The sequence below is a fragment of the Anguilla anguilla genome, chromosome 18, assembly GCF_013347855.1.
Source record: "Anguilla anguilla isolate fAngAng1 chromosome 18, fAngAng1.pri, whole genome shotgun sequence".
Lineage (NCBI taxonomy): Eukaryota > Metazoa > Chordata > Actinopteri > Anguilliformes > Anguillidae > Anguilla > Anguilla anguilla.
Window position 1 is genome coordinate 7,919,898 of NC_049218.1, and position 71,541 is coordinate 7,991,438.

Here is a 71,541-nt window from a genome sequence, read left to right on the forward strand (position 1 = left end):
CAACACCTGTCTCACTCAGCCTTGAAAACGAGACTCACGAGCACGCATAGATTCGAATTCGTTATGTAATTTTGCAGTGAAAACATGCACGTGCATATGGTCTCTGTAATCCCTACAAGTGTCTCAAGTTACTCTTGTAGAATTGTATTTCGTGTTGGATCGCGTATCTGCTGACTGACAGAAATTTGATCGGACAAGATTTAGCCTAGTTCTGTATGGCTAAATATGTTACCACAATTGGTCAACGTATGAGCGTGGTCGTATCTTCTTACTACATTAGGCTATAGGCTAGGTTCGTTATACTATGCTGGTGTAATGATTAACTCATAAACTGACCAAGATTTTTTTTTAAATTAAAAAAGACTAGACATAGCCTCGACCTAAATGCTGCATTGTGAACATTTTACATAAACTGCTAGTGCCTTTTTCTTTACATTCAATTAGTATCTTAGAGTATAGAAATATATCTGCAGATTTGCTGAGATAGGGGTTCAGGGGTTTTACGCACCCGAATTTACCAGACACCAATCGATTGGCCAATGAGGAAATTTGGCATTATATAATGCACTAGTGTTCTGTTCACTGTGAACTTTGTCCGACAGTATACGAAACGGTTATGTCATCTTTTCATTTCAAGGCACGAGGCACCACCCCTCCTTCCTCTTCTAAAAGTTTAACTTTGTGTGGGCGACCGCCAGGTTCAGGGTCGTTAAAGGGGCGTCGCTGGTATCGACAGTACCTTCTTGAGTAGGCGTAAAACAACAACCTGGGTCAAACTATATTGGTTTAAATTGACATCAGTCAAGTTCCTGTATAGCAATTGGCCATTCTGTCTTGCTTCTGTTTCAACGAACTGCAGTGTAGCGCGGTGCTCTGTGGGCTATACGCAGGACTTTTCCAGGCTGTGCAGGGCTGCTGTGGCAAGAGGCTGTGTCGCATTTTAGTAGTTTAGTTCGGACATTGCCAAGTAAAACGACATCTGCGAGCGGTTTTGCAATATCGTTGGGGAAAGTTGGGGACCTTTAAATTCGCAAAAGTCAGTTTGTAAGAAACTTTCCAAAAAGTTGCGAATATGGATGAGCACGTTTCATCAACAACCGCTAACAACGAGGAGGAACTCGACAAACTCGTGCCAGAGCTTGGGGCAGAAGACACGGGGGTCCAAGAAAATAACGAGGCCCTGGCTAAAAACTCTGTAGACGATGATGAGGATATACTAGATCTAATCGGCGAAGAAAAGGATGATAAGCACATAGCTGAGGAGGATCCGCCGGAATCTTCATCTTCTGGCCCCGAGCCCCAACCAGCCACAGAGCCAGAGGCACCTCTAACTACTGACAGCGCTGTTGCAGAATCCACGGAGGAGCCAACAAAGGTTGACACTGAAGACAAAACTCCCGAACCAGAAAAAGAAGAAATAATTGACGAGCCGACAACGGAAGACAAAATCCTTCAGCCTGAAACAGAAGATAACATTGTTAAACCTGAAATTGAAAGTACAGCTGTCCTGCCTGAAACAGAAGATTCAGTTCACGGACCAGATGCACCCATAGAGGCACCTGTGAGTCTGGAGAAAGAGTCACATTCGTCGGAGTCGGCAGCACCTCGTAAGTAGCGATCATATTTTATTTGAAAGGAAGGTACCTTGGTTAATGCTAGCCAATTGGCGGATAGGTTAAGACTGTCATTACAACGTGTAAAAAGAATACGATAGCACCAAGCTGAAGGTTTGTCCACCTTCGCAAACTGGAGACATGTATGTACTAATTACAGCTAACAATGAATGCGCCAACGTTGGTCAGCTATGTTGAAAATATTGCTGGGGGATAGCAATTATTTGGTGGTGGTAGCGGTAGATAATTCTGATAAATTAATTTTACGTTGATGTTATTGTGAATATAGCCTAGCATTTTCGTGGTCATGACGGCAAGCGAATATTGGTAAGCATGCCAAAGCTTTGGGCATTAGGATTTGGCCGAATAACGTTTGTGTATCGTTAGCTGGCCGGCTCTCACAACGTGGCCCACTTGTTTCGTTCGTGCATCAGGAGGCGAATGTAATCCACAATGCAATGGAGTATTTTAATAGGTTTGCATAAATAATTAACGTTATATCGTTAACATCGTTGGTCAACAAGCTAGTTCTAAGTAGTTGTTTAGAAAACGAGCTAGTGAGCCATCATGAAATTGACTGGTCTCAAGGCAAGTAGCTAGCTAAAACTGCAAAGATAATGTAACGTTAAGCCACTGATCTAAACAAGAACATTGCTTGTCGGTTTCATGTAACGTCAGACTAACGTAGCTCCTTATTTGGAGTCATGTGTTGGATCTAGAGATAACGATAGCTAGTGATAAATGACTAATTATCCTAGCGAGGTTACTGTAGCTAATGCGCTAAATTGCCTAACAGCTAGGTAGCTATCCAGGTTAGCCGCCAGCTCATGCACCTTGCTTGGGAACGCCAGAACAAAAGACTAGTCTTTACCATAGGCTAACGTTAGCTTTCTAAAAATCTGTCCGATAAGACTGTTTGTCGGCCACATTTATGAAAAGGGAATAGTTAACCAACAGATCATAGTCTGAGCTATTTGCTGTTGTGTAACGTTAGCTAAGCATTTTAATGTTGTATATTGTAGAAAACAGTGATTCATCAGTTGAACAAGCATTGAGTCTGTCTAAAGCTTTGATTATTTTATGTTTTTTTTAAAAAACATGCTCTGTTTTAATAGTCCATCAGTTATTTATATTAAAAACGCGCGGTCAGGCGATCCAAACGAAATTACAATTATTAAATAATTGGCTTGGTGCCTAAACTAATCTTATTTGAACTTGTGAATATTTATGTTCTTAATGACCGTGGATTCACCAGACGGATTGGGAGGGGCAAGTTCAAACAAACCTTGACCGACGGTCTAAAAATCACGCCGGAAGGACCAATTGTCGCAATTTGACCAATCTGCGTTAGCCCCATATTTGTGGAGGAGGGCCTTGTGCTATTTCTGGTATTGTTATTTGCGAGGGTGGGGTATGTTGGGCGTTCGTGAGTTGGCCAGAGCGCAACGAGAAAACCAGACTTCTGTAGCCTACAGAAACGTCTTGTGCACTGGCGTTAAAATGCTGCCGTTATAATTGTCCCGATTATGGATTGGAAAGCGAACTCATGAAGGACAGTGCAAGAACCAAAGGTTTAAAGGTGGTGACTGAGCGTAAAACTTCTGTTAGCCCCCGAGTCTCCAGAAAAAGTCGCTCTGTTTTAAGATCTCATATGTGAACAGAATGTTCCTGGCTGACAATCACTACTGGTAATTGAAAACAAGGGAATTCTAGAACACTGAGTGAATTAAAAAAAAAAAACAAAAAAAACTCAGAAAACCTGCTATTCAGAGGGTCACAGGTCGAGAACTGCATAATGATTAAAATAAAATTCTGGCTTCATTGACAGCATGGTAGCAGAGAAGTGTTTCGTTGGTTTGTAATTTTATATTCATATGGTAAGGGTCAACTTTAAAAAAAATCAATTCCCCAAGCTAATATTACAGTTTATAAGTTTTGTATTTTGAAAGATGATATCAAATGAACCTATATCAAATTCGCATCTGATCTGATTTAAAATTCTGATCAAAATGAGGGTGACAAAGCAGAAAGCCATTATCGACCCAGAAAGAGTACAGGGAGGCAAAATATTCCTGTGGCTGAAATTCCTCAGTGATTGAGACTGGATGGTGGAGAGAAAAGAGCCAAAAGTGAATGTATCCGATTGGATTTTCTCAGTGTCCACAGAGAAATGATCAATTGCTGTTATTCAGCTTGGTGTTTCAGATGTTTCATAGAGGCTTATAGCTGAGATACAGGTTCATGAGGACTTCTGGCGATTGTGTGGACTACATAAGTATTGTCCAATTCAGTAGATTTGCTTGAAGAATTACAAAAGCTGCAATTGCAGTTAACTTTTATCATATTGATTTCCCAATGTAAAATGTATTTTCACAGTTTGGAAATGCAACTTGCTTTAAAATCTTAGATTATGCTGCAGGCTTACTGGGGTGGGGAAAAAAAATCACATTGCAGTAAAAATAATTTTCTTTTTGGTTCCCTAATTGTGACGTCAAGTTTGGTGGTTTGCTCGTTTACTCCGTCTCTAAGGACCGGTCACATTGACCGCATAACTCTCTAACCGGTCATCGCTTTCCTCGCATGAGTACTGGGCACCATGACAGCTGGTGGCATGACAACCGCCATCTTGGAAGCTGTCCAAGACTGGGCAGAGCAGCTTGTGACGGGCGGGGCCGAGAGCTGGCGGTGAAAGGCGGCTTGTTCTTGTCTGCGCTGTCGAGCAGCGAGCCGCACCACTCTTTAAATGACTAAAAAGGTTTAGCATGAAGTCAAAACAGGCCTCAGGCATTTCCTGTATTGCGGTATGACGTTACAGAAATTGAGCTGGACTGCACGTCCCTCCTGAAAACTGTAAAGTATTGTTTTGTAGGTAGGTTTTATTTAGTACTTCCTAAGCCCACCCTCTGTAGCACCTCGAGCATCCACGGTCATGCTTTGTAATGGAGTAATCGGATACTCTAATAGTCTAATCTTTTGAGTGCCCTGTCATCCTTTAGAATTGCTTTGTGGTCAGAGGAAACCCTTTTTTGCCTAGTTTATATGAAACCACCATGTGGAGGTAAAGGGTGGAGTTCCCTTGACCAAACCGTATGGATTCTCACGCTGCTACCATTTATAAATGAGACCCTGATAAACTGCCTGTATCAGTTTTTGGTGCTAGGATGATGCAATCAGGCAGTTGGCAGTGCTGCCTCAGTTCAAGGTTGTTTTCCCTTTGTCTTCACTGAAAGTGCCTTCTGTTTTGCATGTTAAAGCCCAAAGCGTTAGCAGTTATTCTGTAGGTGGATAAAATGTAAATTCTACTGCCGTAGCTTCTTTCAGTTCTGGCCGTATCAGGTAGGATCCATATGAGTCAGTGCTGTTGCGTGTTTTCCTGTGGTTTCAGATATGATATGACTCGGGTGCTTACTTACCTGACTGCTTAGCATGCCTACATAAGCTAATGCTGTTAATCTTTGTGCATGCATAGGCAATTTAGTACTGGGTGACTAGATTTGTTTAGGGCCTGGGTTTTCAACAGGGGGCCCTTGAAGGTACTGTAGGGGGTCCCTGGCCAGACCTAAGTCTTGATATGCAATGGCTATATAGATTTGGGAAAATATTACAAAATATAAAATTATAATTAAAAAAATATATCCTTTTTCACTTATGATGGGAGTGCCCTGGCAGGACTCTATGCTAACATTTTTCCAAGGAGTCAAACATATTATGAGCCCGCTAATGCATCCCAATTAGTAGATGTGCTCCTGAATTATTTTAGCAGTTGGCACACATCAAATGCAAAGCAAGTGCTCATAAAATGGGAGCACCATAGAGCCCTGTGGCAGTCCCTGGATCAGAGAAAAGGCTGAGAAACCCCCTGTTATATGGTGCCTGGAACAAAAAAAAAACTTGCAAAAAAAAAAAAAAGGGGGGGTTAGAATGCAGAGAAGTGCAGTGGAAGACGATCAGGCTTTGATCTGGAGGATTGTGGCTTGTGTTGTGGCCGTTGTGTTCCCATTGCCCCCTTTACAGTCGTGAATAAAGTTGCATATTGAATGCTATTCAGGTTGAGTGCCTCAAGAGTACAGTAGCCTCACAGGGGAATTGAACCCACAACCTTGAAGTTACAAGCCTAGTTCCCTAACCATTATGCTATGCTGCCACCCTAGTACAAAGCGCATTTGTGTCTTTTGGGAATTCAGTGTGGCAGTTGTTTGGCTTTGAAACCTCAGCAGCTGTAAACCAACTGTGTTTGTCCATTGTCTGAAGCCAATGAAAGAATATTGTTCCTCCTGTTTTTCCATTCTTTTCTCTCTTTTTTTGTTTGTTTCCTTCTTGTTTTTTCTTCCTCTTATAACCCGTGCAGTGAAGCCTGGTTTCAGTCAGGCGTTGTATTCACAGCGGCACTTTTGCAAGCGTAGCTACGTGGGGCCGCTGTTCAGTGCCTTAGGCCTGGCGCCGTTCCCCAGTTTGCTGGCAGATGTATTTTTCATGGATTTAAATATGTTGAGAATATTTCAAGTCTGTCATTTTCATCGGAGGGGGGTGTGGCACATTCACACTGTAGATCTGTGTGAAGAGTCTTCCACCCCGCAGGTCTGAAACCCCACATGTTCTGACTGCCAGCTGCTTTTTCTCACGACGGTACATTTTGATGTTGTTCATCTCGCGTTTGGCGTGTTTTTCCAGGCATTTTCTTTGGCTTTGCGCGAGCCAGCACTGTGCAAATGAACATTAGAGAATGCCTCACACTGGATGGTTTAGACGCCCAAAATCATGTAAACTTGGAGGTGGGTTTGGTATTGAAAGTCCTCAGACTGTATTCATACGGTGTGGTTGTGATGGTAATTTCTCATCATGCAGTCCCTGCACCGTTTTGCCAGCTGCAGTTGGTAAGAGTGTGGCAGCTACCTGTAGCTATAGCCAGAGTCTCACCACTGAAGATAAACTCCCAAACAACTTTGTACCATACGGACAATTGATGGAGCTTTTGATTATTCAGTGATATGGAGTGAAACGCTAATAACTATGTAGCCAGTATTGTTGATAAGTGCTACAGATAATTGCTTACTTACCGGGCGGACAAAGTGGAGAAGCACCTTGTTTTCAGCTTTGACCTTTCAGTCATGGTAGTAAATCTAATGTTTGCCACTCATGGTAATAATTCCACCATTTTGTCGGCAATAACCTGCGTGTGGAGCGAGCGAATCACAGTCAGTCCAGCTGTAGTATTTTAATCGAATGGAACGGTGATGACCGGAGTTCCTTTTGGCCATTGACAGCGGCTGTATGTAGCAGAATGGCTTTGGAGCCCCTCTCCTGTTGTGAGCTTGTGGCTGAAAAATTTGTAGGTCTGTCATAGAGAGGTCAGGAGATGGCTGAACCAATGATGATGCAGTGCAACTGTGATGTCACTACAATCTTTTAAAAAAAAAAAAAAAAAAAGATCAGAACATGTAGGCCATGTATGTTCAGAATAGGATGTAGGTGTTTGGAAATGGCTGAGGTGAGAGCCTACTACTCAATGAGAGGCTACAGCTGTTGACAAAGGATCTGAGTGTTACTTGCATCTAAAGGGCTATGGTGTTGAACTGATTATTTGATCCAGGTCTGGTTGACAGCTGTGTGTGCATTTGAAATTCTACTAATCGGAGACTGGCGTTGATTTTGAATTTCTGCATTTGTGGACATAACCTTTTGAGTCATGCTTTCAATGTAAGGTGCTGGACCATTTGTAGAACGTGCTCTATCCATTGTTTGTTCCTAGCTTAATATGCATCTGACTTTTTTGTTCACAGGTTTATTGCTCCAAAACTGGAACATAGACAGCAGAGGTAATTGGTCTTAGAAGTGTCTCTACTCCAGAAAAATCACCAGCCAAAGCTTTGGCATTGAAATTGAGGCAAATCACCAGTCAAAAAATTTGGTCAGGTCTTTAGTCCAGACATCTAATCAACCGAAGACTTTAGTCACATCTTTAACCATGAAAACTCATCAACTAAAGATCTTTGTCACATCTCTAATAAAACGATAATCATCCACAAATTTACATTGCTCTGACTGAAATCGCTAACTTAAAATAATTTAATGGACCATATAGTTTACAAATGTTAAATGTTTGGCACATCTACAGACTATTTTACTGTGATTATTTAAAATAACTAATGAAAAAAATGAGTCCGAAATTATATAATGATAATATTGATTCGTATTTTAATCATATTTTATTTCTTCCTCTGGTTCTTTTTAATGTTGCTAGTAAATTTGTTGTGTTTAACAGGTGACATTGACAGGTTGAAAGCATCAGAATATTAGTATGTAATGTAGTGAAGTATGATCATTATGGATTTATATCGGGGCTAATTCTGTTCAAAACGTCTCCAGGCTGTAACTGCACTGATGTCAGGTAATGCGCATTACATGTTGAAAGTATACCCTAAAAGGCCTCTTACCAAATGCAGTTAATTCAAGTTGCAGTGCTCACATTGTGAGTAGTATCTGGGCTTGTCACATTTGTCCGGTATTCAAAAAAATTTGAGCACCTGGAAATGGATATCATACCGCATACTGCTGTGCTAACACAGCTGTAGAAGATGGCGGCACAGTCAAATGAACTGGCATGTCAAAACATTCAAAGCAGTTTGCTGAGAAACGGGCCGCAACATTCACTTCAAAAGAAGCCACAGTTCTTGCAACCAAAATTATTGGAACACCAACGCGACACTGCATTGGTACTCGGGGAGTATTTGGACAAAGGTTAAAAAATTGTTCCAAATATTGCGCGGAACGCAAAACTGTACTTGTCTGTTCCTACAAACCCTGTCTATGTGGAAAGATGCATCTTGTCTTATGGACATGTTTACACTAAACACCGCCAAAGAATGACAGATGAGACTTAAGCTTAAAACTTAAACCACAATCAAATTAAGTTTACGTCATTTTTTTAATGTAATTTAAGTTAATTTGTTTTAGCCTTTTTAAAAAAAAAAAATCATTTAAAGCCTACACTTAAAACAATTTCTTTGTTATGATTAGTCTTATTTAACAGTTTTTGTGGAGGCTATCATTGTATTAAGTCTGTTTTCAATTGATTACAAAAAAGAAAGAAAGAAAGAAAAAACAAACTCCTCACGACAATAAAAAATCTCTGCAATTCTGTGCACTGAAAGCAGCACATGACAGTCTGGAACATTGCGGTCAGTCAATGTTTGTGCTTAATTAGTGGCAATTGACACAGGTTACTGGGGAGAGGCAGTGTGATAATTGACTGACAGTTTGCTGTATTGACCTCTTGCTGAAGGATGACTGAATTGCCTTGGAGAAAACTTCCCAAGATAAGCTGGTGTCCCTACTTATACAGTTTCTCAGAATTGAATGAAGGGTCTGACAGCTGACTGTGTGGTTGGGTTGCAGAAACACTGTGCGCTTGTGCTGTGCTTTTCTTTCTGGACCGGCTGGCCCTCGGGAAATCGACTGAGCTGCTCTTCTCTCTTATTATTTCAGACGAACCCATAATTTCCTCCTCTGCTTCATCTCAACCTCAGTCACTTTCTTCTTCAGGCAAGTTCTCTCTGCTGTCTCTGTCTTGCTTGTTCCCTTTCATTTCCTGCCTGTCTGGATTGTTTGTCCTTGCATTGCGCATCTTCTCTTTTGGCAAGCGTTTGTTGAGTGTAAATTAGATTATGTAATGAAAGTGTTCTCTTTTTTTCTTTTTTACATGTGTTTGTGTCTGTACTCTGACTTCTTCCTCCCTCCATTCAGTGCTATGTTAGTGTTCCTATTTGTGTAGCGTTCAATCAACAGAAAATAGATCTAATTAAGACTGTTGTTAGTAAAGTATGATTTGCTTGTATTTTTTTTGTTCTGGTGGTTCCCCTCACTGATTGTAAGACTTTTTTTCAACCATAATTTAAACATTCTTCTGCCGGTTGTGTTTTTCAGACCTTCATAGGCTTAATCTTAAGTGCAGATGCTAACATGATCGATACATTGACGATTATAAGATACATTTCTTAACCATAATTTTTAAACATTTAGACTTACATTAAGTTGTATTTATATCACTGAGGGTACTACCAAACTGAGCATGATGACTGGCATGACCCCCCCCCCCCCCCAATTTTCCCCCAAGCATTTTTGAGTCCAGTGTCTCAATGTGCAGGGGGATGAATGTAACCACAGTAGTACAAATTTATGTCACCTGAACTTGTGCACCACCCTCTTTCCCCCCTGTCCTCTTTCTCCTGACTCTTAAGTAACTTTCTCTGTCCAAAAAAAACCCAGTCAACCCCCTTAATTTCTGTGCAATTGAGCACCTGCTAAGTGCTGGCTATTCAGCCCCGGCAAAGATTAGTCCAGGACGTGCCTTTGAGCGCCAAAGTGAACATGCCCAAGTGTAAAACAAAGGCTGATAATCCTAATGCCAAATTGGGCCTCGGCACGATTGCTCTATTCCCTCAAAACGGATAAACGAAGAGGGCATGAAGGCTGCCTGTCAAGTAAGATGTGGTCAGACCTTGAGTTCCCTTTTGACTGTGGAGATTGACTGAGGGTAGTTACAGCAAAGTTTTAGGTGTCATAAAGTTGAAGGAATTATGTCTTCATGTGCAGAGCAATAGGCAGGTTTGATTAAGAACCTGGAGAGTCCCCTGGACCTTCTGCAACTCTTGTCAACTAACAGTCCAGCGACCATTACTGACCTATACACTGCACGTGCCTCCTTTAACTCAACAGCAAACGTGGATGCTCCACACCTTCAGTCGCAAGACAACGTAAAAGATATGGATGAAGCATCAAAAGACTTGTTTTCTTCAAAGGCATCTTGGTATGAAACCAACATGCTCTCAAGCAAAGCAGGTGCCGAAGATGACTTTCTATTTGAGAGGAAGCCATCTGCGTCTCCAAATAATCCTTTCCAGAGCTTTGCCCCCATAGGTGATTCTAGTAGCGACTTTGCCCTTCCTGGGGAGGCTGTGTTTGACAGCAGGGCTGGAAAAATGTCTGAAAGTCCTACACCAGACTTGGTGCAATATGCTCATGACGGTGAATCGCAAGGGACCACTTCAACTAAGCACAGAGAAGAACCCCTTGTTGACCTGGTGCATAAAGTTTCAGATGCAGTCGTGGAACCGTCCGACCCTTTGATGAACCTCCCAACAGCCGCTCAGGAGTCTGACAAATCTTCAACACCTTCCTCTCTGCCAGATATCTTAAAGTTGTCTCCTCTGAACCCTGACAAAGATGATTCGGGTTCGTCGGAAGGCAGTTCTGACTGTGAACGTAGTCCCATCCGGGGGCTTCAGAGTGCCTCTCATTCGGCCTTGAATGCGTTCACCTTCGACTCCAAGGCCCTGCTCCTGAAGGAAATGGCTGAGGAGACAGAAGCCCGGGCCGCTGAGAAGAGGAAGCAAGATGGAGCATCGGCCCACGAGCAGAGCTTTGGCACGTTTGATCTTTTAAAGGAAGCTGAGACCACCTCCAAGGTTCAAGGTCTCCAGTCAATGATGGAGGAGGAAGAAAAAGACTGGATGTTCTCCAGCAAAGAATCTGTGAAATTACCAGACAGGTCAGGGTCTCCCAGCCACCCATCCTCCATGAATCTGCCGCCAAGCCCTCCTTCTAAAAACGTTGTGCCCGAGGAATCGGACTCTGAAAGCCCCATAACCGATTCTCTGTCTCCAGTCTTGGATGCGATGGCGAAGAATCCAGAGAGCTTTCAAGTAGAGGTTGAGAGCAGGTGTGTGAAGGATTCCAAAGTGACACTTGAGAAGGAGGTTAAGGGACTGTTTGGAGAGGAACCCGAGGCGCATGAAGAGGTGTCTGAGCACGAGGTCTCCTCGGAGGAGTTTGAATTTGTAGAGAGACCTCCCAAGGGCGTGATCGATGAGTTCTTAGAAACCCTAGATAACTCCAAGCTTGCAAAGGCACCGGAAAGAGGTGTGGAGTACGACTTACCAACCTTTGGCCAGAGCAAGCTGTTTGCAGAGTTTGAGGAAGTTGGCTCGTCTCCAATGTCCTACGACTTCTTAAGCCAGCCTACATCCAAAGCAGACCTGGAAACGCCGGATGTTCCTTCGGAGAGTCTTGAGCGCAATGTCCAGAAGATCACCGCGCTCTCGCGTGGCCCCCTCAGCCGCCCTACCCCAGAAGAGCTGCCAAAGCCCACGGCCCCATGGGACGCAAAGGAGGATGGGATGCCCAGTGCGCCGGCCCGGCCCGAAGCTCCAAAACCTGCCAGGTTGCCAAATCTGAGCGCAGAAGCAGGTAATTTCAGCACAAGTCCGTGCTGCGGCAGATCGCGGCCCAGATCACCTCAGGAACATTTATTCACCATTCATTTGCTTCTCCATTTTTTTCCATCCTTTTTGATCATTTTCTTGATCCAATCATTCTTTCATCTCTTGAATTCCTGTTCTTCCCCAATATCGTTCTTTTCGTTTTCGTTTGTTTGTTAACTGTTGCTTTGCTTTTTCTGCGAATGTGTGTTTGTGTGCGGGTGTGTGCATGTGTACGAGTAGTGTTTAGATGCACATTTGCATTTCTGTTCATCCCAGTCACTGGATCACATTTTTCACCCATCATACCTTTTCATTATTTTTTTTTGTTTGCTTTGTGATAGGGATTCGGTAAGTACTGAAGAGCTTAGCTTTGTTGTCACAAAAAGATTGATTTAATGAAAACATCAAGGGCCTCGTGGTCTATTGCTAGTCTTGTTTATGTAACATTTAATATTTTAAATACAGTTTTGTTTAATAATGGTACAGGTAAGTTTTTTTTTTCTTTTACATGGGAGGGGGGTAGTTTTTTAAAATAATATGTATACTTGCATAGCTTATACAAAAGGAAAAATCAAAAAATGAGCACCGTATTCTCGAGTATTATATGCTGTATTTGTCTGTAAATGATCTCTTTATTGCACACGGTTGTAGTGCTGTGGAATGGAAGTCCTGGAAGGAGACCCCCGGCGGTAGGCTTGTTTTTAAATGTTTTTGCATTCAACTGTAATGGGCTGAATCAAATGCAAGGACTTCACTATTGAAGATCAGTCTAAAGTGCTGGCCAATCAGGTCTTGGTGCAGTTTAAAGTTTGAACCTGTTTATGATCTAACGAAGGTTATGAGCTGCAAAAGAAACACTAGCAGTGTTGCAACAAGGATTTGCCTATTGGTAGCACAACAGGCTGGCTAGCCGCTACCTCCTATGCTACATTACTGTCTGTATGGCTGTCTAATCTGTGCTAACACCAGCGCATATGCTCCCACGCCCACTGCCTGTCTTTTGGCACCGTATTCATAGAAACAAATTAACCACCTCTTCCTGTCTGCGGATTAAGTTGAGTGGTATGTGACCTGTAGTGGAGGAAGTCGTTGTATGAGATTGTGTCACCCGGCACCCACCAGTGCACAACCAGCTCGGAGGAGACCCAGCCTTTATAATTTTTTTTAAATGCTGTTTTTCATGAGTTTACTCCAACATGCTTGTGGCCTTCCGGGACACCGTGAGACTTGGGGAAATTTTGAGTTTGTGTCCGTCGGTTTTTTTGTTGTACTTTTTTTTGGGGATGTGTAGCACGCTCCGTGGGGTGGCCAACTCTCTGGACGTACACGTCCCTCCCGTGTGAGCGGTGGTTCGATGCCCTGCCATGACACCCTCCGAGCTATGATCCCTTCTCTGTCCATTACCCTCTCTGCTTCACACCTGTCAGATTAAAGTAAAAAACACAAAAGCAGGGCAGCAATGCATCCCATAATTCACCAGCCATTTTCACAGTTTTACCGGACAGTTATTTAGAATAGAATCGGACTTTCAAGTGATGGGTAGTTGCCAAAGTGTCTGGTAGACACGACAAACTTGCCGACCACAGATAAAATTTACCAGCAGTGTGGCTGGTCGCTGGTGTTTATTTCCCTCCCTTAATTGCTAATGTGTAAATGTTTTAAGTATAAATAAAACGCTTGGCAAAAGGACATAGTCTAAACATTGCTCCTGCTCCGTGAGTGGTATGTTTGGCGATTTTAGCGGTGTTGTGGGGGGGAGGCGGTGGCGGGCGGGGGGGGGGGAGTTCTCACTCCCATCCCCTCCCTCGGGTCTCTCCTGTTCAGGGTGTACTGTAACTGGAGAAGGGGTCGAGAGTGTTGGAGTTCACAGTGCAGTTATTACGAACCTGTTCTCTCTACAGGGGGAGGGTACCTGCAGAGGAAACGTGAGAAATTTCCACAGAGTCATGTTGCAACACGGACCCATCGAACGCAGATAACTTATCTAATGCGTTGCTTCACTTGTTCTACAATGACAAGCTTTAAAATTCTTTTTTTTTTTTTTTTTTAAACCACACAGTCCACCTCTGGAAGCCTCATCCCTTGTCATACCTCACAGGCAGTACACGGTAACCTGAGATCGCTGGCAGTTTTTCTTGGGGCTGCGCTGTGACTTACACGTATGCCGCACCGTCGGGTGCCGTTAGCTTGACTGTCCTGTTTTCCCATGCAAAACATGTGACCCTTGTCCCCCATTCAGGCTATCTGCTAACACGTCAGCTCCTGCTAGCTGACAGAACAGAAGAACGTGTTTCTGATAACCAAGTTTTTTTTTTTTCTTTTTTCTTTTCCCCCCAACGTGTTCCTCATCAGCGCTTATTGAGAACGTACCATGAAACTACAAATAATTTTTTGCAGCTTTGAGGATTTGGTTGTTCTAGAAAACCTGTGTGAGGACACAGTCACATTATGGTCAGGGTGTTGTATTTGGCTCATTCTATGAATGGGGCAATGCTTTGTTCCTGGAGTGGGCTGGCCCAAGGTAATTGGTGTCAGTTGGGCGCCATCTAGTGGTAGTTGCACACAACTATCCTTTCTTGTTTTTCTCTGGGAGAAGGATAGAAAAAAATAATTTCTGTATTTCTGTAAATGGCTATTATGAGTTTGGGCATGAATTCAAACTTTATGCATTCGGTCACATCATATGCATGGTGAACTGAAGGTGTTGAGCTAGAAATTTCTTCAGTTTCTTTTCCAACCAATCACACGGTAACATATTTTTGATTGGTATGCCATCTGGCAATCTTTGTCTTTGGCAAGACATACCCTACAAATATATAGCACTGAGAGTTTGGTAATTTTTTGAGTCCTGTTGATGTGTTGAGGATACATTCAGCTACTGTTGGCCAGTGGTTGGGTGGTACTCCTGCCATTTTACATGCCCAAATTAGGCTTTTAATGATAACAATTTAGCAGTGTGATTTAACTGCACACACGACCAGTAAAGTACATCAGTGGAGTAAATGGAGCCTAATAAATGTCAAGAAAATCCACTAATTAACTCAAAAGAAAAATGAACAAATATTTTCTCTGTTGATGTGTATATGATGTCCTAGTGCAGGGGTAGGTAACCCAGGTACTGGAGTGACATTCCTGGTTTTTTGGTCCATCCAAATGTATATCTCCATAATTAGGTTAATTATTAAGCTGAATGAATGCAGGTGACCATGTGTTGGAGGTACTCGGGGTTTTGCCATTCCTGTTCTTCATAATCAAACTCCTGCATTCAAGCTTGGATTCAACAAAAGCCAGAAACAAACCAGGCAGGGAGACCATGGAATTGGAGAACGTGGATCTGCCTTACAGCTTCATGTTTAAAAATGCGAGCAATTTTACACTCCAAAGCTAGTTAATCTGAGGCTTAACTACAGCTGTCGGTCAAGTGACCGCCGTTGTGACAGTTTTAGTGAGCAAGATTAAGCTGTTTAAGAGTAAGCTAGAGCATCCGTTCCCCTGTGCACCTTCCGTTTGGCTCTCATTTCAAGATCAAGATTAACTTCATTGTCCGACAAAGTGGAAAATTTGGCTTGGGCTTTCACCCATGCAGCAGCTGTAAAAGACAAACATTCCAGATACAAAAAACGTACAAAGATGTTAGTGAATGAAAAACATACCGCAAGGTTCCTAAAAGCAATCTATAGACAAACAGAAAAACAAACACATCAACAATGAAAAGCAAAGATCTGCACAAATCCCTTTAATAAAAACAAAGATCCTCCAGTGTCCATCCTGGCCTCGTCCTTTTCTATTTAAAAGTTTTATTGACACAGGGATAAATTAATTTTTAAACCTATTTAATCTGCATTTGAGAAGGAGCTGAGGTTATTTTTTTTTTTTACGGAAAGAGCTGTTTAAAAAAAAAAAAAAAAATATTTAGCCATCACCAACAGTGCTGCAGGCACTTAGAGCCGCTGTGTCATCGTCCCTGTCTGCCACTGCTTTAATAACGCCCGTCGCCTGCGGCGCTGTGCATGCGCTCGGACCCACTGCGTCTCCGTCCCTGGCTGCTGCTGCTGCCAGAAACCAGTCAGCTGACCCCCCGCCCACGCCCCCACCCCCCCCCCCCCTTCGCTGCAGCCCCCTCTGCTCCCGCGACTGGAGCACCGCAGTCTCTGCACCGGGGAGCTCCACCGCCACCGTCCGCCTCGATCGCCCATCCCCGTGGGGCCGTGAGACAGTCGCGGCCCGTCCGTCCGTCCGTTTGTCCTCTCTCCCGCCCGCCCGCTCTGGAATGCCGAACTGATCCCGACAGCTGAGCAGGAAAAAGATGGACAACAAGCCTCCCAGACACTGGAGAGATCAGGGTACCTCGTCTGCCTTCTCGCCTATGGCACCGCTTGTAAAAAAAACCTTATTCATACTGGGCTGGGGAAGGGTGACAAGTTTGTTGTGTTCCAGATGGTTTGATGCCGTTACTTAGCGATAAACTCCAGATAAACTGTATTTACGGTTTGCGAGCGTTCAGTTTTAAAGGTTGGCTGGATCTTGGCTGAGGCAGGAGGGAACATCGTCTTTCACTGTGGACTGCGGTGTTTATGTGACCGCGGGGAGAATCTGCTGGCCACCGTGTTGCCTTTTCAGCTCCGGTTAAAGCTGGCACCACAGAGGGATTTTTTTTTACTCTATCTTTTAGGGGAAAATCGCTGTTTGTGAGCTGCTTGACCTTTGTACAGGGCTCTCCTGTATCTTGCTGTGCATAAGCACTCTGTCCAGGTACACTGGGAGCTGGTTAGGGTTGGGTCCAATGAGGCGTTGATTAATTTTCAGACTTGTTCACTCTAAGTGCTGAGGACGTGTTGTCTAATGTGTGCGATACACAACGAGAATGTTCCTCCAGCATCTAGGGAAGTCCAGGCCAGCAGGCACGAATTGGTTCATGTTTAGTCTTGAATTGCAATCTATAAACACTGTCTTGTTTATGCTAGGCAATTAAATAGTAATAATAATGGTTTGCCCTGATTGTTGAAATTAACCCTGCTGGTGTTGTATTTTCTGCTATCTCAGGTGAATCAAAAACACTTCAGCTAAAGATATCGTTCTACCAGTAGACGGTAACATAAGACCTGGGGAATGGGGAATGTTAGTGTAGAACCCTGTAAGGACCCCATTGCAACCAAGGGTCCACTTGTAGAAGATCTGTGTCAAGGATCAGCTGCCTTTCTGGTTACACAGAAAATTGTGGGAAAGGGGAAAACCAAGATGGCCGCTTTGAAAGTTGTGTCTAAAGACAGCTTGCTAGCTGTGACAGACAGACAGACAGACAGACAGACAGACAGACAGACAGACATGGAGAGAGTAAGAGAGAAATGGAGAGGCTACATGCATTCATCTGGAACCTAAGATGAAATGGTCAGGATGTGGAGTTGTGGACTGGACTGAACCGGCAAGGCAGAAATAATAATTTCCATGATATTTTCATATGCATGGGGGGAATTCTTCAGCTCGCATACTAGACCAGTAACAGGCCTCATGAACATTGAATCTTAACTAGATCTCTCCATGGGTTATAGAAACCCTTAGCACTCCCCAGTGTACAGGTTTAAGACACGTCGAAGTTAGGCGTGGTTCTTTTCTTGGAGAACGTTAAATTGGTGGTTACACAGTTTCTCATGATTTCTTCATTCAGGAAATAAACGTGAAATATGCAGCCAAATCATCGGGTACCTTCCTACTGAGCGCATAAACCCGTTCTACCTTCTACCTACCCATTCGTTCTGGAAGGTGTCCCCAGTTTTGTATTATTATTTTAGTTTATATGGCTTCATGTGTCTTTACCATTCCGTCAAAATCTTTTTCTAAGTGTTCGACCAAAATGGCACGTACTTTTGCCGTTACTGGATACTGAACCCTTGTTTCCTGAAACGTAATTCTGTCACATTTAACTTATTTTTCATCATAAGTGAATTATTTATTTGGCATGCACGTTGTTTTCCCATTTGCTGATGGTTTAAGATCAAAGAATAACGCGCTGCCCATGATTTTTAAAAGTTGGTGATTGATGCGCTTTAGCCTATTGTAGCGGACCGCAGTTTGTGTAATGTAGCCTAATACTGGATCCGCTATTTGATACAAGCCTACTCTTCCGCATAACGAAACGAGCATATTTTTATTGGCCAGTATTTTAGAGCGTTAACCCTATAATCTAGTAACAGCAGAGCCGAGAAATAGACGGGAAATTAGGAAGTATTGAACAGCGCTGCACTGAGTTGCGTAGCTATATCAGAAGACCTCCAATTGACCTAGCAGGAAGTGGAAAACCTCCGCCCTCTCTGTCTCAGCCGCGCTTGGAGCTGGTGCACGAAAACAGGCGCAAGATGGTTGCCAAGCTGGGTTAGTGCGATTATTTATTCCTTTGTTAGCCGCTGTAGTGCGGTTTTCTGCATCCTTCGGATTTATGTACGGTCGACGATTTTCTCGCTGTAGTCTGGGGATCTGACGACTGAATCTTTTCGTTCGCGGCGTTGCAATGGGCCGACTGTGGAGGCCCGTTTCTGTCAATGTGAATATCCATGTTGAGCGTGCTGTACGATAACCAGGACTTGCGATGACAACAGGAGACGAATGCGATTTATAGACCCTCTCTGCAGATATCTGATATATGACTTGTATCGCAAAGATATAATTCGAGAAAACGATTATAATTGGATGAAGATCAGTACCTAAGTCACAGCTGATAATGCTCGGGCTATTTTTAGCTGAGCCTGTGGCGAGCTCAGGCAGACCAAATGTAGAAAGACCGTTCGGAATGAGGGAGGTCCGTTACCTATGTGCATTTGTTTTAAACAAAGGCATGATAACTGCGTTCGCTATGGGTTATTTAACGTAATGTATGGAAGGATTTGATTTTAAATGTTCTTTGTGCTAGAAGCAAACGCCTTGGCGCGTGTTAAATGAGTTGCACTGGATTTTTAATAGGCTTGCTGGCTAACGAGTCAAGTGAGAAATGACAGAATGCCTGATTTAACAATACTTAGTGTTGCTTGCGTTGATTACATGGGTTGCGAAACAAATCGGGTTGAAATATTATTAGCTTTATCTTCAATTCACTAGATGGAACATCGGTTGCAGTGCTTTAAAGTATTATGCGAATGTCGTTTTGCTTCCAGTCTTTTTGTGATTGGGAGATGGTCCAATTATTTATTCAAATCCACCATATAAGGAGAAGCTTTTTGCAATGCGTGTTTTGCTGTGTAACATTTTTGAAGGGTAAATGGCAATTTCTCGAGAGCATGAATAGCAAGTTTCTTCATATTGCCAGCCTAGAACGATATAAATGTGCGCCTGAGGCATGTGTTTCTAAAATTACGTCATACCCACGATAAGTAACGGATAGCTGAAACCGCTATTGCTCCGCGTTGTAGAAGTCTTTTCCCTGTCAAAACGAAGAGCGGGTAGGTGGGAAAGTCGGATTGTGTTACACCCCAAATCGTAGTCTGACCCATGAGGAATGAGAACCGTGAATTCCCACCTCGTCTCCCTGTCTGAAACGTTAGGAAGAAAACGCTCCCTTTTTCACTTGGTATACACCTAGAATGAAGGTGTATTACGTAATGGAGAAAACGATGTTAGGTTTGTGCTAGAACTTCGGGAGCGCTGTTAGCTACGGTGTTAACATGAGTGACCTTAATGCTGCAGAATGCAATGTGGCTATTTCGGTAGCACTGGGGTATCCTTACAGTGTCCCTATAACCTGTGTAGGGTGTCATGGCAGAGGCTTCTCCCAGCGTGGGGTTATTGTCTGTGATCTGGCGGGGCTTTAGGGTTTAGTCTGTTGTTGATTTAAACTTGAGGTGCTCCTGCAAGTTTAGAAGAGGACCACTACTGTGAAGTTAGGTACACGCACACACTCATGTATGTCCTGAAACCTGCAGTTACCAGATTTTTAATGCCTGGGAAAGATACCATTATAATTTCAGCTGGGTTAAGTTTCACAGACAATGATAATGGATATATAGATAGCTATGGAAAATAGGGAAAAGTTTATCATTGTGGCTTTGAGGTTTTATGGCTGTTTGGCTGTGCCAAGCTGTAGTGTGAAATCTGCCAATTCCACCCGCTTCTGTTCCTGTGCTCATGGTCACCTTCATTATGACACATTGAAGAATGTTCTGGGTGTCAGACAGACCCCCCTCCTGCTGCGTACTCACCCCCTCCCCCTCCTGTCTACCCCCTGCAGTGGTGGATCTCCTGTACTGGCGGGACATTAAGACGACGGGCGTGGTGTTTGGGGCCTGCCTCTTCCTCCTCCTCTCCCTCACCGTGTGCAGCATCGTCAGCGTCTGCTCCTACGTGGCCCTCACTCTGCTGTCCGTCACCATCGCCTTCAGGATATACAAGGGCATCCTGCAGGCCATCCAGAAGTCCGACGAGGGGCACCCCTTCAAGTGAGTGAGCGGGTCGTCCCCGCCCCTACCCTGGCCCGCTCCAGCTCGCCACAGCACCACACACCCCCTTGACCAAAACATGTCCCTTACCCCACTGTGTTTGCCCAAATACTCACTTTTACTACTTAAATTTTGCCTTTCAGCAGAAGCTTCTATACGTGACAACTTGCAAGGCTAGAAAAATGGTGCTAGACCTAGAGAATGACGGTTTCAGTAAGAATATCAAAGCTAATGAGTAGGCTATATTGTTTGAAATTGATGTAAAAAAAAATGCTGTGGAGTGTTAAGAACTTTCAACTTGTAGAACTTTCAACAGAAGCCAGGATCTGATGTTTAAAAACTCAATCCCATCCATTCATTAAACTAGCATAAGGGACATGGCTTGGAACACAGTCTTTAGCATCAACATTTCAAAAAGAGCTTCTGTGCACAGAAATATGTGCCGCCACTTGATTTGTGCAGAAGCAAACCGCATTTTGACCTGGAAGGTCTTCATCATGTGTCTTTAAAACTCAATCCTGCATTTTTAATTGGTGTACAGTGCATGGCTTGAAAGTCCATTCTTTTAAATATTGGAATGAGAACTCAAATGTGATTAGAATGTTCTTAACTAAACAATCCAATGATGATGATGTAACAATCACTACTGGTAATTGAAAGCAATGGAGTTCTAGAATACTGAACTCTGTTCAAGAGGTTGATTTGCTTAAGGCTTGGAAAATCAAACCTTGAAATAAATAGCATAAGGGAACGTTTGATTGGCTAAGGGACATGGCTTGCCATGGTACAAGTTAGTGCAAGACTGCTCGGGCCATGTGCAGCTCGAGAGGTGTCCCTTGGCTGTGGTCTCTTGGTCATTTTAATGCTAGCTTCAGGGAGCCGCTGTGTCCGTATTGGATGTTAATCTTTGGTTTATGATCTTTCGCTCATCCTGTTGATCTTCTCATAAATAAAGATAGCTGAGTGCAGGTTCTAATTTTAATACTCTTATAAGAGTCCGAGTCAGAAATCTGAGGTGGATGCGGACTGTTGAGTATTCAGTCAGGTCAGGCCTTTAATCCAGGGGTGTAACTGATCTATGTTGATGCATTTTGCTTTCGGTGTAGGTGGTTGCTATTCCCCAGTTATGCTAACGGCTAGGTGAGCTAGCGCCATGCCGGCAAGTTTCCCTTCTGGGCTTCAGGAGGGCCTTTCAACAACCTCAAACCAATGCTCCTAGCCCTTCCGATCTCCTTGGCCCTCATTGGGCACATGGCCGGGGTTATCTTTATCATAAAGTAAAGACTTTAGCAATGTTTTCATTGGACGTGTGATTTTTAACAGCATGGGATCGCTGTGTAGGAGGGGTTTAGGGTAATGTTGGTGTCTCTGAGGCCTGATGGTGGAGTACCAATCAGACCACCGAGCTTTTGGCTTTAGGCACTAACCTGTTGGAGCTCTAGGCCTGCCCTGCCTGACAGGATGTGCGGTGGACCAGCAAACCAGCGCCGAACGTGTTTAAGACCGTTAAAAATGTAGAAACAGGCCTTTCTTCTGCTTTTTATTTCCACTGTGGAAAATGATGTAAGGCTCTCAACTCAGGCTTACGTTAGAGTTGTGTGAATATTTGCCAAATATTTCATTTTTAATTATATTTTTTTCATTTGATGTCATGCATCATAAAAATGCCCAGCCTGCATGGGCTTATAAGACACCATTATTTTCAGAAAAACAGATCAGAGATATGATAACCAAATAGGGCTGCATCGGTCATAGAAAGTAAACGTTTTTAAAGCTTGTGTTAATTCATCCTTATACGAAACGCTCTCAGAAATCTGGTCTCCCTTTTCATGAATGGCGCACAGCTCTTGTGTGCGTGCGTCTGTATGTATGTGTGTGCATTCATTTTTGTGTGTGAGGGAGAATTGCGTTAGGTGAGCAATGAGCTCTAACACCTTATCTCTATTCCTGGCAATTGCTTGGAAATGCCTCTGTTACATTCTCACCAAGAGCTCGTAAAGATTTATTCAGCCGGGTTTTTCTGAGATTAAACCAAGCGCCATTTAGCCTTTAAGTGGCTGGAGATTTCCTTGGGTTTGTGTGGGTAAATCATAAGTATTCTTGCATTGAATTGTAAGTAAAGCACTCTTAAAAGCAGCCCGTGTACAAGCATTGTGTGCCGGGCCATTCTCTGGTAAACTGAGCTTTTCAGAGCGGAAGCCTATACTGCAACATTATTCAGTATGGAGTCATTTCAGTGCAGCCCGCCATGCATGCGTGCTTAGGGTGGTTACTGGGCTGTTGAGGTGTGGTGTCTTGCACTGGGTAAAGGTCTCTGCACATTGATGATAAAGCGTCTGAAAGTGAGTATAGGTCTCTGCGCATTGATGATAAAGCGTCTGAAAGTGAGTATAGGTCTCTGCACATTGGTGATAAAATGTGTAAAAGTGAGTATAGGTCTCTGCGCATTGATGATAAAGCATCTGAAAGTGAGTATAGGTCTCTGCACATTGGTGATAAAGCGTCTGAAAGTGAGTATAGGTCTCTGCACATTGGTGATAAAATGTGTAAAAGTGAGTATAGGTCTCTGCGCATTGATGATAAAGCGTCTGAAAGTGAGTATAGGTCTCTGCACATTGGTGATAAAATGTGTAAAAGTGAGTATAGGTCTCTGCGCATTGATGATAAAGCATCTGAAAGTGGGTATAGGTCTCTGCACGTTGGTGGTAAGGTGTGTTAAAGTGAGTATAGGTCTCTGCACGTTGGTGGTAAGGTGTGTAAAAGTGCCCCCCCTCCCCCCTGCAGGGCTTACCTGGATCAGGATGTGGCTCTCTCTGAGGACATGGTCCACAAGTACAGCGACTTGGCCCTGGAGCGCATCAACGTGTGGATCGTCGAGCTGCGCCGCCTCTTCCTGGTCGATGACCTGGTGGACTCCCTGAAGGTAACACCCCCCCCCCCCCCCCCCCCCCGAACACGCCGGTGTTGCCGCGCTACCGTTCCACCGTAGCTGGGCCTTAATGCCCCCGCTCTGTGGTGAAATAACTGGGCTCTTCTGCTCCATGGTTTGCTCAAGAAGTGCTTTTGTCCTGATCACACTGTAGCATTGACTGTGGGTTCTACAGGGCTGATATGGATGTGGGGCCTGTATGGCTGATATACCTGCAAGGCTATCCCTCTGCACAGCAAAGTCCAAAATTCTACCCCCTGCTACCCCTTGTTCTTCATTATTGAGCCCTGCCAGGCCCTCTGTCTCCCAGGAGCCCTGGAGCTCTTCACTGGGCTGCCGTTAGCATACCGAGCATGACTAGCGCTTCATTACTCAGAGAGGCCCAATCACACGGCTCAGCGCTAATCCGGCGGCCGAGTTCTCAGGCCTGCCCTGCTGGAGCTCTCGGCTCTGGATCGCTCCCAACAGTTACAAAAACGAAAAGTACAGAAAGTGCAGTCCAGTAGCACTGGGTTCTAGGGCCAGTTTTGACTCCCTCTATCTTCTTGCTGTGCTCTGTGGCTGTTTGTTGAAGCTTGTTTTTGGTGGCAGGCATTGGTCCTGGAGAGTCACTGCGGCTGCTGGTTTTTAAAAAAAATTTCTCATTGAAATTCACAACAGATTGCGACCCTGAGTGATGTGAGTTGATGTTCTATAGCCGACTGCCTTATTTGGTAAATCGCGTGCTGGGAGGCAGCGAACCCCAGCAGGCCCTGTGGATCTCCAGGACCAGGGTTGGGGACCTCCTTGTTCTGTGAATGCTGCTTAGTGTTTGGAATCATGGAACCTTCCGGAGTGTGTGGGTGTGCTTGTGTGTTTCGGTGCCGTTTTGAACTTGGGTTTGGTGTGGGGTGTGGTCCTGGAGCTCCTCCCTCTGAGGATGGTGCGGCTACTGCAAGTGAATGGATGGCCTGTAATGAAACATGTTTTTATCTACATAGCTCTGTGTGTGTGTGTGTGTGTGTGTGTGTGTTCATGCACGTCTGTATGTGTGTGTGTGTTTGTGTGTGTGTGTGAGTGATGGTAGTGGTGGTGCTCTAATGATCCTCTCAGATCGCTTTCTCAGGGTCCGCCTCTCTGGCCTGAAATAACTCTGCTGACCACTTGTTTATCACTGGACCTTTTTCTGACCTCAGCTGAGCCCTCTACACCCTCTACACACACACACACACACACACACACACACTTGCATACATACATAATGCTTCCACTGGGATGAAGTAATTGTTACGAGTTCAGAATTCATATATATTATTCCTTATGGGTTTTATTGTGAGTATAAAATACTGGGAGCATTGGCTTTGGACTTCTAATCTTACTGAATGTGTGATTGTGTGCGTGCGTGTGTGTGTGCGTGCGCATGATCAGCAGTGGGCCCCATGTGAGAGGTTTTGGGGGAGGGTGGTCCAGCATAATGGGCTCATTGTTGGGCAAATATAGAAAACTGAGAGACAGCCCCCCCCTTCCCCCCCCCAGAACCCCCTGGAGGAATATGTGGGGGTCTACAGCCGTGTGTGTATGTGTGTGTGTGGTAGCTTTTGTAATGGGGATATATGATGCTGAGGATGTTGTGTCTTCATTTGTGTTTCCGTGAACCCTAGAGCCCTGCGATCTGCTGGTGACCTCTGGGTTAAGTTTAACACATGCCAGAGTTCTTTTTGTGGTGTTCAGTTTTTTAAAGGTGTTGAAGAAAGCACATCTTTTTTTAGGAGGCATGTTTTACTTTAAGGACAGCTAGTGTCTGTGTCTGTGCGTGTGCGTGTGCGCGTGCGCGTTTTCTGGACGAGCTACTTTCGAATGCATTTGTTGGGTTCCATTTTTGATCCGTTGGACTGAAGCGGCTCCTGACCTATAGAAGTGAATGATGATGCAAACTGGTCACCGCATGCAGCTTTAGAGTCTGATCAGAGGCGCTGCCTGGTGCCTGGATGATGGCCGGCCGTCCATGCGGAAGAGAAACAGAAACTTGGCGTTAGTTCAAGCTGTTCACCCATTTTAAAAACAAACTGACATTACTGCCTAGTCTGAAACGGCTCTGTGCTTCTTCATGACGATGCTGTAAATACGCGCGTCTTGGCCTCCTATTGTGACAGTGACCCGCAGGGCTTATTTTTTTATTGGTGTTCATGCGGCAGATATTTTGACAAGACAAAGCTGAGCTGTACTTGCTAATGAGAAACCGCGCCGCCATTTCCGCTACGGCACGTTTCACCTCGTGGGGGCTTTTTTTGAACTGTAAGGCACCTCACTGATACGCCGGGTGCATGGAGATCAATTTAAAGCAAAGTATTTAGTGATCTCATTTGTTGTGGGAGTGAAAGTGATATATCACCGCTACAGGGTAATACAGATGCCATCTCCGACATCTCATCGATGTCATAGACATTGATTTTGCAATGATCTATGGGAGCTTCATGCTTCATGCATTTTTTTGGCTACAGGTTTAACTCCGGTCCTGGAGGGCCGCAGTGCCTGCAGGTTTAACTCCGGTCCTGGAGGCCCGCAGTGCCTGCAGGTTTAACTCCGGTCCTGGAGGGCCAGGAGTTGTGACGATGACAGTTGTAGTTACAGACTGTAATATGATACCCACCCCCCACCGAGGCGCAGAATCTTTAGAATGATGCAGGGAAACGTGGCGGGGATGTGCGTAGCGTAGCGTGGCCCCAGCGGTCCTGCGGACTGGCCGTGTAAGGACAAGGCCGACGGAGTTCCTGCGTGTTCTGCCCGGCTTCTCGAAGGCCTGGAGTCCCGCCACGCCCGTAAATAACTCCCAGCAGCCCCCTGGCTGTCTGAGGAAGGCTATCTTTAGAGACGGGGCGGGGGCGTGTTACGCGCCTCTAAAAGGACTGAACGTCGCTCTCGCACAGCTGCAGGAGGTAGCGACTGCTAGCAGCATGAAGGCTAGCTGGGGAGATTTTGGGCCTGCCCAGCTCTCTTACTGACACCACTGTTTAATCATTAACTTTACACTCACTGCAGTTTGTCTTCTAAAAAAAAGACTTTAAAATGTGTGTTTTAATAGTTGGTGTTGTAGAACTTAAAGTCCCACCACACAGACTGCTATGGATCTTTATAAAAACAAAACAACTTCACTGTCAGTTTCATAGTTAAGTCTGAATTGACAGGAGGTGGGCAAGAATATTGATTAATTTTTTTGTTTAGAATGTTCCTATATTTTAATATTGGATTGACACATCTTAATGGATCATGGAGCATTAAAACTGCAGCTTCTCAGAAGGCTTATAAGGCCCACAGTGTCCTTCAGAGTGACCTCCCAGGCCCAGCTGTGCAGTTTCTCCTGGTCTGTCTCTAGCACAGAGAGATTCAGCTCTGTACAGTTTCACCTGGTCAGTGTCTGGTTGTCCGGCGGGAGGGGAGCCTGATTTGCATTTTTCTTTGTGCGAACCATGTGGTTTATGTCAAAGCAGTGCTTTAATCTTTTGATCAATACTCCTGTTGTAAATTATCCTGTTTTGTAGTAGTCTGGTCATCTGTTGAGAGAGGATGCTCCTTTGCATCACCTGCCTAAAAAGCAAGTTACGATTGATGGTTCATTGCAATGGTGAGGATTGGAATGCATCTCGCAGACTAGCTGTGTAGCGAGTTGCATTGGCTAGGTATTGGCTAGAATTGCAAGCAAAATAAGGTCACATATACCACTGAGACGCATCTTACTGACTTTGCTTCTGATTTCTGTCTCCAGGGTGGATTTGGGCTCAAACATTTGTAGGGAAGTGTGCTGGATGTGACAGGGCCTGGCAGTAACATTCAGTCTTTCTCTCTCCCTTGCTCCATCCTTCCCTCTCTCTTTCTCTCACCCCCTCCCTTCCTCCCTCCCTCCCTCTGCAGTTTGCTGTGGGGATGTGGGTGTTGACCTATGTTGGTGCCTTGTTCAATGGTCTGACTCTCATCATCTTGGGTAAGTGCGGTCATTTCTTACGTTTCCATGGTGCGAATTGTGAAAAACATGTCAAATCCTTACATCAAAGCCCAGTTGCATAGTTTTACAAGATTAGAAATTCAGCCTTGTTAAATCTGTAGCTATGTTGGCATAATAAAAATGGCCATTTCTGTTTGTCAGTTTAAACAGGAATCGATGTGTTCTTATTTCAGCCCTTTTGATAAAGAAATAGTGGCGCGGAGATACAAGATATTCAGTATCTGCAATCAGAAACTGTGTACACTGTTTTTGGATGAGGCTAAAAGGTTCATGTGTTACAAGATTCAGTGCATTTCATTCGTCAGTGAGAAGGTGTTCTGTGCCGATGGCAATCTCGTAAACATCTCTGATCTGTCTCCACAGGTGTAAAAATAATTGGAGAGGGGGCGAGTATACAGTACTGCCGTCAGTGCAGAACAGTGTTTCACTGATGAAAGCAAAATGCCAAAACAACTTTCAACCTTACCATAAAAATTTTGAATGTAGCTAGATCTTCTGAATGCACTTTTGTTGTTCAGAAATAATTGGTATCAGAAGGATTTTGTACATTCAGGCACACATGCTTGTCAAGGGCTTAGCAGGTTGAGTTTACAGGAGTTTACATTTAAAGCAGTTTAGCAACCTGAGTTTATTAGAGTTTAGCATCATAAGCTTATAAGAGTTTAGAAATGTAAGTTCATTAGAGTTTAGTGGGGCAGGTTTGCTCGATGTTGCCGGGGTAAATGTATTAGTTGGGCAGCCTACGTTTATTAGTTCAGAGATGTAAGGTAGCGCACGTTGATTAGTATGGTCGTGTAAGTTTGAGTTTAGTAGCATGCGTTTATTAGAGTCTACTGGCGTAGGCCTATGAGTTTAGTAGCTCAGGTTTGTAAGTCTTCTCGTTGTGGCCTTGGGTTATAATTCAGATTGAGGAAGGAGTTGGAGAAGGCTCTGGGTGCTCATTCCAAGGAATAGGCGCGCTGGGCCTTTGTTCCGGCCGGTTCGTGGTTATGTGTATTGTAATGTTTTGTGTGTTTTGTGCTAAACTTGGTTCTCTCCCCTTCCCCCCCCTCCCCCCCTCCCCAGCTCTGGTCGGAGTGTTCAGCTGCCCAGTTATTTATGAGAAAAATCAGGTACGTATTGAGACTGCCGGGCACTGGAAGATCATGCTGTGAGAGGACCGTGATGTTCTAATGAGATCACACGGTTCAGAGAAGTTCAGTGTCGATGTTTAAGGTGGAGAATTCTGTGGCCAAAGTTTCAAGTCTGATTGGACTGAGTTCCCAGCTTCTTTTTTCTTTTGCATTATTGACAAGAGAGAACAAAAAATGTCATGCAATGCTTTGCTTATTTAGTTCTTGCCACATTTAGCTGTCTAGAAGCTAGCTGTGCTGTGTGTTCTAAGGTATTTTTCTTCTTCTCCAGAAACAAATTGACCATTACGTGCAACTAGTAACCGGCCAAGTCAAAGACATCGTTGCGAAGTAAGTGCATTTTCTTAGGGTCGGTGTTGTTGGAGTATCATGTTATTTATAATCAACATTACTGTTACCGTTATTTAAATTTTACATTCCATTATATTTTTTGATGTACATTCTTAGTCTTACTTTAGCTTGAAATGCGAAGTTTAGACTGCCATTGTATCTGGACATACAGCATTGTCAATGTAATGCCCCTGTACTGCATAAATAGCCATTTTTGTTACCCATTCTTATATAGCAACTTGTTTGATTAGCATAGTGCAGCTTCAGTTAGAATCCACTGTACTAGACCACCAACTGCAGCTATAGTTGTTATAATTGCTATCTAATGGGTCTGAGTAGTCCTTCAAGCAGTGGTAAGATGTCTGCTCTATGTGCATGGTTTGCAGACAGATTGTCAGCAGATGTCAGTGTTCATAACCGATCGGGAACATCGAGATGTTTTAAAAGGCTCAGGCTGTCATTGAAACCTGCTGTGGGGCTTCGATCATGGCTGACGTTCCTCATTTTCCCCTTTTCTTGCGCGGTCAGGGTCCAGGCCAAGGTCCCGGGACTGAAGCGTAAGGCAGAATAAGGATCGGATGCTGGAGCCCGCATCTCTGGGACGTCTGTGGGAAGGGGTGGGGTGGTTGGGGGTCATGGGTCAGGGGTCGGTAACCCTGCACTTGTAATATTCACATCTTTCAACTTTCCAGTTTAACTGTTCTCTAGTGTTGTGGGAAAACTAAACTCGTCAGCCTGTCACTGGGTCTTTTTCCACCTGCTCTAAAGTATTCTATGCCACTACACGAGAAACTGAAAACTTTATTTATCGTGTTTAAAACACTGGGGTTTGCCTTTAGAAGGAACAAAGGAGAACTACCAATAGGAGCAGAGATGACTGAGCACGCTCTGTCCGGGCCAGTAACGTACGGAATCATGGTGTGCAAGCAGAGGTGGTGTCATTTTTTTTCTTTTCCTTTTTTTCACCCACAGTTTGTTCAATTTGACATGAAGGATGGTGGCAATTTATTTTTTAAGGGGGAGAAAAAAGAAAGAAAGTTTGATTTGGTACCATTATGGCAAGAACTGAGTACCTAAACTGATTTTTTTTTTTGGTATAATAAAAGCAAATATAGTGGTTATTGTGATTTTACTGTTTTATTGATTATGTAGTGTTTCACAAAGAGCTTGTAGTCTTGTTCAGCAGCTCCACAGTGCTCGGCATCACGTTTCCAAAGCCCACCGCCCGCTGTCCCGTACACCTTCATGCTTTCGCGTACGCGTAGGAACATGTAGCATTTCTGCGGTAAAAGAACATTTTTACTGTGCCCTGGTCGCCCCATTGCAGCTGCCGCCTCAGACTTTGGAAGAACACGTTTTACAAATCATGGAACTTCAAGAAAGGAAAAAACTAAAAACTCTGCTGTCTAATCTGTGGATCCACTATCTGAAGCTGCGGCGACCATCTGAACTTGGAAACGTGAAAAGCATTTGTTTGTCATGCAAGTAATTGTGAATGGAAAACTTCATGCAATTTGTGATGAGTTCCGCTGAGAACTGTCTGTGGATGCATTGTGAAATGTAAACAAATACCAATAAAGCTAATAGACAAACGACCGTGTGGTGCGCTTTGTGGTGGGGCCAATTTTAATGAGGGCTTCGGGATGAGGTCACAGACTGAAGACCCTTATGTTCATCACTGAGGTGGAATATAATCACCCCCTGTAGTGATCCACCCGGGCTACTTAACTCCAGGTCCTGCTCCAATACTGCACTACTCCAGGAAGTAGCTCATTGGTGAAATCTGGTGGTGTAGTTCATGGCTGGAGCAAATGCCTGCGGACACTGGTGCCGCCAGGACCTGGAGTTGAGCAGCGCTGCTTTGCACCAGTGGTTCTCAAACTCGGTCCTGGGGGACCCCTGTGTATGCTGGTTTTCATTCCAACCTCGACAGCAATCCCAGAATTTTAACAAGCTCTTCATTTTTCTTAATTAGGTGCTTTTCATGTTTTAGAGCTGGGCTCCCCAGTCTTATCCAGAAAGGGCCAGTGTGGGTGCACACACCTGATCCTGATTCTACTAATCAAGGTGCTTAGCAATGACTCTAGTGATTGATAAGTAGAATCAGGTGTGTGCACCCACACTGGCCCTTTCTGGAACCCCAGCTCTAAAACATGAAAAGCACCTATGAACAGCTTGTTAAAATTCTGGGATTGCTGTTGAGGTTGGAATGAAAACCAGCATACACAGGGGTCCCCCAGGACCGAGTTTGAGAACCACTGCTTTACACTATAGCAGTGGTCCCCAAACTTGTCCTCGAGTACCCCCAGCGAGATCCAGGTATTTAGTGCTCCGCCTCAGACACACCTGATGCAGCTAATCAGAATATGGCTGGGGGCACCTGAGAAGAAGTTTGGGGTTCCCTCTGCTATAGAATGCATTTGGAACTGAGCAACAAACCCTGTAATGCAATCATATTGGATGAAGAGGGGTCATTTGAATATGACCAAAGGGATAATGTACTTAAAAATATTCTGTTAGCAGGTAAGACATATTCAAAGATATTTGTGGCCCTTTTTTTTTTTTTTTTAACCCTTCCTTCCGAGGTGAATTACTATGGTAATTTTTAAACTTTGCTTACTGTACACTTTCTGCGTATCTAAAAAGGACTGAATAGTGACCTTAAAAATGTGTGTTGATGACATTTCAAAATGGTCCTTTTCTGACCTCAATGTGTCCAAAAGGCCGCCCTTGTCTCCTGTTTGTCTTGTGACTGCCTCTTGCTGCTCACATGACCCTGCCTGACCCCTCAAAGGAGGAAGTGTTCAGTTCTTCCTTTGTCAGCCGATTGGTGGTTTGGAGTGTAGATGCAGTGTTGGAATGGTATTGGAGCTCGGGGTGCAATTAGGGCTTAATTTCGGTTTATGTACTTCCATCAAAAACTCACCCCTGAGACTTCTGGGATGATGATTCTCATGTGGTTTTTGTTTTAAAAAAAGGAACTTAAGAAAAAGAATTTAACTATAATTTATTTTTTTTACAGAACCTTCCCATATATAGAACATCTACCTTTTCACACATTCATTACATCAATTTGTATAAAAACAAAACTATGATTGTCATTCATACAATAAAATCTTACCTCACTCAACTTCACAATAATGTCATTTTGGAGTTGAAAAATAAATTCATGCATTGAGCAAATTTCTATAATTTACAATATCATACAATATTTTTTAAACAAGTTATCTAGAGACACTTGGACAATTATGTACAAAAAAAATTACAAAAAATTTAAAAACGGGACAAAGATCAATATTCATTACATACACAACGATATTGATACTATTGCTGGCACACAAAACTAAACGTTACAGTAAGACTGAGTCAGACATTGCAGTATACAGTTTTACAGACACTGGCTGACCACGAGGCAAGGCTGATTATCCGACAGCTTTAACGGGAGGGGGCTCCGTCAATGAGGAAGAGATGCTAGGGGTAAGTAGAGCACAGACTGCATAGTCAGCTTTGGTGTAGCCGGTGTGCCCCCCTCATCTACGCTGTCTCGCTTTGTAGCAAGAGTTCGCGCAAGTCGCCGCTTCCCTATCAAAGTTCACCTAAGATCGTTTTCCGGTAGGTTTGCGGAAACGAAGGATTCAGAAAACGTTGCTCTGTCGGCTTACCGGAGTCTTGATCAAACCGACATATTGCGTTACTCATAGGTCATTCGCAATTTAGCGTGGAAATAAGTCGTGCAACATAACCATGTTTTTTTTCTTCTTTTATAATTACAGTACAGTACTAGTGCCTAGAACAGCTCCTGAGTGGTATTTCAAAATTTCCAAGAGGAAGAGCCGTCGGATTATGCCAAATAATGACCATGTTTTATGCACTAAAAATTAACCACAGTCTCCTTTCCTGCATATCAAATGAATAAAACTAACACTATTGAGAGCCCTCGATTTACAATCTAATAGCACCAGAAGTGTACAAAACAACTCGAATCATGTAATAGTGAAATAACATAACTAGACTATATAAAAATCTGATAAAGGCACTTATGCATGTCTGCCGATGATTTAAAAAAAAAAGGCTTTTGTAAAATAGAATGACTGGAAACAATTTTGTTTCATCAATGCCGTGATGAAAATATGTGTAGAATAAATAAAAAGTTGGCATTGCACTCTTCTGCCACTTAGGGAAAATGGATGAAAATGTAAACAAATGCTCTTTTCATGAGGAAATTCACCCTCTTTTTCTTGTGGCAAGAAGAGCATTTCCATCAAAGCAGCCCGCCGTGTACAGCAGGGCTAAGTGCTGTTCCAAAATCCGTAGTCACATTTTTGCCCATCTTTAACAACGAAGGTAGGCCTACTAAGTGACCTCAGAGACAGGTTATTACACAACACCCTCCCCCCTCCCTGTCCCATTTGCACCAGCAGCATTCCCATAGGTCGTTGAAAGTGTGTAATTGCAGCATTTCAGTAACAGGTTGGTAGCAGCCAGACGATTGAGGCTTTGGGATTTTTCTCGCTTCACTCCGGAGCAGGGCCACTGCGATGTGCTTGATGCTGGACGTTCTTACAGGCATTTCCATGCAAACACACTGTGCACAAGACAAGATAATCAGTTGACCTCATCTAAGGGTAAAGCAGTTGCTCCAGCAAAGCTCTGGACTTTCATAACGTTAAAAAGGTCTAATTTCCATCCCTGTACACCTCGTTTTAATAGCTCCTTTAACCCCATTTTGTAATGATGGTAATAACGATCTTTTGAATGCCTAAGGCCTGTTTTTTAATTAACCCAATTAAAATTCACCATCACATGGAATTATACACATATGTATATATTGCTTCTGATTAAATCCTATTACAGGAATATAGTCCGTACACACACAAGCTTTGTGGCAAGTGTGAACACTGAATTTTATCTGCCAGTGTCTAACAACAACAAAAAAACCAAAACATTACAGACTCACCAATAATTTTAATTATGCTTACAAAAATAGAGGTCCAAAGAGAAAACTTACAATTAACCTTGCTGCTGTAGTAATTGCACGCTTGCACTACACGCATGTATTTTTGGTGTAAGCTTAATAAAACAGAAACTTTGATATCAAAGACCTTTATGTCTAACAATTTTTTTGCAGTGTGCTCCACACAGCTGAAGAATTAATCTTTGACTGCGTGGAACAGTCTTTCCTAAATTGTTCAGAAACCTCTGACTCGCGTTGAAGGTGTATGTCACTCACCTGCAGTCATCTCCCCCTGTGCTTATCACATACTTGTCATCGAAGGAGAAGCGTATGTTGGTCACATGGGCAGAATGGCCGAAGTAACGCTTGTGTTTGGCCTGCAGGGAAAACAGAGGGATGCATATCGTACTGGCGACCTCACAAACCACATCAGAGCCGACGCTAGAATCTACATCGCATTAACGCACACAAACAGCCATAGAACTAATGCTTTACACAACCATGCATCGTCCGTTGTGTATTTGAAACCTTGCACTGCAGTTTGGACGAACCTCAAAAAAATGGCTTAATAGATTAATAAAAATAATAAGAATAGTAAAAACAAAAAGCCTCACTCTGACTGAACTGACATTTATGCAACAGCACCTAGCTTTTCACGACCTACGTTCCGGATTGTTCCAGCTATGAATTTCTGACAAATGTGTCCTATTAAGGCGGACAACCATTGCTCCAGAAAAGCGAAAGGAGTTACAAATTTCTCGGTGCAGGGGAAGTCGAAGAGCTTGACGAGGCCGAGGTCGTCGCCGGTGACCACGTTGAGCCCGGCGTGGGAGACGCAGGCGCAGTTCACATCCGCCTTGTCTGCGTTCCTGGGCCAGATCCCCAAAACCTCCTCTCCCAGGATACTGCGCGCACACACACGAACACATACAGGCACATGCATACACGCGCGTGCACACACACATACACACACATACATACAGACACAAACAAACAAACGCACACACACACATACATACACACACACATACAGACACAAACAAACGCACATGCATACACACGCGCGCACACACACACAACCACAAACGCACACAAGTGCAGACAGACAGAGTGAGAGAGAGAGAAGGCGGCACGTCACTACTCTCAAACACAGCTGAACAATAGCTTTTACCAGTTTACCCACTCTTAAATTCTGGTACAATTTTAAAATGAGGTATATAACTAACTCTGAATAGTTAGAGTATTTATTTCTCGTAAAACTGTAAGTAATCTGGTGTCGAAAGGGTAAAGTATTTCAAATAATGATCTGGCACAGGTCCGATACCTATCACTCCAGAAACTAAAGTTAACTGCAGTGTCCTTAATTAGAGGGAAAAGGGCTGATGCTGTTTGAAACTAAAGATGACACGTCTTTTGTCTCCACGCTGAAGGCAGGCAGGCGTCTGCTCTTCAGACGATATTGATCGCCCTGCATCTTCACGCTGATCAATACCCGCTGACGCATGCTAAGCCACTAAGCAGCACCCCACGGCACACCAGGGGCTCTCTTTCAACAGAACCATCAGATATATTTCCCCTGCATGGTCTTCCCCTTGTTATAATGCGCCTTGTTATATCAGCACCGTAACAGGATCAGACATGTCTCTTTTTCCTCTACCAGTTCCCTATATGTCTTCAGCCTGGTTCATTTGAGATTCTGATGTGTTCCAACATTAAAGATGTTTCCCTGTTTTGAGCCGAATGGGTTGATGTACTTAACAGCTTGGCATCCGGAGTAGTGCCAGCCAGGCTGCACACGGTGGCCATGTGCAAACTCGTGTAATAGGAGAGGTTGGAGAACGGTGTTCAGACGCCAGGTGTGCGCGTGTTGCTCACCTCGTCCAGGTGGCCCAGGTGATCTTGTCGATGACGGACTGCTCTGTCACCATCTTGCCCGATGGCACCTCGTGCACCTGGCGCTTGTAAGCTCCCGTGGACACCTGCACAAAACACAGGAATATGGAACAGCACTCACAGAGAGGGAAAAAAGCTGTCAATCACCACTCACCATGGCAACAAAAGGTTTTAATGGCCCATTGTTTCAATAAGCAAACACTCTGCTCATAGGACAAAACACTAGGGCCAAAGACACTTCTAACATTTTATTTAAGAAATGCTGTTTCCAAAATATTGTTCAAAAGTGAGAAGCTGTATTTGTTTGTGGTTATAATGAACTCGTGTATCTAGGTGCCATTGATTGCTTGATGATTGGCTTTATTGATATTGCTCATGGCCTCTGTCCCCAGGGTTTTCCAGTACTGCCCCTGCTGTCATGCCAGACATTTTCCAAAGGGTGAGATCAGCAGCTCATTATGGAGCAGAGTGACACAGAGCTTACAACAAGTCAACAAGCAGCTAAAAGCCTCTTCTACCAACATAAATACATTAATCACAGCCGCAGAGAAAATATGCCACATCTGTGTTTATTATGCAATACAATGCATACATATGAGTGAATCTATGCAATTCTCATCACACCTGTCAGATATAAGCTATGATTACATCTGAATTTAAGCTGATCTGTAGGCTAATGTCCTGAAACGGCTAGGGAGCGATTCCAAGCCACCGCAGACTTGGCAGGGCTTGCTCTCTATAAATAATCCTGACTTGCCATACATGTATCTGACTAAATATAGCCTCCTCCATTCTCAGCATACGATGTAACCGATATCCATGTGCATGTCTGCCAACGTAAAGGGAGGGGGGGAAAAGAAAAGAAAAAAAACTTAGTGAAAGAACGGTGCAGGGAATAAATGACCAAAAAGGTTAAATGAAAGTAAGAAACGGCTCGACAGAACAGATGAGGACAGAAGTGGAGGGAAATGGCCGTGGAAAAGAAGCAGAGCACTTCTTTAAATAAAAGTGCTGATTTGTAACCCGGGGAGGGGGGGGGGGGGGGAGGGGAGCCTTTGCCTTATAAGTACGTCAGTTCCTGGCCTCCCGTAAGGGTGCTGCTCCCAGCACTTGCGATGCGCAGTATATCGTAGCAGTCGCCTATCTCTCAGCAGTTCTCCTTTTACTGCGTGTTTTCGCTTTCGCTTGGTTCGATTGTTCCTTCTCCGTTTCGTGATCTCGATTTCGTGACCCCCCTCTCATTCGAGATTCCTTTGGCTCAGCAATTGATAACGAGGCGATGAGGATCAGCTGTTGATCAGTGTGTCTTGGAGACGGGCGGCTAACTGGTAATCGAGAGCAGCTGCGGTGCATTCTATCTGGCCCAATTAGGGTGTGACGACACCCTTCCTGTTGGCATTGAAAGAGGCAGGAAAGGGCATGTTCAAGTTCATTTTCTGATCCTACAATCTGTTGCTATGCTCCTCGCATCGGTGACTTTATTTTAGTTTGGAACTCTGCTGGTCTTTCAAAACTTTTTTTTGAGGATAAGCTGTAAGAAAATTTGGAAGCCTAGCTATTTTTCAGGTGTTTTATTTGGGAAAAAAAACACCTAATATGCTGGGTGAACTGCACTAGGGCGACTAGCATATCTAGACTTTGCTAATCGTTGCAGTCTGTACTACTTGCATAAATGATTGTCTAGCCCCAAAGGCTTTGTTTTGTTTATTTTATTGAAATTATGCTCTGAATACCCTCCATATCCACTTAATTCCTTTTGTTATTTGCTGTTCAATGGAAAGTAAAATTTTTAATTATAAAAAGACAGGGAGGGGGAAAAACTGCAAATAGTTTAATTCTTTTAAATCCGAGGCATGTCATTATGCATACTGGCAAATGGAACAAATTCTGCCATCTGAATGAAATCAAATGTAGTGATAGTATACATAGTTACTGTGTGTATATTTTACTTGTGTATATATGTTCTGAGGAAGGTGCCCTTGAAAGTTTTGCTGTGCACAATAAATCATTACAATAATTAGTTTGTTGGTAATTAGGTGGACCTCCCAACACCTTTATATGACTTTACTCAAGGAGCAGCACCCCAGTCTAATTGCTGAAAGGCTGCAGGTGGTGTCAGCACCGGGGCATGTGCATGGCATTATGCCAAAGGAGAGTGCACAAGGACTGAGATGCATGTGAGAAGCAAATATTCAAAAAAAAAAAAACCCCAAAAAATGGGGACACAGGAAATGGCAACCGACCGTAATTAATTCCAGAATCAATCAAGCTTCCTCGCACACATTTGCATATCAGATATTAATCAGAAAGGTCATTCCAGTGGCTCTGAAGGGGGTCTCTGTAGCGCAGATTAACAAATTCATCATTATGAGACTGCTGACTGGCGTTAATTAAATCCAAACAACGGTTACCACCAGAGAGATTAATTAGAGGTTCTTTGGAGAGCTTTAATTGAGTTTGTACAGGGTAAAACTGCAGGTGCAAATAAAAAAACTTGTTCATTAAAAATATGAGTGGCTTTCGCCTTGTAATTGTCTCAGAAAACTTAAGTTCCAACGTTTCCTTTGCAGAAAAGCAAACATTATTTAAAAAAAACTGTTTATTTCCAAGAAACTTTGCTTTCCAGGCAAGTTTACTTGCAAGAACTTTCTGAACTAATGTGTGCAATTTAAATGTAATGAGTCACAGAACTTCAATCGGTTCACATTTGTGTAACTACTGCAGTCTTCGGGCCTATTTCATTACAGTGGAGCCATTTAAAATGTTTCTGTTTACATTTAGTACTGATTTTCTGCATTATGCAATGAATTTAAATAGCAGTCTTCATGCATGGCTAATTCTCAAGATGCTGGTGATGTGGGCCTTTCTGGAGGACCCCAGTCTTAATAAAAAAGGAAAAATCCAAATCCAGACAAAAAAAAATGACCAGCATTTATTTTATTCTTTTTTAACTAACGGCAGAGGACAACAGAATTCCATAGCATGATGTGTAAAACCCTGCTTGAAAGCCAAGTGCTACTCTGACTTAAAGCTCTCATTATGACGTAGGGCAGTGGTGTCAAACTCGTGCCATGGAGGGCCGTGTGTATGCAGGTTTTCATTCCAACCAATTAATGCTGCCTTAATTGAGTCCAATTACTCATTCAGCCATATGCGTTTAACTGCATTGAAGCACAGAATATAAGAAAATTTTTATTTAGACAATGCGGGTCACCATAGACGTCGGGTCACCATTGTGCACAAACCTGCATCCCTAATTCAGCAAACAATTTAACTAATTATATAATCAAGATCTGAGGCTGGAATGAAAACCTGCATACACACGGCCCTCCATGGCAACGAGTTTGACACCACTGCTCAGGATGCTGGTGATGTGGCCTTTCTGGAGGACCCCAGTCTTAATAAAAAAGGAAAAATCCAAATCCAGACAAAAAAAAATGACCAGCATTTATTTTATTTTTTTTACTAACAGCAGAAGACAACAGAATTCCATAGCATGACGTGTAAAACCTTGCTTGAAAGCCAAGTGCTACTCTGACTTAAAGCTCTCATTATGACGTAGGGTATCTGTGCTCTGTAGAGTATCTGTGCCCTGAAGAACATCTTTGCCCTGTAGAGTCTGTAGAGTATCTGTGCCCTGTAGGATATCTGTACTCTGTGGAATATCTGTGCCCTGTAGAGTATCTGTGCCCTGAAGAACATCTTTGCCCTGTAGAGTCTGTAGAGTATCTGTGCCCTGTAGGATATCTGTACTCTGTGGAATATCTGTGCCCTGTAGAGTATCTGTGCTCTGTAGAGTATCTGTGCCCTGTAGCATATCTGTACTCTTTTGAGTATCTGTGCCCTGTATAGGCCCTCCTACCTCGATGTACTTGCTGTCGGCGCTGAAGTCCATCTGGATGATGAAGCTGGGGATGTCCTTGCAGTAGCCGATACGGTTCAGCGAGGGCCCCAGTGTCAGGTCGTAGAAGTCCACCGTGCTCTCCATAGAGCCCACTGCCAGCAGCCGGCTGTCTGGGCTGAAGCTGGGCAGGGGGCAAGGGGCAAGGGGGCAAGGGGGCAAAGGGGGGTGGTCAATTCTTAAACAAGTTTTCTTTGGCCTTTTATTTTTATACATCTTATGTATGATGTATTTTCTTCGAAACCAAAAAAAAAAAAGTTACATTGTGTTTCATTTTTGTCACATTGTTTCATTAGTATTCATATATTTAAATTTAAACATAATATGATAGACTGGTTATAATCTGGGGTCCATCCATGCATTAGAACAGTGCCTTAACAGAATGAGCCACCCAGCAACCCCCAAATTATTATTATCATTGTAAGCCCCATCACCTCCTGGAACCATAATACATGGTGTGAGTAATACACCAGAATAACATTATCCATAATAATTCATCATTCACATGGTATTACATAGCTCTTCCATTGATGGGAACCCAGGGACATAGCCCAGTCGCTGCTCCAGCTGCCTCTGTATTTCAGAGGACCTGCGTAAAATTGCACTTCTAACAGCTATCAGAAAAATGCAGCTGTGCAGCTCTGTTCTGCTTAATCAGCTGATTAATAAACCACTGCTGTGGAAACATCCCCAACTAATTAGCACAGCAGTGACACTGAAACTGCACTAATTGAGTCAAAAAGACAGAATAGTACGCCTGCTTGCTAAACAACTGTGCAATAACAAAGTAACAGAAAACATAAAATAACCTTTACATCATAATAATGACTACAGTAAGGCTACAAAGTGAATGCTACTGGCTACTAAGAAATAACACTTAGGTCAATTGATCATTAATTCATCATCTTTAAAAATTCATGAAGTGAAATCGTGAGGGGCTAATGACTTGACTGCTCTACTCGATGCGATGTCATGTGGGACGGAGTGTAGCACAGTGGGTAAGGAACTGGGCTTGTAACCGAAAGGTCGCAGGTTCGATTCCCGGGTAAGGACACTGCCGTTGTACCCTTGAGCAAGGTACTTAACCTGCATTGCTTCAGTATATATCCAGCTGTATAAATGGATACAATGTAAAATGCTATGTAAAAAAGTTGTGTAAGTCGCTCTGGATAAGAGCGTCTGCTAAATGCCTGTAATGTAATGTAATGTGGAAAATTGAGTTGCGCTAATCCCCAAGGTGAGGCCAATTTTAGCTACCACAGTATCTGTGTCAGCAGTGTTACTAACGGCGTTGCTAAGTTACTAGGTACTGTAGAGTAATCAACCCTAATAACATGGACTCCCCCAAAACCTATTTCACAAAGAGCCAGACTTGCATAACCTGGCACCCATAACAACATTGACTCCCCAGAAACCCATCTCTCAAAGACCCATGCTCCAGAACCTGGGAACCCTAAGAACATTGACTCCCGAACATTGACTCTCCCAAAAACCTACAGTATCTACAGTATCTCTCAACGAACCATAGGTCCGTAACCAGGCAACCCTAACCGAGATGGGCACCCTGCTCACCGGACGTCCTGGATGGCGGCACTGCGGTCCCGTTTCTTGCCCCACACTTTGAGGGAGTTGACCAGGAGGACGATGAACTCCCCGTTCCTCATGCCGATGGAGACCATCTCCCCGTCCGGGCTGTACCCCGCACACTTCGCCGCGTGCCCCAAACTCACTTTGTTCAGCAGTTTCTGTCAAAACGCCAAACACACCGCAGCAATGCTTAAACCCGAACAAAAAATTTGAAATGCAACAAAACGCAGAGCAGAGTCTATTCAAGTATTTTAAATTTTGTGGCCACTGGGTATGTACAGTCTATGCTAGTATTTGAAAGTCTGTGGCCAGTGGGTGGGTATAGTCTATGCTAGCATTTGGAAGTTTGATGACTCGTGGGTGCGTAGAATTTGAGCTAGTATTTGACTGTTTGATGTCATTACAGTCAGTCCTGCAGCACACCTGAAAGCTCCGCCCCCTGGGCTCTCACCTTGTCGGCCAGGTCCCAGATGCGGATGGTCCCGTCGTCGCTGGCGGAGATGAACACGTCTTTGGAGGGGTGCGTGGCCAGACCCCAGATCTCCCCCTGCATGTGGCCGTTGATCAGGATGTTGGACGCGGCGTTCTTCTCCCCCACCTCGATGATCTCGCCATCCTTGGTTCCCACCAGGATCTTTCCCTTGGAGGGAACAACAAATTCAAGTGTGTGGCTGCCGAAATGTCCGTCTATGTGAAACAGGCCGCTTTGCTGCAGTGGTTGATGTTGCTGCATTAAGTCACACATTAAGGAGGCTGCTCCATATGGTTGACAGGCATTGTAAGAGTGGTCACTTATGCAGTGAGTCACATAAACAGGCCAGTCCGTAGTCCTCACCTTCCCTCTGCAGACAGATCTCACACACTCCACCGTCTGGCCCGTCTCCAGCTGGAAGGCCCGGCAGCGCTTCATCTCCTGATCCCACAGCTTCACTGCCCCGCCCTCCTTAGTCCTGAAACACACACAGCCACACCTCTCACAGCTCCGCCCACACCCCATCACAGCTCCGCCCACACCTCTCACAGCTCCGCCCACACCCCATCACAGCTCCGCCCACACCTCTCACAGCCCCGTCCACACACCTCACTGCCCTGCCCACACCTCTCACATGTCCGCCCACACATCTCACTGCCCCACCCACCTTGTTAGATACTCTGCAGACTCTACAGGGCACAGATACTCCACAGGGCACTAATACTCCCACAGCTCTCTCCTGCAAATGGGATCATGGCCTCTCCTCTGCTCCTCCCACCAGTACACATGACCTCCCCTTAGCTCCTCCCTCCAGTACACATGGTCTCTCCTTAGCTCCTCCCCCCAGTACTCACGGCCTCTCCTTGCCGCCGGTGACGATGAGGCCGTCTCTGAGCGTGGTGTACATGGTGAACACCGGGCCGGTGTGTGCTTTGGCCACCACGCGCACCAGGAAGTGATCCCGCCACACGAACACGTCCCCGTTTATGGCACCAGTGAAAGTGAGGTTATTCTAGAAGGAGCACCAGAAGAGGCAGCACAAATCGATCATCATTATGCAAGTTGACTGTTACTGATCACAGACAGACGGAGTCCTGTATGACTTATTTTTGAGAGTGAACATGCGTGAACTCACAGCACCGAAAGCCACAGACAGCATGGTCTGCATCCTGGCGTCCTCCACGGAGCCGATCACACCCTTCTTGTACATGAGCGAACCTCCAGCCAGCGTCCAGAACTTTATGTGTTTGATGCCCACCGAGACAAACTGCGAGTCCGAGTCCGGGCGGAACTCCACCACAAAGATCCTGTCCGTGTGGCCCCCTTTGCTCGTCACTTTGGCACCTGGACAGAAACACGGATGCTTGTGGGGACCTGAAAAATCTTGTGGGTATGCTGGAAATCAACTGATTAACTAAGAAGTGCCGAAATTTTGTACACTCTGTTTACATTATAAATGTAAATTAAACGGGGTGTTTTGGAGTTTTTGTGACTCATCTCCTGACTACTGATTAGATCTCATTAATTATGGCTTTCTTGTCTGCTTAATTAGTTCAATTAGCTGGTTTTGGGCCAATTCCACCTTCATTTTAGTTAATTCAAGACATTAATTGTAAAATGCCAATAAAATTCTTTTTTCAATTAGCTTCCTGAATGAACTGAACCAAAATCGACCCCAATTTTGTCGGTTATATGACAACACAAGTGTATTGCTAAAATTGGAACGAAAATGATGATGTACTGACACGCTCCATCAAGCAGGAAGTGAGGTCATGACAGTGATGTCAATCAAGTAGAGAGTTCCACTCATCTAACAAGGGCTTTCTCATGGACTGTCCCAGTTACTTGACTAAATAAAAAAGGTATTCTGCAATTCCACCTCCTAGACTGTGTAATTCTTTACCAGAAAAAGGTAGAAATACTAATTCTGCCTCTTCTCGACTCATATCATATTTTTATAGCATTTATTTTTGTTCTTGCCACAACACACAACCCTGGCCAAACATTCTTATTGTCCTTTCATTTTGATCCATCTATTGTGCATTTCCTTGTCTAACATCTTATTTAATTTTTATCATTATTTTCCCTTTCATAGTAATAATAATAATAATAATAATAATGAGACGCAGGCTGACCTTCCTGCCAGCGCCACACGGTGATGGTGTGCTCAGGCTCCACCCCCACAGACAGCAGCAGCTTGCCCGTGGCGCTGAAGTTGACGTAGCCGACGCCCTTGGCGTGCGAGCAGCGCAGGATGGACAGGGTCTGCTTGCTCATGGCGTCCCACACGTGGATGGAGGGGGTGGTGCCTGTGGTAGAGCGGAGGGTTGGCACGGCTTGGTCAATTTCCTGTGGCCTTTACAAGGTTAATTTCCTGTGACCCACTATCAATTATTGTGTATCCTAACCACTGTAAATGAAGCCTAACTTTAAACAGTGAAATTTGATAATGCAATTGCAATGCAATGCAGTGCACTATTGCTTTTATTTTGGCTGGTGTGGAACAGACCTCGGTCACTTTTCAATTTATATGATGTAACTCTTAATACTCTCAAAAAGTCCTGCAGGTCCAGGCGAATTTTCAATTAAACAAGTTACTAACCAAAGCAGACAACCATATGAAAGAATTTAGACAGCAAATATTGCTGAAAATAGATGTTTACTTTAAAATTGTCAGTAATCTGCAGAGGTCTTACTGGGCTACAAAATATTAAAAACATTGAAACCATCAAGTGCGGCGTTCTTATTTTCGGAAAGCCTCTAATATAAAGGAAATAACACCGCCCCCCTCCAATGCTTCTCGTGACCAATCGCAACCTCCCATTGGGTCCCGAACCCACTGTTTTGGGATCGCAGTCTGGTCACAGCCTGAGGCTGAAACATCCCTGCACTTCAGATGAAGCCTGGACTAGAGCCCTCAGGCCCTCTCTCGTCTCCACAGAGAGCGAAGCACCGTCTCTGGAGCTCTCGCTGACCGAAGGGGAGGAACTAAAGCAGAGGCGGGCAACGAGGGCCGTATCCGTTTCTGGCTTTCATGCCAACTTCTGGCCTTAATCACCCAGTTAGCCTTAACATTTACGGCATCTGACATTTTAGCTACATTTCTTGACAAGCAGCCAAAGACTGTTCTTGTGTCCTTATACGGAATGTTTTACCGTGATGTAATCTATGTGTGAGCCAGTGTTGGTGTGTGAAGCCAGTTAGCTCATTTAGCCAGGGTAACTGGTGAAAACAAAAACCTGCATGCATACACAGGGCTTCCAGGATCAGAACTGCCTACCCCTGAACTAAAGACTGTTTGACAGAAGGGGCCAATGGGTATGTGATTTTGGGATATTTAGGAGAAAGAGGAGTTCTGGGGACGATGACTCACAGGACAAACTGCATTGACATAGCATACTACACAGCGCACTCAACTACGGGGAGCGGGCACCCCAACACACAGCACACAACACAGTTCGATCTCAGGGCAGTACAGGGTCGGAGGGGTTAATAATACACCACATCAGAGATGAGTGACTCCAGGTCACCAAGAACTGGAGGACTTCAGGGTTAGAACAGAATAGTGTAAGACAGAATAGAATTCCCATCTAGCAGTTGACAACTGTTGACAAACACAACAAAGTAACTGTGTCTAGTACGCTTGACAAAAAGATGACGTCTTTCCATGTCTGAGTGATTTTGACAGCTATTTCTGCTATAGTGTAATCTGCCCTTTATTACCAAATTAATAAATAATCAATTTATTTTATAAGTTTTTATGTTATAAAATAGATAACATAACACTTTATAATAGATTATATTGCACATTTCTGTAATTTGTTTATATATCGGAAATCTGGGTTCCAACTGCAGCTTTGTTTAAAAAAAAAAAAGAAAAAAAAAGGGCAGAAGAATTGTGTGTTGGTGCAGCATACACAACTGAACAGCACCCAAATTTGGGCTTTTACATCGGCAAGAAATGGAATTGGTCTTGCCGTCTTACCTGGAACCTCTGTGACATCACCTGTGGTGTGAGGCCAATGGGAACGAGGAAGCATCAAAAGAAGGTGGAAAAAGTCACTCACTTCTAAGGCTGCGGAGCCACAGCACATCAGCTCCAAAACAAAGTTCAAACACACACAGCAAAACCGACCGAAACGAACAAAAAAAACGAACGCGTGTGACGCTGAAAACTGCAACAAGGGTTGAAATGCAAGGAAATGAAATAAAACATAAGTGAACTGGAGCAAATAATAATGATTTGAGAGCTTTTGATTTGAGCAGAATCCCTTTCCCCCCCACGGAAACACACACACACACACACCCCTATCCTCCCACGTATCTTGATATGTCTTTTTCCATGGCTGCATGTATATATATATATATATACATATATATATTACAAACACAGACACACAGTGCACATATCCAAAGAGGACTGTACAGAGACTGGACGCTTACCTATCTGTCCAGTGGCAATGACATTTTTATACTTAGGATGCTGATTGACGGTCAGACAGAGGATGTCGTCAGTGTGTTCCAGGTAGAAACTCTGCGTCCCTGTGGAAACAGAGAGAATTGCCGGCTAAAATGTGCAGATAGCTTAAATGAATGTTAACAAATCCCATTCTTATGCCTACTCTTTCATTTTTTTTAACTACTCAAAAACCATGGCAACAGCTGAGCATTCACAGTTTAAATGCAACCCCGGACGGTGACATTTTATATTTCGGGCTTTTAGCAGGCTTTTAGCAACTAATCCTGAGCAATTAATACATTCACATACGTTTGTTTGGTAAAGCCTCTTATCTTGAGTGACTGAAACCCAAATTCAGGGCTGTCCATCCCCTGTTCCTGGAGATCTACCGTACTTTAGGTTTTCGTTTCTACCCTAATTTGACACACGTGATTCTATAGATTAGCAGCTGAACAAGATCTCTAGCTGTTGAATGAGGTGTGCTTTGTTTGAGGTAGGAGTTAAAACCTACAGGACTGTAGATCTCCAGGAACAGGGCAGGCCAGCTCTGGCCTAATTTCTTCCCTCCCCTGGTACCAGTGTGTGGGTGAGACAGAGGTTGTGTTGTGGGTGAAACACAGGTTGTCTGTGAGAGAGACAGAGGATGTTTGTGGGAGAGACGGTGGTGGTAGGTGTGTCAGATAGAGGTTGTGCATAGACGAGTAAAAAGACAATAAGATATGGTATCACATCGTACCGGTGGAGAGGTTCTGCACCAGGGCGGCGGCCGCGGTGTGGAAGATGATGTCAGAGCCGTCGTTGAGGTAATGCAGGTTGTTCCGACAGTCGAAGCCGCGGTACCCGAACACGTGGTCCAGCACCAGCTCCTGCAGACACAGGAAGCAAAACCATCCAGCAAACCGGCCAAGAGAACGCCAAATACCTGCCTAAAATACTGTAGAAATTGTATTTAAAAAAAACTTTAGAACACTCTCTGTGGATCCCTGAGAATGTTCAATGATTGCTACGAACCAGAAGATAGAAACAAACAACAGAACAATAATTCAATAATTCAATCATCCCCACCAGTCCCAAGCGAAGCCACTTCAGTACGAACCTCCACCAGTTTCTTCTTCTTGGTGATGTTGTTCTTCTGCAGTTTGTCTGGCTGAGGAGCCGCTCTGCTGACTGGAGGCCTACAGTGAGCAAACAGGAAGTCAGCGACGACAGCGACGACCTCACCGGCAGCTACATTTAACCGCCTGGCAATGCTCAGCTACGCACCAACTGTAAACTAAAATGCTTTCGACACAGTCAAAGATTGTGAATCATGCAACATTGAATATCTTGTATGTATTTGTGACTCTAAAATAGCACTAAAGTCAAAATTAGCATAGGTTGCCGGGTATTAACTACATGAGCCAAGGAAAATATAAATGTCTTTGTTAAAACATACAGTAGTAGTTTCATGGAGTTCAATGCTACTCTATCCTGTAATCCTGGCACTGCTCTAGCCTTTCTGCTAACCTAGGCGAAATCGAGCACCTGAAGCAGGGGGCGGGGGACGGGGGGGTGCTGTCTCTCAACTATCCCAGATGCAACCACCCTTCTCAGCTAAAACTACTCAAAACTATGCGGTGACCCACTAAAACTACTTTCAGTGCCACTCGTTTGTTTCACCTGGCTGGATTGTTTACAGTGGAAAAAACGTATTTCAGTTCCATTTAAACAGTGAAAATACCTCTGAGACCTGGGATCCTAACAAACTTGCGCTTCCCTGATCTATCACACATCGGCCAGGAGCAAATCAATATTTGGCCTGAAACACTGACTAAACGGTTTGCCGTTCTGAAAAATCTAATTGGCAAACTGTGTTGAAAAAAACAACTTAAAAATCCCATTTAATACTGAGCCAAATTCACGTTGCCTAAATTCAGGACATTGTTCTACAGGCTGACTATGCAGAGTGAGAAAAGGCCTCATCCTCCTGACGCTCAGCGTGGCTCTTACCTGCGCTGGCACCATGAAGCCACCAGCATGGAGGCCTCACATTCTGAACACAACTATTTCAAACCACAATAACCGAGCTGTGCACTTCATTTGGCTATAGAACGATCACATAATGCACAGAAGATTACTCTGACATTGTTCAATAATTTGAATAAACTCAGATACAGAGCATTGAACAAAAAGGACAAATCCTGACAGTTTATAAAAAAACAGGATCAGTATAATAATACTATTCGTTTATGATGAGCTTCATTCATAATAATTCATTTATAATAAAGATATGCCTATGTGCAACAGGAAACTTTTCACGACGTGTATGAACTGTGTCTTTTTTCTTTGGTGTGTGTTAAGAACACCACAAAGAGCACAAATGCACAAAAACACACCACAGGTGTACACTTCTCACACGGAGATCACATCGACAACACCGAGCTATGACAGAGAGATGTTTAGCGTATATGCCTGAAACACATGAACCGGTTGTATTGGACAATAATACAGATATGTAGGCTTGCCAATGCCTTGTTCTGAGTACTAAAAATGCATACTTGAATGTCTGAAATTTGGCCTTCTCTTATTACAGAAAAAAATATTTCCCCAATGTGTCACTAACTAATGACAGAAAAATAACTATCAAGTATATTACAGCTGAATGAGAAGTCATGGGATGTGCCTTCAAAATGTGACTAAATTGTCTTTGTTACAGAAAAAGTGTACTAGAAAGTATGCTGCTAAATTTGAAAAATAAGCAGAACATGGTCAATTCTACATTATAACTGAAATAAGATTCTTGGGCCAATGTTTTGTGTTCAGATGTTTTTAGAGTGTTCTTATACATGCGCAAGGCCTGAGAAGCAGCTAAACGCACTGCTTGAAACCACTTGGGTAAAGGGTCCCCGAGTGATTGCTAATTCTATGTAGGCAGTATTTTGGCAGAGACGTCAGACCACATTCTTGATCACATTGTCCAGACAGGGCCTTATCACACAAACCTTGGGGTGGATCGACAGACAGGGAGAGAACGTCCAACAGAACACCGTACCAGTAACGTACACATTAGAGGGAAAGAGAGAGAGGGAGATAAAGAGAAAGGGAGTCCAGGAGACAGAGACTGAGGGAGGGGGAGAGGGAGAGAGAGAGAGAGAAACAGAGACATAAAGGGAGATAAATAGAAAGGGAGTCAGAGAGAGAGAAACAGAGACAGAGAGAGAGAAGGAGAGGGAGAGACAGAGAGGGAGAGAGAAAGGAGATAAAGAAAAGGGGAGCCAGAGAGAGAAAGAAAGAATGGGAGAGAGAAAGAAAAGGAGAGAGAGAGAACCACACTGACACCGCGTTGGGCTGAAACAGGGCAGCGATGAGGCCAGGCACAGGTCATCCCACTGCTCAGGGTGCTAGCAGTGTATACCTGCATCCTCAGATGGGTCGCACTAGGCACAGCTCCAGGACTCTGGTAAAGCACTAGCCTCTGTACGTTTTAACCTTTCAGAACGATGCTCCTTTTTTCCAGTATTTATCTGCCTGATGCATTGTCTGGACAGTGCAGCCATGGAATGAGGCCTTTCTTCTACGGTGTGGGTAGTATTTTACCAGCCAGAGCTTGCCCTCTCAAAGGAGCACATATTTACAGCATTGTCGTTCTTTTTTCCTGCTACATTCTTTTATGAGTTGTCATCCCTCTTTTTTTTAACCCGTAAACTTTTTTTATAATTTTAATTTGGCTTTCTTTACATAGAAAGTTTGTCTAGCGTTGCATAAGCGCTTTGGAAAAGTTCTCTCGGATCGGTCGAAAGTGCGTGGCAGGGGGGGAAATGGAAATTACGTAATTCCTGAGAGAGAGAGAGAGAGCCAGGGCGCACACGTGCCATAGAGCGCTGACCCTGGACCAGCTTAATAATTTATCTGCAAAATTCCCGGGATTAGAGTTGGGAACAATTTAGCTGACCCTGGATCAGTTTTGGGTCAGTGTGGACTCCAAATCCTCCCCCTACTCTCCCCTCTCAGTCCTCTTCAGAGAGGGGGCAGCTTGTTTAAAGTTCAGAGGGCACCCCATGTAGAACGAGGCAGGAAGAAATGAGATGCCGAACATCCCTCCTTGTGAGTTTGGAGCAGCAGCTCGGATGCAGATGTGGGTGAGCGGCGGGGGGAGGGGGCAGGGGGGGGTTGGTGGTGGGGGGGTAAAAACAGAAACAGCCCCGTCGTCGTCAGGCAAGGACAGAGAGGAGGGGGCGCACGGGACAGCGACACTCCCACCAGGAGAGACGGCCAACAGTCGGAGGAGGTTTGAATTTACCTGGATCCCCTTCGGCGCAGCAGACAAAGCCAAGTGAGAGTTTTAGTGGACTCAGGTCAGACCGCTGCAGACCTATGCTCTGTGTTGGCTTAGCCTCTAAAAGGTCAAAGGTCATGCACAAGCAACCTGGGAGAGCTAGACTGTCATTCCCGCTTTTTTTTTTTTTGTTTTTTTTTTGGCGCAAACCATGCTCCTCACACATGCCAGGAAAAAAAAAAAAGAAAAAAAAAAGAGAAGGGCTCGGAAAAATAAATAAAATAAATGAAAGAGTGCACCAGTCTATGAATCGAGAAGGGGGGGGTCATACCCTGGTATCCCTGGGCAAACTGTGTACTAAATTTCCTACAAGGGGGGGACAGGGAGAGAGAAGCGCATCAGTGCTTCTGCCCCAGGGGCTTATGGGAAGACATGATCAGCTGACTTCAGAGAGAGAGAGGTAGGGAAGAAGGGATGGGGGTGCAGAGAGAATGGAAGCACTCCAGCCACCCCTGAGATGTTGTGGCACCTCTCTATTTTTGAAGGCATGCACTGTGGTTTCCATCAAAAATCAGGACTCATGCTTCTAAAAGGTCTAAAACACTTTATCTTTCTGTAAAAAGCGCTATATGAATAAAATTGAATTGAATTGGATTGAAAAAAATGTCTAGCATCTTGACTCCACATTTCTCCATGAAATTACCAGATGCAGAAGAAAAATGAAATAATGGAATCTGTTGCTGTGCTCATTTTTTTTTAGACCCTGACAAATAAACAAGCAAGTCATTGTTGCTGTAATAAATGACTTTGAATCTGCCCTGTACCAGCTGTGTATGCAATGCTTTGTAACTTGTTTAGAGCTGTGATTTCTAACAATGGTAAAAAAAATTGAACTCTGAAATCTTTTATAAGCTAACCTACATTTTTTTTTTTAAAGAAAAAATGCCTAAAGTACTGTCTCTTAAGGTCTTCCCAGTCTTTAGGTCTTGTTAACATTTGAAACTAGTAATAACATAATAGTATAAAAAAAGTGTAAATTATTCTTCACTGTATACCATTTCAGGGCAAACAAACAAAGGCTCAGATTTGCTTGCGTATGAATGCCAATGGGAAGATTTAACTGAAAATAATATGGGATTCAGCAATGGGTTAAAGTTGCAGTTACAAACTAAACTGGAGTCAATGTTAAGCACATGTCTTTTATCACACAGAAGCCCAGATTTTAAATGTGCAAGTGCAAGGCTGCTCCTGCCATACTGTAGGGAGAATAAACCGTCCAAATATTTATCTTCCTGTATAAGGAATAAGATAAGAGCAGATTTAAGACTATGCATGTATGTGTAAATTTATTAATGACAGATTAAGACTCTACTGTAAATGATAAAAATGTGTCATAATTGGGGGAAAAAAATTTCTCTGAAGTTCCAGTAACTTCTCTTTCCTGGAAAGGTGCAAGTTGATTTCTTTACGATTGCAGTGGAAACAAACCCATTTTCCTAAAATGCCAGTTAATAGATATAAGTGTAACGCATATGAACTTTATTATTAGCATCAATAAAAAGACCAAATAAAGGAAGACCCATAAAATAAAATATTGCTGGCTGTTAGTTCTGACTGTGGGCACTGTGTTGGCTAGAATGTTCTAGAAAGCACTCCTTCCTCTGGACTTGTTATGTTTATAACACATCTGCAGAAAATACCAGACTGGAGGACTTTTATCCAGCGCATTGCAAAGTATTAGAGTAATTACTACACAAAACACAAACATCAAACCTGCTTGCAACATAAAACATTGATATAATGGACACATAAACATTAAAAATGAAAGCACACATTAGAACTTTATGTATCCTAAAACCATCTTCAATTCATCAGCAGGTATTTCTTTTTTGCAGGTTTATGGCATCACACCTTGCATAAAATATCAGGGGTAGGTTAATCCAACTTGCTGGGGTAGGTTAATCCAACACAGACATTATGATAAATTCTGGTAAACCACTGGCTCCAAATGTACAGTATATAGATCATATTAGAGTATAATGTACTGACACAGGTCCTTAACATTATAATTTCCTTGTTGGTACAGTATGTTTGCATTTTCATTGTAAGCTTTAAGATACTGTACAGTTTACTTGGTTACTGTGGTTACCAGTGACCTTTTGGCGTAAGTGTGGCTGTCAGCCAATTGCGGTTAAGTATGCAGCATGTGAAGCATGGGATTGGCTGAACCCTTCCCCCATATATGCAGGCTAACGAATCAGGTGGTACTTACTTGACAATGCCCTGCCTCCAGAGGAAAGCGGGTTAAAACATAACACAGATATTAAGAGTTTCTGATGAGACAGACGATGATGGAGTCTACATGTTTACTAGTATGGGGTAATGGCCGGTTTTGGACAAATGGGGAGGGCAAGGACAGTTCTCTGTCACTCACTAGGACAGCATGGACTTTAGGCGGGAAAAACAGGGTGGCTAGACCAACCCCCAGAGCAGAACATCCATGTCTCATGTCACTTCTACTCAAGAGACACGAGACAGCTAAAATATCGTCTTTTTCAGTTGACACGCTAAACTCCAAACAGGCTGAGAATCACGTTTGTAGGCCGCGCTAATGGCTAGGAGTTCCACTTGATGTGTCAGCGTTCCCACTGTGAGCCAGGCTACAGTGCAGACACATAAAGCAGACGTTATACGCCTGGCTATTTATTTACGCTTTTAGACACTGTTGTTTAAAGATTACTGCTTCATGGGGTTAGCAAAAAAAAAAAAAAAAAAACGAGTGAGCAACAAAGAAGAGAAAGAAATGAAGAACCACTAAACATTCCTGTAAGCACTGCATCTAATAAAGTACATAAAACACTTTGTAACAGAAATTAACTGAAAGTTCCGAAAATAATCGATAAAAGGGAGATCAATTCAGGGAATTCAAGGGGAAAGACAGAGGTAAGAGACATTGAAAACAAAGGATAGAAACAGAAGTGTCCCCCTGATGAGGGTGAGGCATGACAGACTTTGGACAGATAACCGGATGAAGTCGTACCTGTCAACTGAATCAGTTATTTAAACATTCTCTACTCAAACACAGAGGACATTTGGCTTCAGTAACAATGAACAATGGGAGTTTGAGCCTGACAACTGAACTGCATGAGAGCTGGAACAGCTACTCCTTATCTGTGAGATAAGGCGAAACTGTTTAAATTGTAATGCAGTTCTGTGGTCTAGTGGTTACAGGCTCCTGCTAAATTCACTGCAATAGATACTGTGAGTCCACATTTAATGAAATCTGTGTGATTTGTCAAACTATGTAAAACAGGCAGAGACCACACAGATGGATGCTGAAAGTTGCATTTTAAACTATGTCTTGGACCCCAGCATAACAAGAACAAGTATGTGTGCATTCTGAATACAAAAATTTAAAAAGTCAAAAAAGTAAATATCTGTAAATCTGAGTCAGTACACTAAAAAACAGGACTTTAAAAAGTAATTTTGTGTTTCGCTTTTATGATTTTTAATCTTTGAGCACAGAAGTGATCTGATCAGCATGGATTGTGATGGACACGCAGTGAAGATTTGAACGTCTTATGATTAATATACCACTGTAAGAAAGCGCGGGTTTCTTTTCCATAATTATCATCTCCGTTATGTGTGGTCACTATGGACATCGAAACAAAAGAAAATTGAATTTTCATGCAGTGTTAATGGTCCCATAGTCCTTTTTTTACTGGAGTTAACTTACCTCCCGTAAACAGAAACACCATTTACAGTCGGCAGTGACAAACGTTTGTTAAAGTATTTAAAGGCAATCACAGCTGGGGAGTGTACAAGCAGGCAAAGGGTTAAACGATGCATGGCTAAACCCCTAACCAAGGCCGCAGTGCATGCACTGTAAAGTCCGGACTGTAGCAATACAGGGAGCACTGGCATGCAGCTGAAGATTCAGATACCAGGTAGAATTCACACTGAAAGTTAATCCACACCTGTATGTGCGGAGTAAAAAAAATATAAAAAATTCTGAAAATCCCTTACGTAACAAAATATTGCCTAGTTTTCCATATATGGATATTCGGAATGTTGGAGTCCTTGATTTGTACCTTTTCTTGTGACTATGAAAGGCTGCTCTCACATTTTCAGAATGTAACTATACATGCCAACAATATCAAAACACAACACTGACATATGCATCCAATTCAAGCTGTTATTTGAAATGTACAATACAACGTCACTTGTATAGAGAAATACATTGAATAGTAATAGAAATGCATTGCACAACATACACATTATTGTCACTTTGGATGCAAAATGACAATATGTTGGCACACTTTGCAATGCCTATATACAGAAATAAATTACAGTATTTAGTTATATGTGACAATATATTTTCATTGCGTAAGGGAATGCAGAAAGTAGAAGCAAAAAATTACAAATGACAATCGACAGGACTTCTGTGGAATTAAACCAGGTTTGACTTTTTTTCTCGTTTTGTTTTTAAGCATCATGCATATGATGTGGTGGTTGGGGGTTGCTGGCTATTGCTCTGATTTACTCTGCAGCACCTTAAACAGATTTGTTTAAAAAAATGGCTCATCAATTCTACGTATTAGAAGAAGAATAATACAAAATCACATAACCTGCTTCTGGAAATCGAAGTCTGAAATCAAAGTTTGAAATGTACTGGTCATCTCAAGTTCATAGAAATACCTTTGGTGCTCACTAGATGGCAGCACCATGTAAGAGGTAGACAGACATTAATTTACATTTTTTTTTAGAACTTATAAAATATAGAAATACATTTAAATAATTATGTTTTTACTCTCTTGTTTTTCTTTGCAAACTGCTGCTTCACAGTGTATCTGTCATAGCAGTTGGAACAGGATTTTTTTTCTCACCACTGGTTGAGTATTTTTATTCTTCCAACTGGGGAAGTTTTTTTAGTTTCAGGCCAGGAAATTACCCAATTTTTCAATTTCCTGTTTTACTATTTAGCATCATTGTTGACAGGGTCTCTGTAAAAATTGCTTCACAAATGCAATTTAATTGAATTTAATTTGAATGGGGAAGCTGCTTATCAGAGCAGGCCCTGGACAGCACAGATGCATTCTGGGAATGGGGGGTGGGAGCAGATGGACGGAGACAGTGGGCGGAGTCACGGGCATGAGGGCTGTACCTCTCTTCAGCCGAAACCTCCTTCTGCTGCTGGTGTGGCTTCACGCCGGTCATGTCGCGGATGCTGACGGCGTAGATCTTGGTGGTGTAGTCGATGCTCCTCTCCCTGGCCACGTCACTGTCGTAGCCTGCGGAGACACGAGGCCTGTTATTGGGGAAGGGGGTGGGGCTTCCATTGGAAGACAGGATAACCCTTTGAAGAGCAGTTTTTTTGGAATGTTTTTTCAACAACTCCATTGCTTTCAAATACCAGCAGTGATTGTTATATCAGCATTAGAATGCTCAGTTCAGAACATTCTAATCATATATTTGTGGTCCTATTTTTTTGATCTATTCATTTGAAGTCAATAAATGCCACATGAGCTGAGCTGTCAGTCAAAGGGTTAAATGAACTGCAACAAACAATTTCAGCTACAGCACAATATCCAAGATTCACGATTCGAGGCTTACTTCATAGTCCCCAAGGGGAATTTAGTCTTGGACACAATGCAGCTCTATAAACACAATACATCCCCCAAGACAGGAACATAAACAAACATGCGCACCATACTTTATTTAGCTGACATTTAGTTCACAGTGTCTCTAAGCCGACTTTCTTGGGAAAGCCTGACAGCTTATTTTTCTGTTTTTTTTTTCTTCTTTCTTTTTCTTGGCGTAGAGACTCTCGCTTTATTGAGCTCCCCTAGGACTGCTCGTCTCTCAGTGAAGCACAGGATATGAGAATTTCAGTCACTCCAGGGGAGAAACAGATGGCAGAAAGGCTTCACTGTTAAAAAAAAAATCTTCTATTTGAATAAGACATTGTTACTTCACTCCCTGGGAGCTGGCGTGATTCCTAGTCTTTTTCATAGCACCTTGGTGTGGGGTAGCTGTGGCAGGTTATTGGTCTTCAGTGATGTAACTGAGCTTTTCGATGACTTGACGGGGAGTAGTCTGGATGTGCATACATCGATATTAACCACTCAGGGTTTCTGATCTCCTTTTTCAGTTCTCAACAAAAGTCTGTTTGTGCATAGGTGGGCGTGTAAATCAGCAGGGTTGATTTCTTTTGATGTGACTGCCGTCGGTTTTCCGCGTTATTCATACGTCCCCAACGCGTCTCTGCTGTCAGAAGGTGAAATGAACGAGATGATTCTCAGAGATAATAAGGACGACGGAGTCTAACATCCTGTGTGTTGATCAGGATGTTTTTGTTTTTTAAACCTGTACTGCAGAGGACAGTTGCCGCTCGTAGGACGGTGATGGTGCAAACAATTCTTGTGGTTTTCTCCGGTGATTAATTAGGAACCTGTGGCGTTAAGGCAAGGCCACACACCACAGGAGCTCTTATATTTTAGTTATACTGTATTTAATTCTGCATGTGGGCCCCTGGTTCTCTCTTGCATGCATGCATCAAGGGCAGTTTGATGAAAATATAATTTGCACAGTATTACACCAGTAGATTTTGATTGCATGCAGAAATGCACCAGTTTTATGAATGATATCTGAAGAGACAAAGTCAAGTTCACTTTTGAGATAAATACATAGAGCTGGAGGATCCACAGAAATGCTTTATGAGAACAATTTTTTTGAATGGCTATTGGAGCATCTCTGCGACAAATATAATTATTAACAAAATACAAATATACATGGAGTGTCAGTGCTAGAATGTCAGTGCTGGAGTGTCAGTGCTGGAGTGTCAATGCAGGAATGTCAGTGCTGGAATGTCAGTGTTAGAGTGTCAGTGCTGGAGTGTCAGTGCAGTGAGAGGGCTGAAGTGTCAGTGCTGCAGCATCAGTGCTGGAGCATCAGTGCTGCAGCATCAGTGCTGGAGCATCAGTGCTGCAGCATCAGTGCTGGAGAGTCAGTGCTAGAGCGTCAGTACTGTTTAGGCTTACCGCCGTCCTCTTCCGTGTCGTCGTCCGACTCCTCGCTGTCCACGGGCTTGGTCTCCCGGTTCCCGCCCGTTTCCCGCGTCCAGATCATCAGCGCCGTGTCGGCCCCGCCCACCGTCAGCAGGGTGGCGTCGTCCTGCGCCCAGCGCACGTTGGTCACGTGGGCACTGTGACCCACGTACTTCTTAAACTTTGCGTACTGACCCTAGAAGAGAGCGTAGAGGGCTCTAATTACACACCACTGTACCACACGCACCAACAGAATCACACAACAACACACTCTTCTGCCTCAACGTCATCCTGTAAAAAACCAATGATACTCCTGCTGCTGCTACTGCTAGACTATTATCAACCTATAACACACAGCTTCAGATGTGGAAAATCCAGGTTCATAAAAGTAAAAGTGCTGCCCAGTATTTTATTCCAATCACCTGGATTTGCTAATTAGCACAATTATTTCACCAGGCGGTAGAAATAATTAGTGAAATCAGCTGTCTGAGTTCTTGGGAGGAAGAAACACATTTTCTGACCCCGTGGACTTTCCACCTGTGCTCAGCAGATTTTTTGGAATTCCAAGTCAATTCTAAGTCAGTGCTCTGGAATGCCACTGCTTTCAGTCACCAGTAGTGATTGTGACATCAGCATTACAATGTTCAATGAAGGACATTCTAATTCTCACTCCTAAAAGAGTTAAGGAATACTGAAGACTAAGCTGCAGGACTCATCACTGAATAGTGGTGACGAGTCACTCATCCCTGAATAGTGGTGATGAGTCACTCATCCCTGAATAGAGGGGATGAGTGAGCCTCTGGTTTCTCACCTTGGCCGGGTAGTTGAAGAGTTTGAGGAAGCCGAAGTCGTCCCCGGTGGCCAGCAACTTCCTGTCTTTGGTGAGCGAGGCGGCGTTGACGTCGGTGATGTCACTGTGGATGGGCCAGATCCCCTCACAGGTGGGACCCAGAACGCAGGTCCACGAGGCCCACTCGATCTTCTCAATCTGAACGGAGAACACACAGCCAAACCTGTTCACTCATGAACCACACACACACACACACACACACATACACGCACACTGGAGAACACACAGGCAAGCTGCTCACTCATAAGCCACACACACACACACACACATACACGCACACTGGAGAACACACAGGCAAGCTGCTCACTCATAAGCCACACAAATACACAGACATGCACACACACACGTGCACACACACATACATACACACATACACACACACATACATATACACACACACATACACTCAAGCACACACACACCTTCAGAGTCCTTATTCCCTGTAACAATAGCCATGTGCAAAATCTTTATATATCCTACATTTATAAACATCAAGTAGAAATAAAAAGAGCAACCCTGCGATAGCCAATATGGATGTCGGCACAGTGGCAGCAGCAGCAGCAGCAGCAGCAGCCTGTGAGTAAAGCAGTCTGATTCTGCACTCGCTACAGCGTTCAGCTGCAGGAGAGGAAGCTGAGGGCACTTCTGCCGTTAATTACATTCCACCACTGCGCGATAAAGGCATTAAAAGGAAGCCACAGGAAAGGAAGACAATCAGCCTCCACCACCGCCACCGCCACCGATAGCACTCCAAACACTCCGGCTAATTTGCGCCTCTTGCCTCCGAAGTTCGGATGGTCTGCCTCTTCCCCCTCGGGGCCTCGAAGAACAGCTGCTCTTTGGCACCCGAGTTCACCTGCAGCAGCTTACCTGCAGCGGGTGAGAGAGAGAGAGAGAGAGAGAGAGAGAGAGTCATTACCGTTCCCTGGAGGGCAGGAGAAAGCAAACGCACCCTAATCTCACAGCCACAGCCAGCGGCTCATTAGGGACTGAGCGTCTGCGTTGTTCTCCGCGGCGGAGAGAGAAGCCGCCAGCTGCTTATCGGAGATTATTACAGAAATTTCAAGCAAGCGCATTTCCCCCCCCCCCCCCCCGCTTTGATTGAGAGTGCACACAAAGCCACTTTAAAGTCCGGCAAGACAACACGGCGTGATTGCAAAGACCGTAGCAACATCCACGGCCGGCTGATTGCCTGCATAGCAATCAACAATGTCAACAGATAACTCGCCGCAATTAAAGCCATTCTGCAAAAACCACTCTGCCAAAATAAAATATTAAATAATTGATGTCATCACGCAACTCTTTTGAATATTACATACAGACAGAAGTGTGCGACGGTTAAATCAGCTCTGTGGTTTTGCCTCATTGTTTCCCCTTCGGAAATGGAAGGGAATAATGACAACTATATATTATAAAAAATTACAAGGAAAATAAACGCATTACGGAAACGCATCTGTGCTGAGAGCAGAAGTGTCTATCAGTGCAAGCAGCCTACGCACCGTAGTGCTTTCCCCATTTTGGTGCGCCTGGATATGTGGTCTCATATTTTGTGCATGTTTACCCCCAAACCACACAAATGCAGAGGCAGCCTCCTTGTGTGAAACAGCATCCAAAGGAAAGCGGCATAAAGGCTTTCACTGGGAGAGTTCTGGGGCAGGCTGAGGTCTGTGCTCTTCTGTACTCTATTTTATTTATTACGCTCTTATTGTGAAGGCTGCCATTCACAGATGAGCCTCGGGGAAGCTAGCGGTCGGACGGACTGCGAAAGCCGGGCTTTCTGCTTTGCAGCGAGAGCCGTGGGATCTGTAGTTTCCAGCCCTGCGGGCTCTGTCTTCCCTGTGTGGATCAGGAAGTCACAGACCGTAAGACCGGAGTCCTGTTGTCTGGGGACCAGGGGCACGAACAACCTCATCTAGGAGATCAGTCTAGACCGAGGTCCTGGAGGGCCGGGTTGCATGCGAGTTTTTGTTTCCACCAATCACCCTGGCTGAATGAGCTAATTGGCTGCGCACACCAACACTGGTTCGCTCGCAGATTAGATCACCGTAGACACGTGAACAGACTTTGGCTGACATTCGTGCGCTCGTCGAGAAGCGTAGCCAAAAATGTCAGACGCCGTTAATGTTGGGGCTGATTAAGTAACTCAGGCCAGAAGTTGGCGTGAAAACCAGAAGCAGACATGGCCCTCATTGCCCTACTGTGGTCTAGACAGCGTCTCCCCAGTAAATCCCTGATTGGAGTGGCCTCTCTGTCGATATGTGAGCGTGGGCGCTGACTGACGGTGCCAGCCAGCCCTCTCGCTGCATTTACGTAAACTGCAATATACATGATAGCATGCATCCTGCATGTATCACATACACGCGCTTATCATATGTGTAGCACATATGATAAGCGTCACCGCAAGCCGCGCGTGTGCTTAAACCGGCCTGCGTGTGCAGGAGCCAGCCTTACCGCGCGGGTCCCAGTCGATGTGCGTGATGTAGCTGGAGGCGCCCTTGCAGATGCCCACCCGCTTGCTGGTCAGCACGTTGTAGATGTCCACAAAGTTATCGTGAGAAGCCACTGCCAGGTATTTTCCAGCATCTGCAGAGCAGAGGTACGCCAATTGGAGAGGGTCCTCATAAACACAGAGAGCAGAGCAGAACCCTGACTGTCCTCCAATCAGGACATTCATAACAATAATGATAATGATGATAATAATGGTAATAGTAATTATTATTGTACAGTGCTTTTCAGGCCATAGGCTCTGATAGGCTCTGGTAATATAGGTACTTTATAGTACCACAGTAAAACACAGTAAAACATAAAACAATTGATGAAACAACATTCTCCCACATTTGCCAAACAAGGTTTAGGCAGAAATGATCATGAATCCATCCCGCACCTTGAAGACCATTTGAACACTTCTATTATATGCAGTGAGGCGCAGCGTGCATTCAGACCAGGTACAACGATGTTGAGATGAATCCGAACACACAGGCAGGACAGGAAGTCACCTTGTGAAAACCGGACGTCTGAGATGATCTCCTTCCTGTGGTGGAAAGACACCATGTCCTCCAGGGTGTCTGAGTTCACCACCAGGAAGCTGCCGTCATTCAGCCCCACCGCTAAGGCTTTCCCGTCCGGGGAGAAGGCACAGCACCGCCCGCCTGTAACAGAGGACACGGGCTCTACAGCGTTCTACAGGAGAGCGTAGCGGAGAGGAAAGAGACCCGGTAAACACCACCAGCGCCAAGCCAACCAATCAGCAACATCGCTAACATCTAGCCAACCAATCACCAACATAATTAACATCTAGCCAACCAATCAGCTACTTCAATAACATCTAGCCAACCAACATCTACAACACTAACATCTAGCAAATCAATCAGCAACCTCATTAACATCTAACCAACCAATCAGATACTTCACTAACATCTAGCCAACCAACATCCACAACACTAACATCTAGCCAACCAATCAGCAACATCACTAACATCTAGCCAAACAATCAGCAACATAATCAACATCTCGCCAACCAATCAGCTACTTCAATAACATCTAGCCAACCAACATCTACAACACTAACATCTAGCAAACCAATCAGCAACCTCATTAACATCTAGCCAACCAATCAGATACTTCACTAACATCTAGCCAACCAACATCCACAACACTGACATCTAGCCAACCAATCAGCAAAATCATTCACATTGAGAAAACCAATTAGCAACACCATTAGACAAACAATCAGAAACATCAAAATTAATCACAAACCCAAACACGTGTGGCCCATGCAAAGACCACCACTTTGAAGGGTAGCAGCAGATGAATACAAACCCTAAGACAGCTGGGACAAAAAATAAACAAATGCCCTTTGACCCCTGCAGTGCAGAGGTGCCTTTGGGACGACTGACTGCCAGGGGCTCGGACCCGTGTTCCTGCTGGCTCAGCACACACGGAGCGCGGCGCTGTTTTTTGGCGGTACCTTTTTTGAGCTTGCGCACGGCGACCATGCGGTGGTTGGCGGAGAGCTCCCAGATGCGCAGGGTTTTGTCGTCGCTCACCGTGGCGCACACGGGGAGCAGCGGGTGGGCGGCCAGCCCCCACACCTCCCCCTCCATGTGACCCTGCAAAAAACACAGTCGGGACACGGCCGTCAATCAACACGCCCAATTATCCCAGGGCCACGGCCCTCTGTGTGAACCTGCGAAACACGCGCGCGGCTGTCAATCAATACCTGAAAAACACGCGCGCGGCTGTCAATCAATACCTGAAAAACACGCACGCGGCTGTCAATCAATACCTGAAAAACACGCGCGCGGCTGTCAATCAATACCTGAAAAACACGCACGCGGCTGTCAATCAATACCTGATAACAGCAGGTGAGTCGATATCGAGACGGCCTCGACGGAAGGAAGTCCATTTTATTCGTTTCCACGCCGAACGAGATCTGACATTTCGTCAATGCTCTGACAAAAAGTCCACCGACCGAAGCGTTAGGCGCTTGTTCAAATGTGGCAACAAGTAACAGAACCTCGCAAGAAAACACTACGTGTGAGTTTATTTATTTTTTTTCCCATTTTATCGAGGTACTGTCCTCTCCAACCACCTGTGAGTGAGATCGCCCAGGGTGCAAAGACTTCCATCATAATATCAGCCTGCCTTTAACCCGATTCTGGCAGCATTTCCCCCGGCTCGTATAACGGCTCCTCGCACCTCGTTTGCAGGTGTCCCCGGCACCTCGGATATGTGAAGCAGTGCCGGAGTCCCAAAGAGCGATGCCAACTCTCTGCAGTCTAGTAACAAGCTCTGAAGGCATCAGTCACCTTCACAAAACCAGCCGCGGTGCCAACAGGTCTGATCACCATGGCAACAGATTAGCTCTCGGGCACTCTCCGACGGGGGGGGAGTCCCGGGCGTGTCTCTCGACCGCCAAGCCGAAGAGCCGTGGTGGCAGGAGGCGAACGTGCGGAGCCAACATGGACTCCGTGCGGAGTCTCCTGATGAACTGCGCGTGCTCTGTAGGTCAAAAATGTGGAAACATATCAATTTTCCAACCAGTGCCAGTGGGTCTGGAATGCTGTGCGGTGCATTTTTGGTTTGGATGCATTCACATCCTAACAAGGCAAGGTCAATGTCAATCATCACTTAATGGTATGGCATACATCTTCATTTTAAAGTATTTTTTTTTACTACAGGGAATAGAGTCTTTCAAAATGATAACGACCCCATCCACAGAGCACCACCTATAACAGAATAATTTATGGAGCAACTGCAGTTAGCTAAATACCTTAGCCCAAAGGGAACAGCCAGGAGCACCACCAGTGATTTTGGATCCCATGAAAAGTTCTCGCATTGGGCCCGGCCACCACTGAATGAAGTTACTGTATTTTCTACGCCGCCCTGGATTTCAGCCTCTAGCACTATTGGCACCTTACCCCCCCCCCCCCCCGGGCTCATGACGGCACTGGGAACGGTATTAACCCGAAAACATGCTTTCTCTCTTCTTTAGCGAGCGCTAAACAACCCCCTCCCCCCCCTCGCTCTGGGCCAGAGGGGACTCCTCGCTTTCACTCGACTGGAATAAAGGGGGGCGGAGGCGAGCGGCGGACTGGGCGATGCGGCTCAGCGGGCGCGGAGCGCCGGGGGTGGTGGGGGGGGTTTGGGGGGGGGGGCCCGCCTGCCCGCTCCTACCCACGCGGCAGAGATGCGCGGAGACAGGTCAGGAGGTCGGGACTGCTGGTTAAGATTCACCTCAGCCTGTCAGCGTCCTCCAGGCAGGACGCGGCACAAACAGAACGCAGTCTAACAAGCCGAGGGCATTTTAGCTGCACGCTGCTTTAAATGCAGCCCGCTTTTAGATCAGTGCTCAAGACGCATACTTTTAGCCGGGCTTACGAAAACTTCACAAATCTCACTGCAATTACTATCCGCTCATTGTTCTTAAGCCATGTCTACTATCTTTGAACCCCTTGTGTTATTGTAATATGCAATATGTCATGTTTCTTTATACTAGTTTGTATGTGTTTTAAAAAAAAAACTATTTTTATATTTTGTATTTATGTTGTTTCCATAGTGTAAATGTGGTTTCATTTCTCATGACTAATGTGATTTCAAGTAAGTCATTGGCTAAAGAGTCCGCACGCCTTGTTTTCAACATGCTGCAGCTCTCCAGGACTGGGGTTAAATCTGCAGGCAATGAACACTGACCCAACTTTTTGGGTGCTTGCAAAAGTGACTGCAATCGCTGCAATGAAACTTCAACATACCTGTGCCAGCAGGGTCATTGGGCCACTCTTGTCGATTTCAAGTATTTCTCCGTTCTTTGTTCCGACCAGGATGTGCCCGTGTCCCAGGGTAATGGCACGAATAGATGGGTTGTCCTCCAGCAGCAACCCTGCAGAACAAGACAGCATCACCAATAAACCCCACCCTCCAACATCAACGATGACCAATGAGAGCAGTGACTAACCTTGAGTGACAGGGCAGCTCTGCTGTATTGGTTTGGTGCAAGGCCATTGAGGACACACCGAATGATCGCTTTTGCGGAGAGGTCCAACAGGTGGCAGCACTGTGTAAGGTATGCCTTGTATTGCTGCACAAGGGTTGACAGGCACTGGAGAGCCACACATTCTGCTGCTTTCCATTTTCCATTTTCAAATCAAAATCCAGTTCAGACCCATAAATCCAGGTGAGCTGAGTTAACTGTGTATCCAACTGTTTTATATGATCAATAAAAAGTGACTCTCCAAGGACCAGGGCCAGGGACCCCAGCTGCAGGTTAAACCAATAACCAGATGGGCAGTAACGCACTGTACATCACAGGGACTACATTCATATTTTTTGAAAGGTTACACACATAGACTGTATAAAAATAGGTTACACACCACAGTTATGGAGCCTTCCTTGTGTTTATTTGAAGTGTTCTATTTGCTGTACAGGACCAGCAGCTCCACTGCAATAAAAGCTGAATTCCTTATGAACTCAGCAGCTCATTGCTCTGACATGGGCTTGGCTGTTTCAGTGCTTACCTTGCAGCAACCGTTAGGAACATGAAATCACTAGCTCTGACACTTTCTGAGTACCAAAAACTTCAGAGCCACTTTATAACATGTGCTGTTTGTTGGGAACAGTACAACAGATGTAAAAAAAAAAAAAAAAAAAAAAAAAGCTTATTCAGGAGTTAACAGCTGTTACTGTTGTTGCGTATTCTGACATTTCAGCCATTTTGAATGTAATCAGTTTCCTCCTACTAGGCAACTCAGAGCTGTAAAACGATACCCGACTTTCCGACTTGTAATTCCGAGTTAATGGGCCATTCCAGTGTCTCTTTCCTGGTCGGAAAGCTTTGTAACTACAAGTTTCCGAGGTATCTGGGATGCAGCAAAAGAACTGAGTAATCCTGAATAAGGGAAGGGGCGGGTTATTCTAAGCTACTCTGGGTATTGAGACTTCTCCTGTTCAGGCAATAATCCCTTCCCGATACCAGAACACCTTCAGTCAAGTGCACTCAGCCAGCCAAGGGTAACCTGCATCCTGAATGCGCCACGGCTATCGGAATCATCGGCCTGTCTGACGGCGGAGATACTGTGTGCCCATCAAAGGCTGCCTCTCTGACCCCGCTGTTCAAACACACCTGTCACCGGGGGCGACAGAGGGTGACCGCAGAACACGGTGAAACATCTGCAGCTGTGCTGCGCTTCAAGAAGGGGCTGAGAGAGAGAGAGAGAGAGAGCTACCAGACAAGCAGGTAAGAGGACAGAGAGAGAAGAGACAGAGAGAAAGAGAACGAGAAGTATGAGAGAAGGAGGGGGAAAGAGAGAGCGAGAGAGAGCTACCAGACAAGCAGGTAAGAGGGCAGAGAGAGAAGAGACAGAGAGAAAGAGAGAAGTGTGAGAGAAGGGGGGAAGGAGAAAGAGAGAGAGAGAGAGAGAGAGAGGTGGGGCTGCTTGTCAGGCGAAGGCAAAGACCAGCAGAGCGTGTACAGGAATAAAGACATCCCAAGGTGGGGCAGAAGTGTTCCTACGATCAATGGCAGCCAGGCGAGATCTCCCTGTGACGCAAACAGCCAGCACAGCGCGCAGCAGAGGACACAGACCTCCATCCCAGAGGGATGGGTTAACCAGTGAAAATAAACAAAGAATCGGTACAGGCCCGGCCCATCCCTCGAATGACAGGAGCCAAGGTCACGCATTTCAATCAGTTCCAATTACCCTAATAATCAAGCACCGGCGTGCAACAGCAAATCAGCAAGTCAGGGTTACACTGGGATATCCATACATTAACCGCAAAAATCGCCCAGGAGGAACGCACTCTTTAATTTACTGGTGGAGAGAAATCTTAAACAGGTTAGAGGAAGACAGGAGGACTCAGGGGGGAAGAAAGTCAATAACGCGAGTGCTGGCCAAGACAGAAAAGAGTGATAGACTGAAGAGTGGGAGTCCTGCTGTATTATAGGAACATAAACACGCCGGCAGTAAGCAATAATGTGAAAAGACTGCAGTTTGTAAATCTGCCAAATTGTTCTTTCTCTGCATGCAAATCTGTATGATGGGAAAAAAAACAAGTATGCCTAATCTTTCATTTACAGATGATAAAAATGCCTTCATAAAATGGCACGACACTGCTGTAACATAGTAGAACGTCCATCGAGTGATGTCAAGTTCGGCAAGCATTTAGACCGTTAGCCTATAGCAAAGCTCTCTCGGTTTAGGTGACTCAGGTCAAAACCAGCCATGCCAGGGGGAGGCGACTACGCAGCCACGACAGCTCTTGTTCATGCAGAAAGAGAGCACCCAGGTGTACATGTATGTGTGATAAGGCAGCCCTTTGAGTCGTTTCTGTGTAGCTTATCAGCCTTTAGCCTCACGTGGATTTGCACCATCTTCGCACAAATGGCGGTGAGCTACAGTGAACGCTACAGGCCGAGCTGCTAGGCAGCGCAGCTGCGCTCGGCCCTGTGGTGATCTGGGATACGCCGGTCCTCCTGCGCCGCGGTACGGCGGCGGTAACTGAGAGGTTTGACCTTTGCGTGTGAGCCAGGTGTTAAAGATCCTTCCGCAAAGCTCACCGGAGCGTAGCGGAGGCGTCTGCAACGGAGGGAGAGAGCACACAGAGGAACCGGCTCGATCCTGTTCTGATCAACGCTCTCAAAAATTCGGCTATTTTCACAGTCAAAGAATTTCACGGAACATGAAAACACATGAAACCGTGTAAAACATTTGTAATTCCTGCGTATGCAAATGTCTCATCCTTGTGTGTTATTTTCATTTGGACTGTTGCCAGTCTGCTGCGGCGTTACCTTTGGACCCAGGGGACAGCGCGGCTCTCTTGATGGCGTAGGTCTTCAGGCACCTCTCGAACATGTCGTCCCACAGCTCCACCACCCCGTCCTTTCCCCCCGTCACGAACCCCTGCGGGAACGAGAGAAGGGTCACCAAAAACCAGGAGTCCACCCACACCTGGCACATCTGGAGCCCAGCCACGCCCGACACATCTGGAGTCCAGCCACACCTGGATCCCACTTTCTCACCAGCTATCACTATTGAAAAGGTGTTGGGGCTAGGGTTAGGGTTAGGGTTAGGGTTTGGGTTTGGGTTAATTTTGCACCACAGACTGTCCTGCCACGCACCTGTGGTTCCGCCAAAGAGAAATTGTATTTTTTTGTGATATTCGAAGACTATTTCCATATTTCCAGATCCACGTGACGCATGGAATAAAATGTTCCGGAACATTCTGCGTTGACGGCCAAATGGGGGATTCCTGAATATTGCTTCCTCCCGCTATCCCGTTCCAGCAGACATTAGCGTAATTGCTTTGCTTTGCACTGCGGCCCCAGTAGGGCCACAGGCAATAAATCAAAGCAGCTTTTAATTCACTAAAAATTATCAATGGCTTGAAATCAAAACCGGTCTTCACTGCACACAGGGATGTTACATAACGCCACAATGCAATCGTTCACTGGGACATCTCTTAATTAAATGTAACGAAGTCTCTGCAATTAAATCGGCTTTTTAAAATAAATTATCAATAAGGATCGTTTATCGTCACTTGAGGAAGTTCACTAAACCATCTAATGGTGTTGTCTTTTTAGGGAATACTAGGACGTGAAAGCTTTGGCAATTTATTATTATTATTTTTTTAATCCTTCAATGCAAGCACCTTCATGCTATGGTATTATACATACCACATATACAAGGGTACAACAGCAGTGTCCTGCCTAGGAATTGCACCTACAACCTTTTGGCTACAAGGCCAATTCCCTTAACCGTTATTCTACACCGCCGCCTCTGATTCTCTCAGTTTACAAAGCTGAGGTGGCAAAGAGTCCCCGTAGATTAGTTGGCCTTATTAAACTGATAGTGACTTAACGAGACAGTGTCATGCTTCTCTCAACAGACCTTCAGTCATTTCTGTCTATTCGATAAGCACCACGCCTCCCCCCCCCTCATATGGGACACTGCCGGTAATTAAACAGAACAAACAATAAGGTGAGGAGAACAGAAAATCTTTAACCGACAGGACTCAATGGAGGACAGCAGCTCGGGGGGGGGGGGGAATCCATACTGATTTTAATTGATGCGTGGCCTCGCGTTCCAAATGCGGGCAATCGATAAGGACGTAAGTAAGGATAAGGATCAGTAAGGACGTTTGGTAAACAACGGGCGGTCTCTGCCTCCGTGACGGTGCTTTGGGGTGCCAGAGCACAGTGGATTTGGCTGAAAACAAAATGCCGGAGTCGAGCCATCCAAACCGCAGTTTTAATAAGCTAGCTGTGCCAGAAATCATTTTACTAAAAACTGCATAATTAATGACACGGTAAAACTGCTTTGTTTAGTGTTTATTGGTTTCATTATGTTTGTCCTTTATTTCATGGGCACTTCATCGGTGTAAATTGCATTGTGTATCATGCAAGCAATAATAATAGTAATACTTAGAAGAGCAGGCAATTAACCCTTTAAGGTATAAGATCATACATCATACATATGTGATTAGAATGTTCTTAACTGAACATTCAAATGCTGGTGTAGTAATCACTACTGGTAATTGAAAGCAATGTAGTTCTAGAACACCGACTTAGAATTTTGAAGAAAAAAAAAAACATTCCAAAAACCCTACTCTTCAGAGGGTTAAAAAAACCCACCCCATGTAGACTCAAGTAAGCATATAAAATAATCATAAATTCCACTGTGTTGTGATGTTTTGCTCTAACTCATGGCGACACAACCAGATAGTCTGCTTCCATGTTCATAAAGCCTCACCAGGGGACAACTGCTGATCTAGGACCAGTTTCTGCTGTCCATATTCTAGCCAAATACATTATGAGCTAAAAGGCCCAGCTGATCACAGCGTATGAAGTGGGAGCTCGATTCAGGTCATGCAGAATATTATGTATCGCTATGCTGAATTTCGGAAGGAGGCGTGGTGCGCAGGGCGGGGTCTCGTACCTTGTCCAGGGAGTACATGGCGAACACAGGCCCGTCGTGGGCCTTGATGGTCTTCACGAGCGCGGTCTCCTTCCAGATGTACACGTCGCCCGTGGCGGCGCCGGAGAACACCAGGTCCTCGGCGCGGCCGTAGCACACCGACATCATGGTCTCCAGCTTGCCCAGGTTCCCGAAGACCCCCCGCTTGAACGTCAGACCCCCGCCTTCAGAGGACACACCAAACCGCTGGATCAGAAGACGCTCACAAAATGGCCGTCTCACATTTCATATTGCAAAAGAACATGCTCACACAGACACACACACATTCACGTGGAAAAACCGTCCCATGGACAAACACATGTGTGTGTCACACAAATACAGACACACACACACACACACACACTTATAGGCACAAACACCCAAAAACGTGCACTCACACTCACAACTACCCAATTTTGTGTCCATCAATACTGATTACACTTTGACCCGTAATCCAAAGAAATGCTAAATCCCAAATGACAAATTCATTCCATAGCAGATGAAGCATGTCAGAGGAGCAGGATGGGGCTTAAAGTTTTAGCCAATTAGGGGCCTGCGTTCTGACGAACAGATCGCAAAACAGCAGACAATCGTGTCCGAAGGGGAGGGCGGGCAAGGAGGGGCCTGGCTGTACCTGCGTGCTGCCAGAACTTGATGTGCTTCATGCCCACGGTGACGAGCTTGTCCATGTGAACGGGGTTGCACTTCACCACAAAAAGCTTGTCCTTGTGACCCCTGGGCAGGGCAGACCAGTCGTCACACACCAGGTAAATGGGGGGGTGGAGAAAAACCATCAGTTCTCGGCCTTCAAGGACCGTGATTAGACGATCCCTGCTTTATCGATTCAATTATATCGCCCGCTTGCACAAAATGCAGCCAAACCTATTATTTACTTTGAACAAAAGCATCATTAACTTTTTCTTCAGTGGATAAATGTACCTTGCGGTGGCCAGCTTCTCTCCTTTCTTCCAGTCCCATACCACGATAGAGTGGTTGTCGTCGATGCCCACAGACACCAGGCTCTTTCCGTCTGCTGCGGAGACAGGACACAAACTCGTCGTGTTTGCTTTCTTGATAACGTAGCATAGCGGATAATAGCCCTGCATCTGAATCCGGCACCCAGCAGATGCTGCCTTCCAGGGGAGCTCACAAGCTACAGCAAGTCTATAAAAGTTGTGCCGGCATAGAAAGTCGCCGAGTCAGAGGAAAAACCCGAGTCGACCGCGGAGACAAGTTGCGCGAGCAAGTTTTACAATTCTCATTATTTCCAGTATGACGTTTTATTATCGGCCATAAGGGTTGAGTTACGGTTATGGGCCAGTGTGTCTATGTGTCGCAGCAGCACAGTAGAGAAGTACAGGAGGGAACTGGGGGTAGACGAGGGCCTCTGTAGCTGTGGATGCACTCACGGGGGGGCGGGGTGTGCGGGGGTAGGGTATATCATCCCGCCGAGTGTGACAGAATGTGCGAAAAAGCCTGGGGGGGGGGGGGGGGGGGGGGGGCAGGCGGCATAAATTCACTTCACGACGTTCACATTTAGATTAAAAGCCCGATCATTGCCTCCCAAAGGGCCGTGATTTGAAAACTCAGCTGTTACAAAAAAAAAAAAAAACCGCCGCTTCACAGCGAAGGAAGCGCCACTGTCTGGCGGTCTCATAAATTATACCGCGGAGCACCGCCCGGAAGATGCCGGAACGTTCCTGTCGGGAGGACGACCTCGTCCACCTCCGTGACGTCAATCATCCTCGTTCGGAGAAGACACGGCCACGGCACACGCGTGACGAAATGGGGGCCATCGAAATTCAGCGCACGCACAAATGAGATTCGGAGGCTACCTTCTCCGTCTCTGATTTCGATGGTAATTACTGTGACAGAACGCCATTTGTGGCTTCGGGTGGCTTTAACAGTGAAACAGTGTCACTGTTTGACAAAAAACACCCAAACAGACATAAAAGAGATAATCGTCTAGCAGCCAAGTAAATTAGGGGCTTACATGCATACCTGCATGTAA

The 71,541-nt window shown here is 44.6% G+C and overlaps 2 protein-coding genes across 9 annotated transcripts in view; one reads left to right on the forward strand and one right to left on the reverse strand.

Moving 5' to 3' along the window:
- The first annotated feature begins 720 nt into the window (after window positions 1-720).
- Window positions 721-30,261, forward strand: LOC118217966 (reticulon-4-like). Of its 8 annotated transcripts, XM_035400224.1 has the most exons (10): window positions 721-1,607; window positions 7,394-7,429; window positions 9,099-9,155; window positions 10,329-11,858; window positions 20,088-20,295; window positions 23,080-23,218; window positions 27,113-27,182; window positions 28,269-28,315; window positions 28,608-28,666; window positions 29,195-30,261. In XM_035400224.1, the coding sequence occupies exons 1-10, from the start codon at window positions 1,073-1,075 to the stop codon at window positions 29,235-29,237; spliced, it is 2,724 nt and encodes a 907-aa protein (XP_035256115.1). In that variant the 5' UTR covers window positions 721-1,072; the 3' UTR covers window positions 29,238-30,261. The 8 variants fall into 8 exon arrangements, with proteins under 8 accessions (XP_035256115.1, XP_035256116.1, XP_035256117.1 ...); XM_035400225.1 differs by lacking the exon at window positions 7,394-7,429 and having other exon boundaries at window positions 722-1,607; XM_035400226.1 differs by lacking the exon at window positions 10,329-11,858 and having other exon boundaries at window positions 762-1,607.
- Window positions 30,262-32,407: 2,146 nt separating this feature from the next.
- The window catches only part of LOC118218019 (echinoderm microtubule-associated protein-like 6), a 119,643-nt gene continuing 80,509 nt past the window's right edge, over window positions 32,408-71,541 (reverse strand). Inside the window, 29 exon segments of the mRNA XM_035400343.1 lie at window positions 32,408-33,251; window positions 33,897-33,997; window positions 34,372-34,525; window positions 35,496-35,599; window positions 39,376-39,538; window positions 40,987-41,159; window positions 41,453-41,641; window positions 41,837-41,951; window positions 42,328-42,485; window positions 42,609-42,817; window positions 43,609-43,782; window positions 45,459-45,479; window positions 45,917-46,015; window positions 46,669-46,798; window positions 47,029-47,107; window positions 50,212-50,220; window positions 52,460-52,474; window positions 55,352-55,478; window positions 57,228-57,429; window positions 58,045-58,221; window positions 58,865-58,953; window positions 60,535-60,666; window positions 61,080-61,232; window positions 62,051-62,192; window positions 64,335-64,462; window positions 67,367-67,478; window positions 69,513-69,715; window positions 70,165-70,265; window positions 70,470-70,563. Coding sequence (XP_035256234.1) covers window positions 33,227-33,251; window positions 33,897-33,997; window positions 34,372-34,525; window positions 35,496-35,599; window positions 39,376-39,538; window positions 40,987-41,159; window positions 41,453-41,641; window positions 41,837-41,951; window positions 42,328-42,485; window positions 42,609-42,817; window positions 43,609-43,782; window positions 45,459-45,479; window positions 45,917-46,015; window positions 46,669-46,798; window positions 47,029-47,107; window positions 50,212-50,220; window positions 52,460-52,474; window positions 55,352-55,478; window positions 57,228-57,429; window positions 58,045-58,221; window positions 58,865-58,953; window positions 60,535-60,666; window positions 61,080-61,232; window positions 62,051-62,192; window positions 64,335-64,462; window positions 67,367-67,478; window positions 69,513-69,715; window positions 70,165-70,265; window positions 70,470-70,563 — 3,578 coding nt within the window. The 3' untranslated portion in view covers window positions 32,408-33,226.

What these genes read in the sequence shown, in the direction of transcription:
- LOC118217966 (XM_035400224.1), top strand. Translation starts at nt 1,073, where the DNA reads ATGGATGAGCACGTTTCATCAACAACCGCTAACAACGAGGAGGAACTC. An exon ending in GACGAGGGGCACCCCTTCAA is followed by an intron (nt 20,296 to 23,079) that starts GTGAGTGAGCGG and finishes TCCCCCCTGCAG; the next exon opens with GGCTTACCTGGATCAGGATG. An exon ending in ACCTGGTGGACTCCCTGAAG is followed by an intron (nt 23,219 to 27,112) that starts GTAACACCCCCC and finishes CTCCCTCTGCAG; the next exon opens with TTTGCTGTGGGGATGTGGGT.